A 71,808-nucleotide genomic window follows, 5' to 3' on the forward strand; every position below is an offset into this window, starting at 1 on the left:
AGATAGTGGGTGCTGTTAGGTGGGGGAAGGCTGGGGAAGGGAGGAGATATGGAATGATGGAACTTCAAGAATTTTCTGGTCAGGAGTCTGCTGGGTGGGAAGGAGTGGGGAAAAGAGGGTGGGGCTGCTGGGCAGGGGGCATGGTGGCTGCGGAGCAGGGGGGAAAAGGGGGAAGTCGGGATTCTGAGTATGAAGAGGTGGGAAAGTGGTGATCAGGGGTCATCTGGGCAGGGAGGGGGAGAGAGGAGGAAGGGAACTGGGTGAGTCAAGCTGGGTAAAGAGGGAGCACGGGGTAGAGGATGCAGCCAGAGGGCTTGCGAATGCTGGGTAGAGATACGAGTGTGGGAGGGGATGACTGAAAGAGTAGTTTGGAGAAATGTGAGATGATGGAAGCATGGAGGGGGAGTGGCAGGGTGCAAGAGCCAGAAGATGTCAGTTGTGGGATGCGCATTTCTTCTAGCTTTGTATTTTGCTTAGTGTAGGAGGAAATGCATTTCTGTTTCAAGTTCTCCACTTTTGCACTGCATACAGAGGGGCTTCTTGGGGTTTCCATTCCAGTTTATGTCTCCGCATTTGTAATTTGTGGTCTTTTATTCTGTATTTGGTGAAGAGCAGTCTGTCTATTCTACGTGTATGACGTAGGAATTTGCATCAGTCTTATTTGTGCTGTTTTCTCCATAGGACATGCATAGGTAGTGCACTGCTAGGGCTATTGCCCTTTGAGTCCTTGGCATTAGTGCTGCTATGATACGGCAGGTTTGCTATTCATGTGCTGAGTTGTTTTATTTTGGGGGGGGGAGCGGGGGTTCTGTTTTTTTTTATTTTACAATGCCCCTGGTAGTAGAGGGAATTTGTGTTGCTGTTATTGAGTTACACCAGAATCAGAATATCATTTTTGGAATGGTGAATTGTATGGGGACATGTCCTGCACCCATTGTTGGGGGGGTGGGGGATTCCATGATGATGAAGGGTTCAGTGTACCGTGCATGTGAGCATCTTCTGTCAGGTGTTTCCCGAGGGAATAAAGGTTGAGAACCACGTTGTTCGGAGGTTTTCCCCTGTACTGCATCAATGACAAAAATCTGACAAATCAACCCTAAGCGTGAAGAATGCCTTTAAATGGCAAATTATATGGGCCATTTCATTTTAGGACTAAATCTGATAAAGCCTGAAAGCAGATGTCTTCCCCTCAAATAACTGTGAGTGCTCCATGGACAAACAGGAACAAATTCAATCCCACAAGTGGAGTGAGATCTTGTTTGTCTGATTTGTCCTATAGAGAACACCTGTTACAGGTAAGCAGCTTTGCTATCATAAAAGGAGAGGCCAGCCTAGTCTTCCTCCCGTCTAGCATACTGGATGGAAAATGACTCAGCTGGTCACGCAGCTGAGTCACACACATACACAAGTCACATATAAAACTTGCTTATGCATGTGTCACTGATTTCTTGACTTGAATTTATCAAAACCTGGTGTCCTAAACATGCAACATTAAGCAAGAACATATTTTCCAGTAAACGTTAAGTAGCATGGTTGCCATATTTAGTCCCTTTGAACATGTAGAAATAAAGATCAACAAATAACTCCAAGTGATGCTTTATTGGACTAACGCAATACATTTCTGACTTGTTTTTCCAGATCAGATCTAAGCGTTAACTCTTGAAAGCTAGTTAGAAAGTCCAATGAAAAGATCTCGCCTACAACTTTTAATTCTGGTGGGAGTGAAAGCAACTTTAAGCCATGTGCCATGAAAAGTGATATATATAGAGGGCATGATGGGGATGTCGCCACCAAGCACCAGGTTACCCTGGGTAGCGGCTCGTAAACGTATTGCCATTTGAGGCGCCGTGTTAAATGGTTGAGCGGTTCCACTGGTACAATGAAAGCCGGGTTGAGACAGGCCTGATGAGGGAGTTAGGGGGATACTTTCTGCTCCATCCTTGCCCGTACTTCACCAGTTCTATGGAGAATTGGGAGGGAAATGCTGTCATTTGGCAACTCCAGGGAAGTGCCAATGGTATATTTTGTGTGTGTGTGTTGTTTCCCCATCTGAAGTGACCAAAGCTTAATGTAATAAAATTCCCGTTTCTGTCATTTAGTGCACACTGAATGATCTGAGCCGGGCTCAACCACAGAGAAAACAAATCTGAAACACGGCACGGTGAAAGACGTTGACATGCACAGCCCCTAGTAAATGGCGGGATTTCACTCCTCCACAGTTTCCCTGCCTCTCCCCGGGCCCAGGTTTGCCGTTTCGCCTGCCCCTCTCGTCCCCTTTTAGAACCCAGCTGGGGCCTGCATATTCGGTGCTCCTGTGAAACAGAATGACACATGCCTGTGAGAGCAGAGCGCAGCTGGTTTCTGGGAGCGGACCAAAGCTTTCATGTTTCCTGATTCGTCTTTTACTCTTGCCAGCTGAGAGTTTGCACAGTGCCTCCAATAGGTTCTCATTTTCTGAGAGAGATGTAGGTTTTGGGGAGGGGAGGAAATAGGGAATACAAGTGCCCGGCTTTCAATGTTTACAATTTGAGCAGACTCTGTATTACAGAACGCCCCTTTCCCTGGGTGACTAGGGAGAGGAAAGTTTCCCTCCGTGACTTACAAGGCCCAGATTATACTGTCAAAACACAACTTGCCCATCGAGGATAACAAAACAAACAGGCAAATGACACAGCTACCGATCAGCAGGCAAGTTCAAGCATTTGGATGAGATCTTTGGATGGAGGAAATCCACAGATTGTGCGAATTCGTTTTAGTTCTCAACAATTTTTCAGGGCCTTTTGAGGCACTGGCCATGCCTATAGCTGCATGGAGCCTGAACTCCCAGAAATTCCACTTACATCCGTGTCCCTGTAGGCCCCCATGGGGCTCTGATGCAGCACTCTGATGCATAATGGTAGGAGTCGGGAAGGGAGAACCTGTTTCCTTCCTTCTCCCCAAAAGTGAAATATAAATCAGAATTAAAGGGGGGGGGGGGGGGGAGTTGCCAATGGGAGGGCTTTTTCAATCTGTAACCTTTTATTATTATTGCCAACTGCAGTCATATATATGGGACTCTGACAGGCTCATGCCTGGACCATATCCTTAGGTGTTATATTGAAATATTTTACATAGAAGTCACAAATTGCAACCAAAAAATCACAAATAACAACACTCAGTAAGTGACAACAGTTTGTGTCATTCGTAATTTAGCACGTTTATACTCGTGAATTCTCATTAGAAAGCAAGAGGGGCATCCTTACCGTTGGCGATTTTAATTACCGGCTGAATTATATCAATTCTGCTGTGGTAGGTACTGCTGCATTACTTGCACAAGAAGGTGAATTATCTTTACCAGTTCCCCCCATGGCATAATATTGTGGATTGGTGCCATTCTCAAATGTAGAATCTTATGCATACAAGATGATGGTAACTTTAAAATATGCCTATGGGCGCATGAGCACGCACACGCTTGAATTTTAAATCGTGTGCATGGTTGTGCACTCATGATTTTAAATACACTTACCACGCGTATGTCCCTTTTTCTGCTATATCATTTCTCACGCTGACCTCTTAATGGGCCCAGCTAAACAGAAAGCCATCCTGGACTGGCCCTTGCTGGTCAGTCTTCAGGCGTTACAACACTTCATGAGATTTATTTACTATTACCACCAGTTTATTCCAGGGTATTCCACCCTAGCCTTCCCACTTACTGCCTTGACCAGGAAACTGGTGGATACTCGGACTGTGATCCCGAGAGGCTATCAAAGCCTTTTAGGAGCTAAAACATGCTTTCACTCAAGGTCCCTGCCTATGACACCCAGATCCTGAATGTCCCTTCATTGTGGAGGTAGATGTATCTACACTCGGTGTAGGGGCAGTTCTCAGTCAACATGATTTCTAAAGGACTTTACTACCTTGCTCTTCCTTCTCCAGGAAGCTTTCTCCAGCAGAAAGGAATTACATGATTGGTGACCGTGAACTCCTGGCAGTCAAGATGACTTTGGAGGAATGGTGACACCTTTTGGAAGGGACCATCTATTCAGACTATAAGAACCTAGAGTACCTTCAGCAAGTCCAACAACTCAATTCCAGACAAGCTCGCTGGTCTCTTTTCTTTGTTGGTTTGATTGTGAGCTCCTACCAACCAGTTACAAAGAATCTGTGGGAAGATGTGCTCTCCTGCTCCTTTCCAATGGAAGATGTAATGGAAGTACCTCAACACATCATCAATCCTGCAAGAATCATCCTCGCTTCTGCCACTTCTGTCCCTGCTGAGAAGACAGTTGTCCCTAAAAGGCCTCTGGAAAAAAATGTTGAAATAGGCGCACAACTCTTGCATCACTGGACATCCAGGAATATCCTGAACTCTCAATCTTCTTTGGTGCCAATATTGGTGCCCCCAAGTAAAAAAAGATGTGAAGGACTACGTGGACTCCTGTCCTACTTGTGCATAGAACAAACCAGTTTGTGCCTGACCCTGGGGGTTGTTATAACCCGTTCCTGGTCCCCAGGGAACCATGGACCCACATTTTCAAAGATTTCATTGTAGATTTTCCTCTCACATGGCTCCACTGTGATATGTGTCATTGTGGACAGATTCTCTAAAATGGCTCATTACCTTCAGACCCTGAACTGGCCCATCTCTTCGTCCAACATGTGTTCAGATTATTCAGATTACACGGCCTCCTATGTCCCATCCTGTCCTATAGGGGCATTCAATTTACTGCTCGCTATTGGAAGGTTCTCTGCTGGAAGTTAGCCATCACTTTTGAGTTCACCACAGCCTACTACCCTCAGGGCAATGGGCAGACTGAAAGGATTAATCAGGTCCTCGATACCTTTCTTCAACTATATATATGTTAACAAACAAAAGGCAAGACAACAAAAGGCAAGACAACTGGGCCATTCTGTTATTTTGGGCAGAGTTTTCACAACAACCAAGTGAACAGTGCCACCAGTTCTTCTCCTTTCCAGATCGTCTTTGGGAAACAGCCATGGATACTGCTTCCTCTGCCTCTCACTATAAACTGCCCCACAGCCCATCACACTGCAGAAGAACTACAAGATCTATGGAAACACACTAACCAATTAATCTCATGGGCAGCTGCTAAGGCCAAAAAGTATGCAAACGCTCAATGTCAACCAGCACCACAGTTTAAAGTGGGTGATCTCGTCTGGCTAAGCACCCAACATTTACACCTCCAAGTGCCCTCGCTCTACTTGGCATCCCAGTTCATCGGACCCTACCCTGTCCAACAACAAGTGGGACCTGTAACTTATCAGCTAAAGCTTCCCATCACTCTAAGAATCCATAATGTCTTCCATGTCTCCCTATTTAAACCACTGGTCCTTTCCTGGCCCTCCAGAAAGCCTTCACCACTGATGGATATAACCTCAGAGGAAGAGACACAATATGAGGTACAAGAGATCTTGAACTCATGTATTCGCTGGAACGAATTAAAACATCTCATCACGTGGAAGCACTTCGGACCAGAGAATTATTGGGAGCTTGCAACCAACCTCAAGGCATCACTCCTCATAAAGAGTTCCACAGAAAATTCCCCTCCAAAGCAAAGTCTCAGACCCTTAGGAGGGGGCTTAAGAGAAGGGGTACTGTTATATTCCATGCAGTGTTGTAGCCAGAAATGAATTTTTTTTTTGGGGGGGGCCCAAGGTTAATATGGGTAGGCAGTTGACATACAAGTCTAGGCCCTACTATTTGTACTCTTATAAAAAAAATAATGCCTTAGAGTGCATCTAACAATGGATTTCTAAGTAATCACGAGTGGTGCTTTAAAATATTTTAATTCTATTTCAAGCACTTACCAGCATTAAAAATACCTTACTAATCTATATTAATTTATTTTATATTTATTGCAGTTTATAAATACACATCATGTAAAAAGTAACAGACTTTTAACAGAAACATCAGATCCAATTACGTAATAAAACAAATATCAATGTATTCTTTTATGAATCCTCTTTCCAAAAATGCAGAGAATATCATAACTACAATAAAATAGCAATAATCATAATTTAAGATTTGCAACAGGTACAGAACAGAACTAGGACATGCAAAAATATATTCAAATGCTGGTGCCACCTCAGTGACAGCAAAACAAACTCCCTCCAATGCTAAACACTTTGAGAAGTAAGACAAATCCCTACAAAAACAAAAAAAAAACCACCTAGAACCTTCCCATGCCATACCATAACAGCAGTAACTCTCAGGACTCAAACAGTAGCAACTTTATCTTAAAAAAAAAAAAAAGGCAGCAAAGGCAAACATTATACCAAGCCCTAGAACACGAATATACTACGTAGCGGCCAAACAGAACAAGCCAAACTGCTACAAATCCCTAATGAGAAACTACACTCTAGCCAACATACTGCACTTCTGTCACACATGTGCAGCACAGACAGAGCCTTACCTAATACAGAATAAGGGGCTACAAATTAGAAACAAACATACAGACAAAACTTAAATAGCCTGAGAACCAGCCTCAGCCTCTGGAATACTGAAGAAATAGCAAAATACAAATATATAAGAAATGCACATTCCCAAAGATGGCATATTCCAATTGCTGAAAGGCAAAATATATATATTTTTTTTACCGTTGTTGTCTGATCTTAATTTTCTTATTGGTTGGTCCCAGTCTTTGTTCCCCTTGTCTATCTTTTCCTAATTCCTTTTTCAGGATCTCTTTTATTCTTTCTGTTTCTTCTTTCTCCTCTTATCTTCTTTCCTTCTACCTTCATACCTACACACAAATTCTCTCTCACATGCACGCTCTGAAACACATGCTTTCTCTTACACAGGTTCCCACTCTTGCATGCTCTCTCTCACATACACACAGGCTCCCACTCTCGTATGCTGTCTCTCACACATGGAGGATCCTATTCTCACATTTATTTATTTATTTATTTATTGGTTTTTATATACCGCCGCTCATCAGAGATATCACGTCGGTGTACATAGAACAAAATCCGCAATTGCGTTTTACATAAAACAGTAAGAAAATCAACTGAGAAAACTTTACATTAAAAACTGTTAAATGTAACAACAACAAAACAAATTATAAAATATAAATAGATATATAATGATAATATTATATAAAGTAGTTATAACATTACAATTTATAACAGAGTCAAGGGAGAATAAGGGGGGGGCAAGGGAAGGAGAGGATAAAAATTTGGGTAGGGGAGGAAAAGAGAAAGGTGTGAGGGGAAGGGATTATATACAAGTGGGGCTGCAAATGAGCAAATTCTTCAGTTTTATAAATGGAAAGGAAGGAGCTAGGGTGAAAAAGGTAGGAAAGAGCCTAGTGTTGGCTGTTGTAAAGAGGAGGTGTGAGAGGTTAGAGGAAAAGGGGGGTGTCGTCTTCCGAGGTTAAACTTAATGGAAAAGAGAGAGAGGAGGTAGAGGTAGAGAGGAGAGGGAGAAGGGAGTAAAGCAAGAACATGTGCAGATCATGTGTAGGCTTTTGTGAATAGCCATGTCTTGAGCTTTTGTTTAAAGGTTTTTGGAGACAGTTCCAAGCGTAAGTCAGTAGGCATAGAATTCCATAGCATAGGGCCAGCTAGGGATATGGCACGAGCTTTGGTGGATACATGTTTGAAGAGTTTTGGTGAGGGGGTTTGCAGGGTGGCTATGTAGGGTTTTCTAGTAGGCCTGCTGGAGTTCCTGAATTGAAAGGAATTGGAGGGCCAGTTCTTGAGTTGAAAGGAATTGGAGGGCCAGTTCATTTCTGGGTTATGGAGGGATTTGTGGATAAGTGATAATATCTTGTACTGTATACGATAATGGATAGGGAGCCAGTGTAGGTCTTTAAGAATAGGAGTGATGTGTTCTTTGATGGGCGTATTCGTGAGGATACGTGCTGCAGTATTTTGTAAGATTTGTAGTGGGTGTATGGCATTTTTAGGCAGGCCCACTAGCAAAGCATTACAATAATCAATTTTAGAAAAAACCATGGCTTGTAACACAGTACGAAAATCGGAGAAGTGTAGTAGTGGTTTAAGTTTTTTGAGTGTATGGATCTTGAAAAAACACTCCTTGAGGGTAGCATTAATAAATTTTTTGAGAGACATTTGATCATCCAATACAACTCCAAGGTCACGGACTTGTTGGGTGAAGTGTGTGTGTGATGGTATAGTGAGTGATGTAGGTATAGCCTGTGGGGGTGTAGGGGGTGAGATAACCATGAGTTCAGTTTTTGTAGCGTTAAGGGCAAGCTGAATAGAATTTAGGAGGTTGTTTATTGAGGTAAGAGTAGTGTGCCAGATATCCAGGGTTTTTGGAATAGATTCTGTGATGGGAATAAGAATTTGTACGTCATCAGCATACAAATAGTGTGGTAGCTTGAGGTTAGAAAGGAGTTGGCAGAGGGGTAGGAGGTAGACATTGAAAAGTGTAGATGAAAGTGAGGAGCCTTGAGGTACTCCCTGCCCAAGGGGGATTTCCTTAGATTCATGGTTACCAAATTTAACTCTGTAATGTCTGTCGCTGAGGTAGGAACTGAACCATTTGTGGGCGCGGTCGGTTATACCTATATCAGAGAGACGCTGGAGGAGAATCTGATGACTTACAGTGTCAAACGCAGCCGAGATATCAAGTATCACTAGTAGATGGGAAACTCCTTTATCTAAACTTTGCAATACGTAATCAGAGAGTGAGAGAAGAAGTGTTTCTGTACTGTGTAATTTGCGGAAACCAAATTGGGATGGAGAGAGGATTTGTTGCTCATCTAAGTAGTTACTAAGTTGACGGTTAATGGTTTTTTCTAGAATTTTTGCAATAAAAGGAAGATTAGAGATGGGGCGGTAGTTGGTCAGATCGGAGGGGTCAAGCTTAGGTTTTTTTAGGGCAGGTTTAAGGATGGCTTGTTTTAGTGGGAAAGGTACGGTACCAGAATCAATGGAGGCATTGATTATCTTTGAGATAGGCGGGGCTATTAGGTCTGGTATGGTGAGGAGAAGTTTTGTGGGGATAGTATCAGAGGGGTGTGATGATGGTCTTGCTTTTTTAAGTATGTATTCTATTTCCATTGCAGTCATGTGTTCAAACTTTGTAAGTTTTGTAGAGAGTTTACTAGATTGCACAGTATAGCTATTCTGGGGAGAGTGGGGAATAAAGGGAAAGCGTGTCATGATTTTGTTAACTTTATCGTGGAAGTGCTCAGCCAGTTGCTCACATTTGTTTTTAGCTTCTTCTTCAGGAATGATATTTGGAGTGAGGTTGGTGAGTGAGGTAACATAATCAAATAGGGTTTTGGGGTTGAATTGGTATTGATGTATTTTGATAGCATAGAAATTTTTTTAGCCAAGTTTATTTCATTATTGTAATTATATAAGGAGGTTTTGTAGCGTGCCAGAAGGGTTGGGGAAGGGTTTTTACGCCAGTTTTTTTCAGCGTTTCTAAGGGCTTGTTTTTGTTCTTTTAGTGTGGTATTGTACCAGGGTTTTTTTGTGTTTTTTTGAGAGGAAAGTTGTTTGTTAATAAAGGGGCAGATTTTATCCGCAACTGATAGTGTGTGTTCATTCCATGATGCTAGGGCTGTATCAGCATTGATAAGATTAAGGTTGTTAAGAGAATCTGACAGCGCTGTAGTAAGCTCATCTTTGTTGCAGGATTTGCGGATTTGTATAGTTGTAGATATATCTGGAGGAGGGGGGGGGCCTTTCCAGGGTGTTGGAAGTTCTTATGATATAATGGTCAGACCAAGGAATGGGTGAGCATGTTAGAGAATTAGTAGTAATATATTGGTTAATGAAAACTAAATCGAGTGAGTGGCCGGCTTTGTGAGTGGGCGAATTGATAATTTGATTAAATCCTAGAGATTTCATAGCTTCGAGGAAGGAGGAGCAGCTAGGTGAGAGCGGGATAGTATCCACATGCAAATTAAAATCACCTAAGATGATGGCTGGGGAGTCAATCGAGATGTTTTTAGCTATATATTCAATTAAGGCAGAGGGGTTGCTGCTAAGCGTACCTGGGGGGGCATAAATTAGACATATTTGAATGTTAGGCGCTTTAAACAAACCAATTTCAAGTTTTGGTGGTGGAGATGTAGTTTGAAGGGTGAGTTTAAATTGTTTCTTAGAGGCTATTAAAATGCCTCCACCCTTCTTTTTGGGTCTGGGGATGGAAACGATGTCATAGGCATTGTTGGGAAGCTGGTTTAGGAGCACATTATCGGTGTCTTTTAACCAGGTTTCAGTTATTGCCAATATGTCAGGTGTTTCGTCCAGAAGGAGGTCGTTAATAATAGAGGTTTTTTTGTTTAGTGACTGGGTGTTAAACAGAATGAGAGATAATGCGGTGAGTCCGATAATTTGGGTGAGTGGGGGGGCAATCATAGTGGTGTGAATGGATTTAAGGTATGAGCGGTGGCGTGAGGCGTAGTGAGTTGGAGGTCTGTATCTATTGTAATTGAGTATCGGGATGTTTAGCATGATTGAACCAGGGAAAGATAAGAGAAAGGTGGTAGAATAGTTTCTCAAACAGTTAAGGTAGATTCCAGGGAAGAGGTTGCAGATATAAATTAATTTGGTGGTAGAAGGAGTAGCGAGGAGGGTAGTTAATGCTGGAGAGATAAGATAGAAATACAGTTAGTGGGTTGATGATATCAGATGTTTATACAGTTGCTTAAAGTAAAACCAAGTATGATATTAGTAGGTAACATTTAGTGACATGAGACATCTAAGCGTGCTCAAAACCAAATAAAGGAGTTAGAATATATGGTGCAATTGAAGAGCGTAGTAGTGTTGTCAATGCTACGACTGGTAGATGGTAGTCTGCAGCTTCAGTTTGCTGGGGTAGTTTTCTAGACCCCAACAGGCCGCCTGTTAGAGCACACTAGGAGGTTGACACTGTGTATTCTCTCGGATAGTTGGTTCGGTGTCCAGATGGGTGCTTCAAGTTAGATATATTAGCAAGGGGAAGCTGGTCCGTCACTCTTTCCCTGGCTCCGTCCCAGTATTGGGGCGGCAGTACGCAGAGAGAGGTGATAGTCCAGGGGGTTCAAGGCGGGCCACAAGGGGCTGTCAAAGGGGGCTGCTCGAAGGGGCGCTCAAAGGGGCAAGCCCCTTTGTCGCGCTCCTTCGGCGCGCGGCGCCGGAGCTGCAGTGAATTTAAAGGGCCCCTGTGCCCTTTGCGATTGGCTGGAGGTGAGTGTTAGTAGGCGGGCCTTAATCCGGTCGGATCGGCGGGTCGGCGGGCCTACTCTCCGGTCGGGTCGGCGGCAGGACGGCGCGGTAGGCCGCGTGGTCGCCCTCGGACCCAGCGGGGGCAAGGGAGAAATTAGAGGCCTTACCCCGATGGGTCCCTGGCGCCGATCGCGCAGGCCCTCCCTCGTTCCGGATGCCGCGTGGGGAGAAGAGTCGCCGGAGCTAGTTGCACGGGAAGAGGCTGTTCGCTGGAGCTGCACTGAATTTAAAGGGCCCCTGTGCCCTTTGCGATTGGCTGGAGGTGAGTGTTAGTAGGCGGGCCTTAATCCGGTCGGATCGGCGGGTCGGCGGGCCTACTCTCCGGTCGGGTCGGCGGCAGGACGGCGCGGTAGGCCGCGTGGTCGCCCTCGGACCCAGCGGGGGCAAGGGAGAAATTAGAGGCCTTACCCCGATGGGTCCCTGGCGCCGATCGCTCAGGCCCTCCCTCGTTCCGGATGCCGCGTGGGGAGAAGAGTCGCCGGAGCTAGTTGCACGGGAAGAGGCTGTTCGCTGGAGCTGCACTGAATTTAAAGGGCCCCTGTGCCCTTTGCGATTGGCTGGAGGTGAGTGTTAGTAGGCGGGCCTTAATCCGGTCGGATCGGCGGGTCGGCGGGCCTACTCTCCGGTCGGGTCGGCGGCAGGACGGCGCGGTAGGCCGCGTGGTCGCCCTCGGACCCAGCGGGGGCAAGGGAGAAATTAGAGGCCTTACCCCGATGGGTCCCTGGCGCCGATCGCGCAGGCCCTCCCTCGTTCCGGATGCTCTTTCACATGCAGGCTCCCTCTCACAGACACACAAGCTCACACTCTTATATTCTCTCTCACAGGTTCACATTCCCACACAAACACACAGGCTCTCACATATAGGTTCACAAACACACACACACATACTCTCCCTCACATGCAGGCTTCCAACTCCACGCACATACTCCCCCTCACACAGCTTCTCCATTCTTAAGTTCTCTCACATACACACACTTCCTGGCAGGTTCCCAGTCACACCAACACCCCCTTCTCCCAGGCAGGCTCATATACAGATACCAATACACCCTTCCCCCATGCAGGCTCCCAGTCACACTAAAACCCCTTTCTCCCAGGCAGGCTCACACACACACACGGCAGGCTCCCATTCACTCGAAAACACGTCCAGACAGTCTCCCCATGAGGAGCAGAAGGGTGAGCCCATTCTGCTGCTGATCCTTTGTGTGCTGGCCCCTGCGCTATTCAAAACTCTTGTGGCCATCATTTCCTCTATTCTGATCTCTTGCATCGTGAGATCAGATAGAGCACATGATAGCCGCAAGCGTTTTCAATTCAGTAGGGCTGACACATGAGGAGGAGCAGGTGAATTGGCTGTCTCCAGTTGGGTTTTGTGGCTTGAATGAATGAATGAATTATTTATTTATTTATTTATTTATTTATTTAAAGTTTTTTCTATACCGGCATTCGCGATGAATATCGCATCATGCCGGTTTACAATTAACAAGAGGTGAAGGAACAAAGTAATAATAAAATAATAATAATAAACATTAACAGGTGCTGACAAAAGGTTGCAGTTACAATAAAACAAGGGAATTACACAACTTGGAGCAGTGAAAAGGAGCTAGGAATTAAACATAGAGAACAAATTTGCCAATTAATGGTGTGAACTAAGTTACAGCATTTGCAACGTTAATGAATTGCCCTGTTGAGGTGGTTATTAATTACCATGTTAAGAAAAAGTCTAAGCGTTAGTTAATGGTGAATTAAGGTTCAGTTAGTGTCTGGAAAGGCTTTCATAAATAACCACGTTTTGAGTCATTTCCTAAATGTAGGAATTTATTTGCCAGCCAGGCCTCATTGTGGTGGGACGCCATCGAATGATGCCACGTGGCAGGATGCCGCCAGGACCACTACCTCCAGACCGCCCTCTCCTAGGTACGCATGCACCTGAAGTTAACAGCATTAAAGGGCCTGTGGTGGGAAAAGCTGTTAATCAATAGGGAATAGCCACTGCTTTTTGCCGGCATTAGTAACGTGGGAACTATTTAATGTTTGGGTACCTACCAGGAACTTGTATCCTGGATTGATCACTGTTGGAAACAGGAAACTGGGCTTGATGGACCCTCAGTCTGACTCAGTATGGCAACTTTTTATATGTGGGAGGCTTGAAGAAGAGGTGTGTATGTGTATGAAACTTGGAGAGGAATGTGTGTGAGGAAAGGAGCGTGAGGTGTTTGTGTGAGAGACTTAAGGATGACTGTGTGTGAGGAGGGGGCACGAGGCATGTATGTCTGAGAGATGGGGAATGATGTTTGTGAGGAGGGGGTGTGAGGCATATTTGTACAAGAGATTTGAGGAAGGAGCCTTGAGGTTTGTATGTGTGAGAAACTTGGAGTGGGATGTGTGTGAGGAGGGGAGCATGAGGTGTATATGTCCAGGAGATTTGAGGAGAAAAGCTTGAGTGAATGTGTGAGAGACTGGAGAAGGGATGTGTGTGAGGAGGGGAGCCTGAGGTGTCTTGAGGAGGAATGAGGAGTCTTGAGGAGGAATGAATGTGAGGAGCAGGTGCATGAGGTTTGTGTATGTATGGAGAAGGGATTGTTTGTGTGAGGAAGAGGGTGTGAGGTGAATATGTGTAAGAGATTTGAGGAGGGATGTGTACGAGGAGGGGAGCCTGAGATGTGTATGTGTGAGAGATGGGAAGGGATGTGTATGAGGAGGGGGGCATGAGGTGTATATGTAAGAGAGATTTGAGGAGTGGAGCTTGAGAAGTGAATGTGTGAGAGTCTTCAGAATGGATGTGTGCGAGGAAGGGGGTGTGAAGTGTTTATGTATATGCAGATTCCAGTCCATTTTTCAGAGACATCTTTAAGAAGAGGAGTCCTGAATTATCAAAAAACCCCCCAAAAAACAGTTAAATGTTTAAACTGAACCTGCGTAGTCAAAAGAGAAATCATAGTTTTGTAGGAACGGATTTGACGAAGAGGGTGGAGGCTATTTATTCTGGTACAAACTCAATTTTTGCTTTTTTTTTTTTTTTTAAATCACTAGAGTCTTTTGTGCTGCGGACTGGTAGATTTCCATATGTCTTTCTACCATGTAACACAAGTGTACCAGGGTACAGTGAGTAAATAAGCTCTTCTGCAGTAACAATAATTCTATCAGGAAGAGGAAGTGGGCAGTGTACTTACACAGAACTGATTGTACCTTTCATGTTAAGAGCATGTTGCTCCAGACATGCTGGCTGCAGGGCCTGGATGGGAACCAGGTGTTACCTGCAAAGAACCCAATTCTAGCAAAACTGGTTTGTTTGCTTAAATGGAGATCCAGCAGGGGAAGGTCTGAGCTGTAGCACTTATCTGTATTTTGGTTTTCCTCAGGTGAACAATGACAGACTCTTCTTTGTGCTCTTAAGCTTGTGCCTGACTCTTGTTTCTCAAGATCTTTTATCGTTGTCTGATTTTCATCTTGAATTAAATAATTTATCCTGTGAGTGCTGTAGAGCTCCACGGAGTACAAAGGTAAATGTTTTCACTCTAAGAAATGTTTTTCTCTTGTTCTCTTCTTCCATTTATGAAGCAGCTTTAATGCGTACTAGGGATGTGCACACTAACAGGCTAATTTTAAAATGAGTGCACAGATGCCCATGCACACGTGTTTCGGCGCGCAAGCTAACATACGATGCCAGCTTTAACGCGCATATGCCAGCTGATTTTATAACATTGCTCGTGCAAGAGGCATTCCTAGTTTTTCCAGTTTGTCCACCAGTTTGCCCAGTCTACCTCGAGGTCATCCAGACTCCCCTGGTTCTACATCCTGCGCGCCTCCTAGTTAACGTAGACGCCTCACCCTGTCGTGTAAACCCCAAACGCGAGGTCTGCAGACTTGCTCCTTATCAGGAACAGCAGAAACGTTACATGGATAACAAGCCAGTGCGTGCTGCGGCCTCCGGTTTTAAAATATGGAGTTACACACGTTACTCTTGGCCCTGCCCTGGAATGCCCTTGCCCCGCCCCCAATTCCGCCCTCTGTCTCATGGGTGTGATCTGGGTGGGGCGGTGCGTGGGCGTTTCAGGGCCTGGCAAAGAGATGTGAATGTAAATACACGCCCCAGCGCACGCCTAGGTCCCCTGCCACGTAACTCTGCTTCTGCTATGGATGACGTGTAAGCTATAAAATAAAAGGATCGAGCCATTTCTGAGGGGTTTAAAGGGTCTGGGGTAACAGGGGAGAGTGTAGGCTATCAAATCGGGGGCGGGGGAGGGTTGGAAGACCTGTTAACTGGGTGAACTGGTGGGTGAACTGGGAAACTGGGAATGGTGTGGGGCGCTCACCCCTTTTGAAATTCCCTGGCTTACGCGGTAGAAGCGGGATTTGCCCGGCCGTTTATAATGTGCACATGTGCGTGCAGCCAGGCTATTTTCAACATGCGCATATATATATGCACTCAAATTATAAAATAGCCATGTTGCTAGGCACAGGCCAACATGTGCAAATGTGTGCCCGCATGCTGATTTGAAAGTTGCCATCTTAGGGGTGGATTTATCAAAATGCTGTAAGAACCGCATGCGATAGCAAAAGGGGCGTGTTTTATGCTAATATAGCATTTATCACAATTTGCACTAATTACCTGTGCGAAGAGCTAAGTTAGCGCAAATTGCGATACCATTTTCAGATTCTGCATTCAACCACCAGGGGACCATTGTTGAGAGAGAGACTGGCTGTAATGTCATGGCCCATAGGTATGTATTTGTATCCCTATGGTAGGCCCGCCTAGTAACTCGAGGTGGGGTTTAGGTAAGAGTGTAGGGGGTTAGGAGCCACTTTGACATTCTACGTGACACCTACGAACAGAACAGTGGTCTCTTGTGAAGATTTGCTGGCCTTCGGAGTGAGGGAACTCACTCCAAGATGAGATTTGGGCAATGTTCTCTCAACCTAGCTTGATGTTCCATCACTCCGAAGGCCAGCAAATCTTCACAAGAGACCACTGTTCTGTTCGTAGGTGTCACGTAGAATGTCAAAGGGGCCCCTAACCCCCTACACTCTTACCTAAACCCCACCTCGAGTTTCTAGGAGGGCCTACCATAGGGATACAAATACCTACCTATGGGCCATGACATTATGGCCAGTCTCTCTCTCTCTCTCTCTCTCTCTCTCTCACTCACTATTGCACCATACGATATGATGCATTAACAGGGCTTTACGCATGCAAAAACACCTTATCGCATTTTGATAAATGACCCCCATAGGTTATATGGTGCTGTGCCTACAGGTAGTGTTATATAAATGATAAATATTATTTCTGGACATTAGATCCCAATGTTCATCTTGAGGCAGATTACAATAACATGTTAATGAACAGAGGCATTGAATAGCTTACAATACATCGGAAATGTGAAATCAGAGTAGTGCTGGGATCCGGGGTGGGAACCCCATTTATGAAAAGTTTAAGACCCAGTTGAGTCCCTGCTGCCTGGATGGGAATTCTGAGCTGGAAGAAGTGAGTCTTAGAGGAAAGCCTGAATGAAAAGCCATACCTTTGCTTTGTTTTTTTAAACCTATAATAACTTGGCACCATTATTACAATGGATTCCTCCTATGAGAATCCCATAGGGGAGGTATTTTTAAATGGAAGGTGCTCCATACAAAGGAGCGGATTGGAACTTGACAAAATATTCTTATAACAGGTCTCACAAACAAAGTGCTTTTCATTGAAGCATGGTCTACCTTCTGATCCAGCAGCGGTACACATTCTTCAAGTATACAAAGTCTGCACATATTCTACACAATGGATAAAGTTTTGCAAGAGGGTGTGTTCTCCTAAGATAATCATGCCCTTGGGAGAGCCAAACTATTCACATGCATCTTGCCTAATATTGCCTCCAGGGAGCTGATTATCTACTGTTAAACTGTAGCCTTTGTCCTTTCTAATTGCTCATCTACTATTAATTATAAAAGAGGCCAATTGACTTAAAAGCTATTCACCTACAGCAAGCTAGCGCTAGCGGTCTTACACAGTAAAGTAGATACCGCTAGTTGTTCCAATAGTGTGCAATGCACTCTGTGACGTGACAAAAAAAAAAAAAGCTCTATAAAATAATTGTTAGCCCTTTGAGTTGGCAGAAGTGCTGCGAGGGATGGCTGGCTGGCTGCCTGGGGGAAGGGGGAGCGAGGTCATGCCACAAGAGGTCTTGTGGGTTTGCCCAGAGGTGAAAGAATCACAGCCCAGTCCCAGGCCTGCCTGCTACCAGTAGAAGGGGCCTGTGAGCTGATGCATATTTGCACATCTTGCAGCAACCTTGCTCACCTCCTCCTGCATGGGCTTTCTCTTACTGTTAGCCCAGGTTTGGACACACGTTTTCGACGCGCTATTACCCCTTACTGTATAAGGGGTAAAGCTAGCGTGTCAAACCCCCCCCCCACCCCCCGAAACTAATAGTGCCCGCAACATGCAAATGCATGTTGATGGCCCTATTAGTTATTCCCGCGCGATACAGAAAGTAAAATGTGCAGCCAAGCCGCACATTTTACTTTCAGAAATTAGTGCCTACCCAAAGGCTGGCATTAATTTTGGCCGGAGGCCCCAAAAGTAAAAATTTAAAAAAAAAAATTAAAAATTGGCCCGTGGCCCGCGGGTCAGAAGACGGACGCTCAATTTTGCTGGCGTCCGTTTTCCAAACCCGTGGCTGTCAGCGGGTTTGAGAACCAATGCTGGAAAAATTGAGCAGCATCGGCTGTCAAACCCACGGACAGCCGCCGCTCCTGTCAAAAAGGAGGCGCTAGGGACGCGTTAGTGTCCCTAGCGCCTCCTTTTACCACGGGCCCTAATTTGCATAGGCCACCCTCCTGAATCGCACGTCCAGGAGAATGGCCTTTGCTGTACTCCAAATGAGGCCTTATCAACGACCTGTACAGGTCCATTGTCACCTCCTTTTTCCTGCTGGTTAAGCTTCTCTCTGTGCGGCCCCAGTATCTCTCAGGTCTTAGAAAACAAAGAGGTAGGCGATCTATGATAGCCGTCAGGAAAACAAAAACACAATAGATGCCTCAGTCTTATTTCAATATTTCACATTGAAACTGAGTGCGGCATACCACCCGAAACATTGATCAAACAATTGATGAAACTTATTGTGTGGAGTTCAACCTAGTATTTGAAGTGTTCAAGCCCCTGAGGCAGCGGCCAACGAGCTGCGAAACTCGGCCTGAGTCGGGCATTCATTGAGCACATCTCTGTTCTAATAAATATTGAAATAAGACTGAGGCATCTATTGTGTTTTTGTTCTCTCAGGTCTTATCCCCTACCTTGTCACATTGCTTCACTGCCTTCATATCGCCTTCACTATCACCCCAAGGTCTTTCTCCTGGTCAATGCACATCAGTCTTTTGCCCCCCAACACATATAGCTCCTTTAGATATCTGCACCCCAACTGAATGACTCTGCACTTCTTGGCATTGAATCCCAGCTGCCAAGACTTAGACCACTCTTCAAGCTTTCTTAGATCACTTCCCATTCTCTCTACTCTTTCAGGTGTGGCCACTCTGTTGCAGATTTTAGTGTCATTCGTAAAAAGACAAACTTTATCTGCTAATCATGTCTAAAACTGGCCCTGAGTGCGGCCCTTTACCAAACAGAAGACCTAGGTTTGGGCCTCCTGTTCATGTGGTGCTATATTTGTGTTTCAGGAAAGGGAGAGCCCTTACATTCTGCAGAAGTAATTCCTACTGGTTGGAGACATTTCTGATGGATTCAGGCCTGAAGAGGGTCTTCCTTCCATTCTTTGATTTGCATGATGTCTTTTTTGCCAAGCACAACTTTGTAGAACATTTTAGTGCCCACCTGCTCCTTTAAACCCTTGTAGAAGAGCAGGTGAAAGCCCTTGTCTGTTTTGTGAGACCCCTAGTGATTTCTTCTCTTGTTTTCTGCAGTAGTCTGCGAGAAGAAGAGCAGTAAACGCATTTCCTGCATTGTTCCTGTAGCATCCTGAAAGATTCCCAAATCTCAACAGCCTCCTAGTCTGGGCTTTCCAAATTCCACAGGAGATTCATGCAGAGCAATCTGGATGCCTCTACTTCTTTCTGACATCAACTCTGACTTGCGACCTTTGAGGACCATGAGTAACTAATCTTCCTTAACTGAGGTACTGAGTTAGTCAGGATCTCCCAGATGAGTTTATGTGTTTGCCACATGAGGATTTTTCTAAGCTGATGGAGGAAAAGGCTTCAGTCTCTAACTGTAACTGCCTTTGCTAGATTGGGAAATTGTATAGCTTCATTTCCAGGCACAGTAACTAAGAATACAATGCTTTACTATGGAATAAACTGTCTCAGGGGAGGTATGGAAAAGCATTCACTGTAATTTCTCCTGTGGCTCTGGACTTGTGTAAGTAGGCCGTACATATAAATATCCTCTTTTGTAAATAAATATGACCTTTATGAAACCACAGCACAATGAGTGGTTTGAATTTGTCAAAGCGTCTCAGCTTGCTAGGGAGAGACATTGGTGGTCTCCTGACTCATTTTCCAACTGGTTCTGATAGTGAAAACTCATCTCCAGAGAGGCCTGGTAAGCCTTACTCAGTGAGTGAGTCACTCTACTTGTCCACTACACCATCTGTTTGATCACCAACTGTTAAAAAGTTAAGAACCCTTTAAACCTGTGTTCTGGACCAATACTCTCTACACTTGTTTACATAAGATTTAGTGTCCTCTGTTTATCAGCAGCAAAATCACCGTCTCAAATTAACATGGTAGATGGCAGCAGATAAGACCAAATTGCTCTATCCAATCTGCCCAGTTGAGTTTCTTTCACTTTGGGTAGATGAGCATATACATTCCCATATGTAACCCAACATCAACTAACCCTGCACCTCACCATCTTTTCTTTGCCTAACCTCTCAACCCTTTACTCACCACTCTTCCTCATTTCTGTCCTAAGCATGTCCAAAATCTGTTAAAATTGTTCACCTCACTACTTCTGCTGGTAGACCTTTTTAGGCCATGTCGTCTTCAACTTTGATTCTTATAAGACTAGAACAAACACCCAAGCCCTTTTCCATGTCTTATTGCCGTATTTTGAAATAATACCCCATATCATTAAGGTTAAGAACATAAGAAATTATCATACTGGGTCAGACCAAGGATCCATCAAGCCCAGCATCCTGTTTCCAACAGTAGCCAATCCAGGCTACAAGTATCTGGCAAGTACCCAAAAACTAAGTAAATCCCACACTACTGATGCTAGTAATAGCACACAGTGGTTATTTTCTATGACAACTTGATTAATAGCAGGCAATGGACTTCTCCTCCAAGAACTTATCCAAACCTTTTTTAAACCCAGCTACATTAACTGCACCAACCACATCCCCTAGCAACAAATTCCAGAGTTTAATTGTGCATTGAGTGAAAAAGAATTTTCTCTGATTAGTTTTAAATGTACTATATGCTAACTTCATGGCGTGTCCCCTAGTCCTTCTATTGTCTGAAAGAGTAAGTAACCGATTCACATTTACCCGTTCTAGACCTCTCATGATTTTAAAGACCTCTATCATATCCCCCTCAGCTGCTCTTCTCCAAGCTGAACAGCCCTAACCTCTTTAGTCTTTCCTCATAGGGGAGCAGTTCCATCCCCTTTATCATTTTGTTCACCCTTCTCTGTACCTTCTCCATTGCAACTATATCTTTCTTGAGATGCAGCGACCAGAATTGTACACAGTACTCAAGGTATGCGGTTTCACCATGGAGCGATACAGAGGCATTTTGACATCCTTCGTTTTATTCACCATTCCCTTCCTAATAATTCCTAACATTCTGTTTGCTTTTTTGACTGCCACAGCACACTGAGCCAATAATTTCAAAGTATTATCCACTATGACACCTAGATCTCTTTCCTGGGCGGTAGCTCCTAATATGGAACCTAACATCGTGTAACTACAGCATGGGTTATTTTTCCCTATATGCATCACCTTGCACTTATCCAAATTAAATTTCATCTGCCATTTGGATGCCCAATTTTCCAGTCTCACAAGGTCCTCCTGCAATTTATTCAATCCGCTTATGATTTAACTACTCTGAATAATTTTGTATCATCTACAAATTTGATTACCTCACTCTTGTATTCCCTTCCAGATCATTTATAAATATATTGAAAAGCATGGGTCTAAGTACAGATCCTTGAGGCACTCCACTGTTTACCCTTTTCCACTGAGAAAATTGTACATTTAATCCTATTCTCTGTTTCCTGTCTTTTAATCAGTTTGTAATCCACGAAAGGACATCGCCACCTATCCCCCATGACTTTTTACTTTTCTTAGAAGCCTCTCATGAGGAACTTTGTCAAACGCCTTCTGAAAATCCAAATACACTACATCCTCTGGTTCACCTTTATCCACATGTTTATCAACCCCTTCAAAAAAGTGGGATAATTGACAAAAAAATAATCCAGCCTCGCCCTGTTCATTGATTTCAGTTTAACTTGGTCATCTTGGAAGCCCGCGCTAGTTGTATCATTGCTATTAAGAGTCATAACCGCAGATCCATGCAAATTACCCCAACGCCACCGTGGTAGCCTGATGCGATCATACTACTGCTTTTTGGGTCATAGCTACCGCTCCATCCAGTGCTTCTTTACCATCCTAGCAATCTTCTGAGCTTATCCTATGCTTTTTTTTTGTTTTTTTAATTCTGTTACTGCTTTTAAAACTTTGTCATCGGAGCACTACCTTTAGTCAATAACTGGAGATGTGGCATTTTTATTTATAAGCTCTTTAATTTGATTTATATTTTGCCTTTCAGCCACTTCAAAGTGGATTACATTAAGGCAGAGTAGGTATTTTCCTATCCCCAGAGAGCTCACAATCTTAAAGGTGAAATTTAGAAGCCCGACATGAGCATCAATTAGGGGATGTGCAAATATGTCGGGCCGGCACGCGCCAAGCGGATTTTAAAAGCCGCCCGAGAACGCGCTGTGCGCACAAAAGAAAAGTTCCAAAAAGGGGAAGGGCGTGGGTGCGGTCTTGCAGGGGCCTGGGCATCCCTGGATTTCCACTTCAAATTAGCGCGTAAATAATCACACGCATGGGTGCGTGCCGGGGTCCCCCGCCGCATAACTTTACTTCTGCTATGGATGAAGTGTAAGTTAGATAATCTAAAAATCTAAATAAATAAAATAAATAATTAGACAGATTGGCAGGGTTTTAAGGGCTAACAGGGGAGAAAGGAAGCTACTAGAGGAGTTTGGAATCCTATCCCTTACCTGGCCAAAGTGGGAATGAACTGAGAAAACCGGTAATGGCGTTGACGCATGCATCTCGCTTAAAATTGCATGCACATATGCGCCCAGTCAGGCTATTTTATAACATGCACGCATGTATGTGCATATCTCATAAAACGGCCTCGTCCCTGGGTGCGGGCCGACGAGCGTGCGCTCTTGTGCACCCATGTGCCTGTTTAAAGGTTACCATCCCTGTTTGTATCTGAGGTAGAGTGTCTGCTAATTCACAGTTTGCCAACCCTCTCCTGGAGGCACTCTTAGTCCGTCAGCTTTTCAGGGTTTCCACAATGAATATGCATGAGAGAGATTTCAATGCGTTAGGTCTCCAATGTATGCAAATCTGTTTCATGCATATTCATTACAGATCTCCTGAAAACCTGACTGATTAGGTGTGCCCCCAAGAGAAAGTTGGTAAACACAATGCTAACTGTTCAGGACGGCCCTTTTAGTAGTGCAATATTGCCTTGTATGGACTGGCACCTGCTTAATTCATGCTGCCTGCGGTGTTCGCCAAATCACAGCCAGTACTGATATACATCCTGGTCTAATGTGTGTGGCCAGATTTCCGCCTCTGTTCCCAACACGGGCAGCCCCACCACAGGGGAACTACCGGGGAGCGGCTTAAAGAAGTTCTAAAATAGCAACCAAGTTGTTTCCTTTTCTGTGGTCAGTTTTATTCCAGGCAATGGCAATGAGAAAATGTTCAAGTAAGAAAGAGCTCAGCTTATTTGACTGGAATGTCAAAAGGATTTATCTACCCTGTGACTTTTCTGTAATTGTTCCGTAAACACCCACGCACCGGAATAGACCCGCAACAGCAAAATTACATCTATGAGTCACTGAGCATTCTTACATGCATTCTCACTCAAATGCTACCCAACTGAGATGCATTATAGGTAGCAGAGAGAATGTGTATCATTTGAAAGCAATTTTTGTGAATTTGGAAAGTACACCCAACTGTCTCGGACAAAAAAAGGTTCTGACTTCTGAAATTACCATTTTCCTGTGGGAATTAAAGCTGGGAAAATACTTTGAAAAGAACAAGCACATTAGAGTCCTGTGCTGGAACGTGAATGTGCAGACTCCGTTCACTCTCCCATTTTATGCACGCTATTTAAAGGATTTGGAAGTCTTCAACAACTGTATTTATACTTGCCAATTATTATTACTATTTGTTTTAAATTATAGCTATTAGAAAAGAAAAAACCTGAATTTTAGTGCAAGAGGAACATGAGGTTTGCTGACCTCTGTTGCTTTTTTTTTTTCCCTTTTAACAACTTTCCAAACATTTCAAGCTTTCAGGTTATCCACAGTAATTATGCATAAGATAGAGTATATTGAGTCACCAAAGTATGCAAAAACATGTCATATACATTCATTGCAGGTATCTGAAAAACTCGACTGAATTCCCATCCTTTGTGAACAAGGATGGGAATTGCTGTTCTGGGCACCAACTCAGGCATTTTTCTACTCCGCCACCTAAACATAAGGGGAGATTCTGATCTCTGAGCCCAGTATTTGCAATAATCCTGCAACAACAGGAGCTCAACCCAACTTGCTTATTGAAAAGGGTATGTAACCTGAATTTAGGGTGCATAAAATATTACCAGTTGCTGGGAGACCATGCCTGTTACTGGTCTTCAGGACTCTTTGAAAGTGATCAAATAGATAGTAGAGATGTGAATCGTGTCCTCGATCGTCTTAACGATCAATTTCGGCTGGGAGGGAGAAGGAATTGTATTGTTGCCGTTTGGGTATTTAAAGTATCGTGAAAATCGTGAGCCGGCACACTAAAACCCCCTAAAACCCACCCCTGACCCTTTAAATTAAATCCCCCACCCTCCCGAACCCCCCCCCCAAATGCCTTAAATTACCTGGGGGTCCAGCGGCGGTCCGGAACGGCAGCGGTCCGGAACGGCCTCCTGCAATTGAATCGTGTTGTCTTCAGCCGGCGCCATTTTTCAAAATGGCGGCGGCCATAGACCAACACGATTCGACTGCAGGAGGTCGTTCCGGACCCCCGCTGGACTTTTGGAAAGTCTTGTGGGGGTCAGGAGCCCCCCAAGCTGGCCAAAAGTCCCTGGGGGTCCAGCGGGGGTCCGGAAAATGATCTCCTGCCGCAAATCGTTTTCCGTACGCCATTTTCCGTACGGAAAACGATTCGCGGCAGGAGATCATTTTCCGGACCCCCGCTGGACCCCAGGGACTTTTGGCCAGCTTGGGGGGGCCTCCTGACCCCCACAAGACTTGCCAAAAGTCCAGCGGGGGTCCGGAACGACCTCCTACAGTCGAATCGTGTTGGTCTATGGCCGCCGCCATTTTGCGCCGCCATTTTGAAAAATGGCGCCGGCTGAAGACAACACGATTCAATTGCAGGAGGCCGTTCCGGACTGCCGCTGGACCCCCAGGTAATTTAAGGCATTTGGGGGGGGTTCGGGAGGGTGGGGGATTTAATTTAAAGGGTCGGGGGTGGGTTTTAGGGGGTTTTAGTGTGCCGGTTTTCCTGCCCTCCCCCTTCCCCCGATTTACGATTTTTTGACTATAAATCGGGGGAATTGGTATTGTATCGTGGCCCTAACGATTTTTGACGATTTAAAATATATCGGACGATATTTTAAATCGTCAAAAAACGATTCACATCCCTAATAGATAGTGTAGTGGACCGGGTGCAGAGAGTGATTTATACTGGACAGGGAAACCTTTCTCCTGGTGACTGAACAGACTTCTTCCCAATAGAATGGTGTCTTCGTAACAATGACAGTTCACAGGCATTTCCAATAATGCTAGATTTATTTAAACCCCAAAATAGGATGTCTTCAACAAGTGCAAATTCCAAGGTAGAAATCCATACCGCGGCAAAAATATTGTTGCGGATATGGACTCTTAGACTGAGAGGGAGTTGGCACAACCTGCAGGGAGGAGCCCCCCACTGTCGGCAAGTGGAACTGGTTGAAGCAGAGGCCCAACTGGAGCTTCGCCAATACCAGCCCACGCTCCCCTTCCTTTGAGCCATTGAGTGCCGGAGACAACTGGTCTTAGGTGCGGGCCTCTGTGAAGATGAAGATTTATCGCGAAGAAGTCATGGCAGGCCAGCGCAGAGAAGAAAGCGAAGATAGGGGGGGATATGATAGAGGGGGGATATGATAGAGGTGTTTAAAATCATGAGAGGTCTAGAACGGGTAGATGTGAATCGGTTATTTACTCTTTCGGATAGTAGAAAGACTAGGGGGCACTCCATGAAGTTAGCATGGGGCACATTTAAAACTAATCGGAGAAAGTTCTTTTTTACTCAACGCACAATTAAACTCTGGAATTTGTTGCCAGAGAATGTGGTTAGTGCAGTTAGTATAGCTGTGTTTAAAAAAGGATTGGATAAGTTCTTGGAGGAGAAGTCCATTACCTGCTATTAAGTTCACTTAGAGAATAGCCACTGCCATTAGCAATGGTTACATGGAATAGACTTAGTTTTTGGGTACTTGCCAGGTTCTTATGGCCTGGATTGGCCACTGTTGGAAATAGGATGCTGGGCTTGATGGACCCTTGGTCTGACCCAGTATGGCATTTTCTTATGTTCTTATGTTCTTATGACAGACCATGGGCAAAGTGGGCAGCAAACAACAGGGTTGGGCTCAGGCTGAGGTCAGATGCAGGCAGCGTTCCGGCAGTGTCTTGGTACAGGCTGAGGTCTGGGCAGGTGGAGTTCATGTGGCATCGAGGTCCAGTCCAAGGTCAAGCCAGAAGTCCAATTCAAGAAATGAGAAACGAAAAGGAGGACACGAGACCACTGGAGCACGACAAGATGTTGAGACAGTCGAAGGGAAGACTGACCACTTAGGCCCCAGTGGGGATGTCATCTTCCTGCGCCTCCAGGGTTTTACTGCCTCAGGCCCTTTAAGAGGGACACTGTTGGTGCAAGCGCGCCCCTAGGAAGAGTCTGAGACAGGAGCAGTGGCAGGCCAAGCCCAGAGGCCTGCCGTGAACTTGCGACGCAGCCAGCAGCAGAGGTGGAGGAAGTGCAGTTGTCCACAGGCACACACTGGTGGTTTCCCTCGACGTTGGCGGCTAGCGTCTGGGGCTGGAGGTAAGAGCAGTGGTCTGGGAGTGGATCCATGGACTGCCGAACACAACAGTACCCCCTTCTCTAAACCCTCATCATTGGCAAGGATTCAGATTAGATTGTAGGCTCCCCAGAGATCCAATTTAGTAAATATCTTTGCCCCTTGTAGATGATCGAATAACTCTGATATCAAAGGCAGTGGATAGCAGTCTTTTTTGGTTATAGCATTCAATCCCCGATAGTCGATTCAAGGACAGAGCGATCTGTTGTTCTTTGAAACAAAAGAGAACCCAGCCTTGGCTGGAGAAGTGGAGTGATGGATGAATCCCCTGTCGAGTTTCTCCCGGATGTAGTCTAACATCACTTTTTTTTTTGAGAGTGACAACAGATGTACCCTGCAATGAGGTGGTTTGGCGTTGGGTAGCAATTCAATTGCACAATCGTATTCCCTGTGAGGAGGTAGAACCTTGGCCTTTTTCTTAGAAAAAACATCAAGGAATTTGGCATACTGACGAGATGACTGCCACCCAAAAGCATTGAGAAAGCAGTGGTGATATCATCTTCCTGCGTCTCCGGGGTTTTCCCACCACAGGCTTTTTAAGAGGGGTGCTGTTGGTGCACGCACACCCCTAGGAGGGGCCTGACATAGGAGCAGTATTGGTGGCAGTCCAGACCCAGGGGCCTGCCATTAGCTAGTGATGCAGCTGGCAGCAGAGGTGGAGGAAGTGCAGCTGTTCACTGGGTGCGCACCAGGTGGTCTCCCTTGACATTGGAGGCTGACATTCGGAGACCGGGGCTGGAGGTAAGAGTAGTGGTCTGTGGTGCGGGCCTGCAGACAGCCAAATGCAACAAATATGTTTTAGCAGCAAATTTCTTATCACAAATAATTAATATCTGGCAAAATCCTGCAAGTTATGTTAAACAATTTTTATTATTATTAGCGCAAAGAAATAAAACAACATGAACAGCAACTTCAATTTTCAAGTGAATCCCATTTAGGAATCTCCTTTCATTAGCACCTCCACCCCCCACCCTCTACCCACCCCCCTCCCTAACCCTCCCACAGTACTCCAGATTACAGTTAATGACAGTAAATTCCGTACTGGTGACATTCGCAAAGACTTCAAACAGCACCCAGAGCCTTCAACAGTTAAGAATAAGACTCCTGGCCCTATGAGACAGCGCCTGTAAGTATACCGTCCACACCTGGAGAAAGCAGCGATGTTGCTGGGGACTAGATTTGGAGGTCATATGGTCCATTTGCATCATTCGGTGTAGCTGGTTTCTCCATGTCCAGTATGATGGATAGGATGTCTCTTTCCAGTTAATCAAAATTACCTTTTTCCCCACTGCCAATGCCTTCCGGACAAACCTGCGGAGTTCAGGTTTTCGAATGACATTATTGGGAATACAGTCAAATAAAATCATGTAAGGTGAAATGGAAAGGTTCACTGATAATAGCCCATTCAAGTAGTGCACAATTTTCCCCCAATATATTTGAATACCTGGACAATCCCAGAAAACATGAAGCAGAGAGCCGCAAGGACAAGAACAACGAAGACAGGACGCTGACTGCGCCAATTTCGCATAATAAGCTATTTGCGGAGTCACATAAGCCCTAAATATCAATTTCAGTTGCATCTCTCTATAATACATGTTAGTGGTGGTCTCCATCAGCTGTTTTACGCTGGCCTGCAGTACCCCAATAGGAACCTGAAACCCACCATCCCGCTTCCACCTCTCCGACACTGTGCGAAACACCTCAGCCGAGGTAGTGGGACCAAGCTGTTGATAATAGACTGACAGGGAAGGCCCACGTACAGTTCCCAAATGAAAAAACCTTTCCAACGCATGCAAGTGGGCTAAATCCTTATTGATGGCCGGTATTGCTTGGAAGTAGTGTCGGAGCTGTAGGTAGCCAAATAAATGCGTATTTGGTAAGCCATGTTCCGCCTGAAGGTCAGCAAAGGAAAAGAGGGTCCCCGAGTTGTCAATCAAGTGCCCCAACCGGGTAATACCAGTCCTCTGCCAGTCCCGAAATACTCGAGACTGCAATCCCGGTGTAAAATGAGGGTTCCCCCTAATGGGCAAGAGAAACGCACTATAGTCCGATAGACCCAACTTTTGAGTTAAGTACCGCCAAGCGTATCGGAGAGGTGCGATGAGTGGGTCTCTACGGACTGACTCTGCCAAATCTATTGCAGGGCACATAAGAACAAAGGTAAGGTCAAGGGGCGCCAACAGCGTTTGTTCCGCCAAGCTCCCTACGGAATTGGAGTCACCTGATAACCAGTCTCTAACCACTCTGAGATTGGCTGCAACCTCATAACGTTGCAAATCAGGCACCCCCATACCCCCCTACCCCACTTGAGTTGCAACCACCGTAGCGGTATACGGGCCTTTTTTCCCCTCCACAAAAAGGCGCGCACTAAGGTATCCAGTTTCCCCACGTCCTGCCTTGTAATATGAAAGGGAAAATTCTGCAAGATATATAGCCACTTAGGCAATATTATGAGTTTAAATAGGTTGACACACCCTCCCACGGATAAGGGAAGTTCCCTCCATCTCTCCAACTTGTCCCTTGTTAAATGCAGTAAGCGGGGTATGTTAAGGGAATATATGGAGGCCAATTCAGTGGATAAGAAAATCCCCAAGTATTTTAAAGCCGTCCCCGCCCACCGAAGAGGGAAGCTGCCCTTCCACCGCTCCCTCAAAGTGAACGGGTAGCCCAATGCCTCAGATTTGTCCCAATTGATACTAAGCCCCGAGAATTCTCCATAATCCTGAAATAGTGTCAAGAGCGGTGGGAGTGAACACTCCGGTGAGGTAAGAAAAATCAAAATATCATCTGCGAATGCAGCGTATTTAAAAATCTCACGATCAGTGTGGGAATAAAATTGCAGACCCCGAATGGTCGGAGCTGCCTGCAGTGCCAGGAGCAATGGTTCCACTGTAAGCAAAAATAACAAGGGGGATAATGGACATCCCTGACGAGTCCCACGGCCTACTAACATAGGCGGGGAGAGTTCCCCATTAACCAACAAACGGGCTTGTGGATCCGCATACAGCAAATGAATGGCTTGCAAGAAAAAGCCCTGGAAACCCATTTCTTCCAGCAACTGAAACAGTAGACCCCATTCAACTTTGTCAAACGCCTTTTCGGCATCCAGGCTAACCACCAAAAAAAGAAGGTCTGTACGTTTACATAAAGCCATTGCCACAGCCACCTTCCTGATATTTGTGAGCGCATAGCGTTTCTTAACAAATCCTACTTGGCCTGGTTGAATCAAGGAGGGTATAATTGTACTAAGGCGATCCGCCAGAATTTTTGCGAGAAATTTTTGATCGACATTCAGCAGGAAATTGGGCGATAACTCGACGGTTCCATCAGGTCCCTTCCTGGTTTTGGGATAAGGGTCACATGCGCCATGTTTCCAGAGGGCGGGAATGATCCCCTTTGTATTAAATCAGTAAACACTAAAGGAAGAAGCCCTGATAGAGGTTCCACCAAACATTGGTAAAATTCCGAATTATACCCATCCGGACCAGGGGTTTTGAATGGTTTCGCCTGCTGAATGACTTTCCGGATCTCTGCTTCCTGTATGGGTTCATTAAGCCATCGCTGTTGAGCTACCGTAATAGAAGGGATATTAACTTTAGCGGAGAATGCTTCCCATTTGTCTGGGGACCATCCACCCGAATTGTAAAGCTGGGTATAATATTCTTGAAAGGTGTGTAGAATTTCGGGTGTGGTATTTACTATCGTCCCTTCCTTTGTGCGTAATGCTGGCACATGCCGGGAACCCCTTACTGCTCGAACAAGATTCGCCAACAGTTTCCCCGATTTGTTCCCAAAGTGATAAAACTTGTGCCTGTAATAAAAAATGCTTTTCATCGCCCGCTGGTGTAATAAGGCATTTATGGCAGTTTGCAAAGAGAAATAGGCGGACCTTGCTTGGGCAGAGGGATGCGCTAGCCACTCTCGTCTGGCTTTGTGTAATTGATTATGCAGACGGAAAAGTCGCTTGTCTAGTGACCTCCGCCAATGGGTGACATAAGAGATGATGTCCCCACGCAAAACTGTCTTCGCCGTGTTCCAGAACAAAACCGGATCCCCTAAATGTTCCTTATTTAGGGTTGCAAAGTCCTCCCAACGCTCCCTGAGGTATGCCTGGAAAGCAGGTTCCTGCGCTAAATAATAGGGATATTTCCAGAGAGAACCTTTGTGGCGAGTTACAGTTACTGTTAGTTCAATCCAAATGGGTGCGTGATCAGAGATGAGCACCTCACCGATGTCCGCCCCAATCACCTTCGAGAAATATACTGCGCTCACATAGATGTAGTCAATACGAGTTTGAGTCGCATGCGCTCTAGCTATGTGGGTAAACCCTTTCTCAAGCGGATGGAGTGTTCTCCATGAATCCACCAGGTGCATGGTTTCTTCTAGGGAATTTAACTGCTTACTTGGCTGGACATTAGCGTGGCCTTCAGACATTCTCTCCCAGGCTGGGTCCCGCAGGGCATTAAAATCCCCCCCTACCACCAGATTTTTGTCCAGATAAGGGAGAAGCACTCGTTGCAGGCAGCTATAAAAACTCGCCGCCTGCGTGTTAGAGGCATATACATTACAGATCACTATGGGGGTCTGGAAAAGTTCTGCCTCCACAATGATGTATCTGCCCTTCGGGTCTTTAATCTCCTTTGTAACCTGCCAAGGGATATCTTTTCGTATCAAGATAGCTACCCCCGCCGATTTGGAAGTTCCTGATGCAAAATGGACGGATCCCACCCAATTTTGGCGCAATTTGGGATGTTCAGTGTCTGTGAGGTGCGTTTCTTGTAAAAGGGCCACATCAGCAGATTTCCGTTTGAGGGCCTGAAGAATTTTATATCGTTTGACGGGCGTCTGTATACCACAAACGTTCCAGGAGAAAAGCCTAGATCCCAACCTAGCCATTCTCTGGGCAAACTAACGTTAGATGAACAGATACCTTAAGCCATAAGACAAGGGAGGGCCGTCCCAGCAAAAACCCTCCCCTGGACTTAATAATGTCACCCACACGGATTATCACAAGTGAACGGATTTGAAGATCCCACCCCTCCCAACAGAGCATACAGCCTGTCCCCCAAAGCTCCCCTGTTCCATCCCACCCCTTCCCCTGCCCGTCCTGAGCTATCCCCCTTCGTACCCCCCCCAATTGCCCAAACCCTATTCCCCACTGCCTACTCCAAACTAACCCCATTCTGGAGACCACGTACAACACTATCAGCCCCCCCCCCCCCCCCATCCACGTCCCAACACAGAAACCCTTTCACACTCGATGGCTTCAAAGATAGTGAACAATTAAACAGGTGTTAGGCAAACAGCAAAACAGGATAACAATGAATAGTAATTTTGCACAATATCTGCTACCTGAACATTACAAAGCTATAAAATAAACTCTCCGCGTCTTCCTGCCCCGAGCTATCAGCGGCCCGACCTCAAGCGATCTCCACACCTTCCCCCCTCACTTTTATAAACGACTTTAACAATCCCTATTTCGGGGGTCACTAATAGGAAAGGCATGCTGAACATCATCGGAAGCCGATCGCACTCAGGAGGCCCCCAGGAACCTGCCTACAGGGCTCCCCAGTGCGCGATCCGACTCCTTCAACCCACCCGTGCCCCCTGACACAAAGCATCTATAATCCAGCGTTGGCATCCTGTTGTTTTGTTGTGTTTTTTGTTTTTTTTTTGTTGTTGTTTTGTTCTTGTGTTGTTTGTTGTCTTCCTGCGAGTATATGATTGCTGACGGGCTCTCACTCCCTCCGTCTCCCCCCAATCCACGCAATTCACATGCTGGGTCCCGACTTAATTAGTGAAAAGTTCCGCAAGACAGTACTTATGCCGGCCAAACGTCAAGGGGGAAGGAGGACCGCACACACACCACTCTCCGGGACCCCCACGGAGGGTAAACGTCCCGCGCGGTACACACCGCCAGTGAAACAACAAAACAGCGTCTTTAACTTTTAAAAAATGAGCAAACCTTACTGCCGACCAGCTGGATCCCTGAACTCCGTTCTGCGATGAATCTTTTATCTTGGCTTAATTGAGGAAAAAGCCCCCGATGTCACTCAACAACTACTGTAAGTCCCGGGTGCAGGGAAGAGACAGAGCCTCCACAGCTCACGCGCTCCGGCGGCCATTTTGTGCACATGATCATTCAGCTAGGAGACTTCTGAGGCATTCCGGTCCCCCCCTGAAGACACGGTAAGCTTTTTGATGTAGTCTTGTAAGTCCCCGGAGCTAGTGAACCAGCGAGGTCCAGAGGGGCCATCGACCCGAACTCTGGCCGGATATACCAAAAACGCACGGTGCCCTAAGTTATGCAGCTGAGCACATAATGGAGAGAGAGCACGCCTCTGAGCTGACAACGCCGCTGAGAAATCCTGAAAGACCAGGATTTTGTGGCCCTCATATCTCAGCACCTTACCACCTCGAACCGCTCGTAGTATCTCTTCTTTATGTCGAAAATTTAAGATTTTTGCTATGACCACTCTAGGCCGGTCCTGCAGGGATTTAGTAGTACCCAGACGATGTGCCCTCTCCACCCGCAGTGGGCCACGAGATTGATCCAGCGTCAGTTCTTTGGTGAGCCAGGCTTCCAGCCAAATGGGTAATTCACGGTCAGGTAGGGATTCCGGGAGACCCACAAATCTCAAATTGGATCTGCGTGACCTGTTTTCCAGGTCTTCTAGACGGTCTGTGTGGAGGGCCACAGTTTTCTTCAGCAGGTCCAGGGCCGCCTGTGTTTGATGTAGGCCATCTTCTGTGTCAGATACTCTGTGTTCAATTTCACCAAATCGGGTCTCATAGCCTGCGAGGGATGCTGACACTTCTCCCAGCTGATGCGAAAGCTTCTTAAATTCTGGCTCCAAGGCTTCTACTACTGCTGCTTTGATGTCTGCCCAGGTGTTAGGAACAGGTAGGTCTGGTGGGCCCTGCTCGTCCTCCATAGCCAGGTCCGTAGGCCGCAATTTCTCTTTTTCTTTCTCCTTATCTTTCCGTGCAGTTCTGGTAGCCATAGCCGCAACAAACTTCACCAAGCACCTCTGTATGAGTAGTTGGAGATTATAAAATGCTATTTTTGTTACTCAGGATCGCTGGATGGGGTTGGATGAGAGGGATAGGAGCCAGAGAGAGAAACCTACATCCGTCCTCTCTCACAGCGTCACGTGATCTCCATCATCCTGCAAGTTAATAAATAGCATTAGCCACCTACTCAATTCAGATGCTGAGATAAATGATGAGACTTTAATAGCCAGATTGTTCTCACTGGTGGTGTCCCCATGATTCCTCTGTGGGGCTCTTCCAAAAATGATAAAGGGGATGGAATGGCTCCCCCATGAGGAAAGGCTAAAGAGGTTAGGGCTGTTAAGCTTAGAGAAGAGATGGCTGAGGGGGGATATGACAGAGGTCTTCAAAGTCATGAGAGGATTAGAATGAGTAAATGTGAATCAGTTATTTACTCTTTCAGATAACACAAGGACAAGGGGGCACTCCATGAAGTTAGCAAGTAACACATTTAAAACAAATTGGAGAAAATTATTTTTCACTCAATACACAATTAAGCTCTGGAATTTGTTGCAAGAGGATGTGGTGAAAGCTGTTTGTGTAGCTCTGGATAAGTTCTGGAGGAAAAGTCCATAAACCATTATTAAGGTGGACTTGTGGAAATTCACTGCTTTGCCCTGGGATAAGCAGCATGAAATCTGTTTACTTTTTGGGATCCTTGCAGGTACTTGTGACTTGGATTGGCCACTGTTGGAAACAAGTTACTGGGCTTGATGGACCTTTAGACTGACCCAGTATAGCAAATCTTATGTTCTTACTCAGGAGTGTTGGGTTTGTGCTTAATGTTTGACACCTAAGGGGCATTGAATCCTCCTCCCCACTGGAAAGAGCCCTGACACACCAGGGCAAGTGGGCTATTTAGTGTGAGAAAAAAGAAAGCTGGGAGATTGTGGCCACAGGAACAGCAATGTGTGCCCCTGCATTCAGGACATCCACCGAAAAGGGAGTTACAATCACAAAATTATCTCTTCTTCCCTTGTAATTCCTTGGAAAAAAAATACATGAAATGACACTCCTCTCGGACCCCCTATATTCCTAGGTGAGAATATACTGTATGGCATGAAGACATGGAGGAATGTGAGAAGCACTTCATCCATTCTACTTACAAAGCTTTTGACACTGTGACCAGGACAATGGCTGCTTCTATAGAAGCTCAGCTTGTGTGGCTGTGAGTGAGTGGACTCTGAGAAGGATGCATTTGATTGTTTTGCAGATGTACCTTGCACAGGGGACAATTTATTTGGTAACAAATTTCAAGAGAGTGAAGAGCATCGAGCCACCTTGCAGTCATTATCAGCTGCAGTGGGGGACCAACCAATGCCCACCTGATGACAGTATTTTCCCTACAAGCGTCCTTTCTTCCTCTTTAGCCTTTCCTCATAGGGGAATCATTCCACGCTTTTCAGTGACTTTTAGCTCCTCCCATTCTTTTGCAGCTGCCTGTCTGAGAGTAATAAAGGGAACGGCATTAGCCAAAGCTTCAACAGATGCCTGGGACCAGTTTTTGACAATTTTGAGATCTGCCTCCCTGTCTTCTCTGATGGGGATGAAGTCAGCCCTTCTTCCAGGAATAGCACCATATATCTAAAGACTGGTGGGTCCTGAAAATTGTGGCGTATGGTTACTGCTTATGCTCCTCTTACCCTCCTCCGACCCAACTGACTTCAGTTTTCAGCTCCAACCCATCTCAGTCTGCCCAACTTCAAATGGAACTGGAGTTGCTCCTCAGCAGAAGGCATTTGAACTTGTTCTTTCTCAGGAGTGTAGCCAGGGATTCTATTACATATATTTTCTAATCCCCAAAATGTTGGGGGTTCAAAGACATATACTTGACTTGCAGAAACTGACCAAGTTGGTAGTGCAGGAGAAGTTCAAGATAAAGTCCCTCCAGACGATTCTCCCTTTCATGGCTTGGATGTGTGTTCTAGCTATGAAGGACGTGTAGGCACACAGATCTATTCATCCTGCCCATCGGAAATTGCTCAGGTTTGTGGTAAAGGACAAACACTACCATGATAAGGAGCTCCCTTTCATCCTTTCTGTGGCTCCAAGTGTGTTCATAAATTGCCTTATGGAAGTGGCAGCACATCTTCATCAGCAGGAAGCTTGCATGTTCCCCTACATGGATGATTTGCTGGTGATGGTTCCATCCCAATCAGGAGTTCTAGAGTCCCTGAGATATCCTGAAGAGAAGATCCTCAAGAAGACTATACGACTCTGTCAGTCCCTAGACCTCCTAGTCAACCTTGCCAATTCAAACCTAGTTCTGACTCAAAAAATTAATTCATAGAAGCCTGGATAGACTCACTCCAGGAAAAGTGCTTCCCCCTGTCAAAAAACAGCATTGCTGAAGATCCAATAAGGTCTCTCATTCATCAGAATAAAGCCTGAACAAGGTCATTCCTGTTCCTCCTTGCACACATAGCTGCTGTGGAGCATGTAGTTCCTCTGACTCATTTGCACATGCAGGGCCTTCAGTGGAGCCTTCAAAACCAATAGGATAAGAACATAAGAATTGCCATATTGGGTCAGACCAAGGGTCCATCAAGCCCAGTATCCTGTTTCCAACAGTGTCCAATCCAAGTCACAAGTACCTGGCAAATACCCAAATATTAAATAAATCTCAAGCTACTATTGCTTATTAATAAATAGCAGTTTATGGATTTTTCCTCTAGGAACTTATCCAAACCTTTTTTAAACCCAGATACACTGAATGCTGTAACCACATCCACTGGCAATGAATTCCAGAGCTTAAATATGAGCTGAGAGAAAAAGAATTTTCTTTGATTCATTTTAAATGAGCTACTTACTAAATTCATGGAGTGCCCCCTAGTCTTTCCATTATCTGAGAGAGTAAATAATTGATTTACATTAACCTTTTTAAGTCCTCTCATGATTTTGTAGACCTCTATCATATTCCCCCTCAGTCATCTCTTTGCCAAACTGAACAGCCCTAACTTCCTTAGCCTTTCCTCATAGGGCAGCCATTCCATGCCCTTTATCATTTAGATCACCCTTCTCTGCACTTTCTCCAGTGCAACTATATCTTTTTTTGAGATGCGGTGACCAGAATTGCACACAGTATTCAAGGTGCGGTCTCACCATGGAGCGATATAGAGGCATTATGCAAAATGGCGCCGGCCATATTGCCGTTGGGCAAAATGGCGCCGGCCGTACGGTAACACGATTCGAGTGCAGGAGGTCGTTCCCGGACCCCCGCTGGACTTTTGGCAAGTCTTCTGGGGGTCAGGAGGCCCCCCAAGCTGGCCAAAAGTCCCTGGGGGTCCAGCGGGGGTCCAGGAGCGATCTCCTACGCTCGTGACGTCGGGGGATAGGAACCAAAATGGCGCCGGCGCTACCTTTGCCCTGTCATATGACAGGGCAAAAGTAGCGCCGGCGCCATTTTTCTATCAACGCACCCGTGGCCCGAGAGTGGAAGATCACAACGGGATCCCCCCCACTGGACCCCAGGTAATTTAAGACATTTGGGGGGGGGGTTCGGGAGGGTGGGGGATTTATTTTAAAGGGTCGGGGTGGGTTTTAGGGATGTTTTAGTGTGCCGGTTTTCCCGCCCTCCCCGATTTACGATTTACACGATATTTACAGAAACAAAACCACGACTATTCGATTCCCTCCCCCCCCAGCCGAAATCGATCGTTAAGACGATCGATCACTCGATACACATCTGTACAAATCAATGCCCAATTTTATAACATGTGCGTGCAGCTGTGCACATATTATAAAATCCAGGATCGGCACGCGTAAGGGTGTGCACACTTGTGCACCTTGCGCATGCCGAGCCCTAGGGGAGCCCCAATGGCTTTCTGTTCCCTCTGCCCCTCCACCTTCCCCTTCCTTCCCCTGTCTAACCCACCCCCAGCACTACCTAAATCCCCCCACCTTTATTTTTTTATTTACGCCTGCCTCTGGGCAGGCATAGGTTGCGTGCGCTGGCAACTCAGCTGGTGAGAGATCCCCAGGCCCAGCAGCAGTGGAGAGGCCTCTGGTTATGCCCACACCCTGCTCCCAGACCGCCCTGTCCTTTTTTTAACATACATCCGGGGGCTTGCACGCATCACCGGGCCTATGCAAAATAGGCTCGGTGCGTGCAGGAGTGGGTTTTCAGGGTTACGCACGTAATATACGCACGTAACCCTTTTAAAATCCGCCCCTTCGATTTTTGAAGAAAATATAATTTTTTATTGATCAATATAAGTATTCTTGGGAGATGCTGATGCCATGTCTCTCACAAACTGACTACCAGCATCTCTTTGTATACAGGAAGTAATCCTTCTTTTATAGATAACATACAATATTGTAGAAGATTCTAGAGTTGCATGACTGTCCAGAGGATAATTTACATTGGTTGTCATGTCAACAGTATGATGTGATTATCCCTAAAATGTCCTGATTACTTCTACCAGTTGGGGCCCATTTACCATCACTCTCTAGATAGTCCTTTGTTCTGTTAGAATCTTGCTGGTCAGGGCAATTAACACATCTGAGGCTGTGTTTATAGAAACCTCTGAGAAAGAGTGCCTTTTATTGTAACAGTATAGCCTGAAGTTCCCTCTGTTGGCTTCTGCTTTGTGTGATCCTATAATTAGGCATCACCGTATGAAGCCAGCTTCGACTGCCTGTCCAATTGCCCTGGGAATTTTGCAAGTCGTGCTCAATAAGTCACTTAGCGTTCATACAGCCAAGGCAGGCTAAGAAAACAGAGGATTTTGGGTCAGTTGCTTTTCTCCATGTTGGTTTTCTGTTTAGGAACACTCCTCATGATCTGTTCACCTCAGAAGACAATAGAAAAGTGAAGAAGCTCTGCCTTATGCATCTGAGCAGCTACAGATTAGCTGCTATCGCTTTTGTACTAGACTGATGCATCAGTCTACTCTGCATATTCCTCTCATTGCCAGGGCAATGAGAGGACAAAGCAAGGATCAATCCTTGTAGCACCAGCCTTGTCACAGCAAATGTGGTATCCATATCGCATTCATCTGTCAGTTCTGTTGGGAATATCTTAGATTCTCATCATTCAGGAGAAAGTCAGCCTTTGCCATTAGAAATTGCCAGCACTGGTCCTCGTGAGTAGATGTTCACTGTGTAGTAATTGCCTCCTTCCTCCTTCCCAAAGAGGTGGAGACTGTTTTGATTTTCTTCAGGAGACCTTCAACCAAAAGATTCAATGACTTGAAATGAAAGAGTTTTTTTTAACTTGGTTTAGGGTCAGCCAGCCAGCTAAACCCCTTCTCATGTGGCCCAAGGGCCTTGCTTTATTATCTGTCCTTCTTCCCATCCTCAGGCCTTAGATCCTCCATCTCAGTGCCATTGTGGCATATCACTAGCAGGTAGAAGAGGCTCAAGTCTCTCTCCACCCCTGTGGAATTCCAAACCTCTGGTCAGTAAACTTCCAGTGTCTTGCAACCTCAATATAGTTCTAAATCAACACACAAAACTCTCTTTCAAACCTCTGGTGGACTTGAAGTTGCTCACCTAAGAAAGTGTTGTTTTCGGTAGCCGTAACTTTGGCAAGAAGAGCAAGTGAACTATAGTACCTGAATGTATTCTGCTTTGAAGTGCCAAAAAGTGGAATATAAATCAAATAAGTAAGTAAATAAATAAATAGATAAATAAAACAGGTTCTGGTTTCATATTCACCATACCTGCAATTTTTTCACAATAGGTGGTTTCTTCTGAAAGTGACATTTGACTTTCACATTAATCAAGCCATTGAGCTACCGACATTCTTTCCAATGCCACATGCCACAAAGGACAATGGGCTCTCCATTCCCTGGACTGTGAGAGGACACTGGTATAATATCTAAAGAGGACTCAACCTCACTGTCAAGCTTCTCAATTGTTCATGTCCTTTGATCCCAAAAGATTGGAAATGGCAGTTTCCAAATGAACTCTGGCTAATTGGCTAGTGGACTGTATAGCACACTGTTATGCAATACACTGTGAGAACCATGGCGACTTCCAGGGCTCATCACAGGGCCACTTGCAATTGAACACATTTGCAAAGTTGCTATTTAGTCGTCTGTTCACACCTTGACGTCACGTTACTGTCTGGACAGCATGTCCAGAGATGACAGTAACTCTGGGCAAGCGGTTCTGCACAATCTTTTCTCCCAGTAGTTCACTTTGCACTTGGGGGACTGGGCTGTCTTTAAGTAAGTGCTTCAGTTGTGCAAACCTCAGTTTGAGACTCCTTATTCATAATGGCAGATTCAGGTCTGCTTATCAACAGAGAAAGCAGAAATTTGCTTCCTTGTAAATGGAGATTTCTATAGACAACAGGATGAATTAGCCATACTTAATACCTGTCTGCCTCCCTGGAGCATTGACTGCCTCGCTATGGCTTAAGCTCTGGAAGAGGCTGAGATGCTCCCAAGGCTATGTGCATGCAAAAACTCCCTCACATGCTCAGAAAAGTTTGTACTGAGCTCTGACAGCTGGGTCTGTGTTGGCACCATGGAATGACATCACCCATGTAATGGCTAATTCATCCTGCTATCTACAGAGAATTCCATATACAGGTAAGCAGATTTGCTTTCTATGTTGACAATTATTTTCATGGGCAGTAACACACTAGCAGAAAGCTGCACTTTTAAAGTGGAATTTATTTACAAGAGGATACAGAAGTGCTGAGCACATCACCAAATAGTAGAATGCATTACTGTTAAAGCTCCCAGATTGTGGGTTATGATGACCCACTTGCAGGAAGAAAGACTGTAACATAAAAACCAGTAATTGGATGATAATAATAATAATAATAATTTTGTCACTCTGCCCACTTCATAAGCTCTTATCACCATACAAGCACTATGATGAATTGCGTATCTGTCGGCTCTGAAGGTGACCCCATGTTACTGGAATAAAGCAGTATTCAGTGAGATTCACAGTAGGTATTTTAATAAAGGCACAGAAGGGAGAGGGGAGAAGAGGGAGACAGTGGCATGGCAAGGTAGGGGAGAAGAGAGAACGAATGAGCTCCAGGTGTGAATTTGGATAGTCCAGCAGGAGCAAGAAGCAGAAGGGAGAAGGAGAAGCAAAAGGGATGGAGGAAGGAGTGGAGAGAGAAGGAGGAGGAGGAGAAGAGGTATTGCGACCATCGGTCTTCGACGGCTTCACCCCGCCTCCTCTCACTACTTGTGGCTCCTCCCGCTCACCTTGGACTACTGGCTGCCACGGCATCTGTTTGCCGTCCTCTCCGGCGTTCCCGAACTGGCTTTGGTGCTGCCTCCCGCCATGCTCCTTCAAGGTGCCTTAGGGCGCGCGCGCGCACGCCACCCTCATCTTTATTTCCATGTTGGCGCGAACCTCAGGGGCGACCCCCTGATATGACGTCACGTTGCCTGGATATTTAAGCCTACAGTATTTGCTAGCTCTATCACTCCAGTGCTATCTGGAACTCTTACACCCTTCAGGGTTGCTAACAGGGTACCCACTCCTCGGGGGCCTCTTCTGCTTCTTTCAGGTACTATCACGAAACCGGTACTCGCTCCTCAAGGGCCCATGTTCCCTGAGTCGCTGCCTGCATCTTCAAACCTTTCTACTTGGAAGACTTCACTAACAGTTTCCATCTATGAGTACAACTACCATCTATTCCACATTACTGCTTCACTGGAACCAAGTACTCGCTCCTCGAGGGCCTGCCCTCTGTTCCGTGCCAGACCTCTCGTCTAGTGGAATCTCTGTTACTGCTACGTGAGTACAATACAACTGAGTCTCCCTGCTCTCAGGGATCAGGTACTCACTCCTCGAGGGCCTGCTCTCCCTGTCTCGGAGCTTCTCCTAATTCTACCTGGGACTCTGAATGCTTCTTATTGTGTACTCATAACTCTGTCTCTTTCCATTACAGCACTGCCTAGCAGAGGACTCGCTGTTCCAACATTCTGTGGGAGATCTGCCCAGCCGGGCTCAACATCCACTACTCACTACTGCCACCTCTGGTGGCTTCCAAAACTGTTTAATAAAAGATTCAAATCTGTGTTTGTGTGTCTAGAGTCTAGCCTGACACTGTGGTCCCTCACGGGACTGCCCCCCGTGGGCATGGTCAGCTGCCACAGTGTCCAAGGATCCACCCAAACATCAATAACCATAACAAATTGCTTAACTCCATGGATCCGGCTCAGCTCAATGCCTTGCAGGCCATTCCAGGCCTGGCCCTGCGCATTGCTGAACAACAAGACACATTGGAAAAACTCACTACTGCGTTTCATCAGCTGCACGCACAGAAGAATCAAGGCTCTACTTCCAGTAATGAAGGTCAGTTACCTGAAGTAACTGTAAAGACTACTGTGCCTCTTGCTGTTCCAGTACTTTTCTCTGGGGAGATTCCGAGAACTAGAGGCTTCTTAAACCAGTGTTGTATGCATTCTGCATTACAACCTTCTCATTTCCCTACAGCCTACACCAAGACTACTTATATTCTATCTTATCTTGCTAGATGGGCCTTGTCTTGGGCTTCCTCGCTGTGGGAACGCAAAGACCCTATACTCCAGGATATTGACAGATTTATGGACTTGTTCAAATCCATTTTTGATGATCCTGCTCGAGTGACTGTTGCTGGTTCTGCTTTGGTGGACCTGAAGCAAGGCAACCGACCACTGGCTGATTTCGCTATAGAGTTCAAGACTCTTGCAACTGAGTTACTTTGGGACCCTAGATGCCTGAAAACTCTCTTCTTCAGAGGTTTGGATTCCCGCTTGAAGGACAAGCTGGCCGCTCGTGAGACACCTGACTCGCTGGATGAGCTACTAGAATTGATCACCGGCTTCGTGATAAGGTGCAAAAACTCAAGCCTGGTAAAGGACCTGTTCAGAAAGAAGTTCGTGCTAAGCCTGCACTCAGGATGGTTCCTGTAACACCTGTTTCCAGTGGTGAAGAACCGATGCAACTTGGTCTCAGTCACCTGATATCCAAAGAGAGAAGACTTCGGAAGAGGAATGGTTTGTGCACGTACTGTGGACAAGCTGGTCATGCAGTCCAAACATGCTCCATATGTCCGGGAAACAGATGGGCCCAAGTCCTGTGGGAGGACTTTTCTTAGGCCTTACTACGCCCTCTCCTCTGCTGTCTGTCCCTGTCTCTCTGATCTGCGGACCTTTGGAATTCCAGACCCTTGCCCTGTGGACTCAGGGGCAGGAGGTAATTTTATTCTACGAAAATTAGTGGAACATTTGAGGATTCCCCTCACCACTTTGAAGACTCCACTACTCTTATCGTCTATGTATGGAGAGCCGTTACCGGGTGATGTTACCTATTGTACCGAATTGGTATCCTTTCGGCACCGGAGCCCTCCATACAGAGTCAGTTTCCTTCTTTGTGTTAGAGAAGGCTGTGCACCCTATCGTTCTGGGGTTACCCTGGTTGCAGCTGCACATGCCACAATTCAACTGGGCTACATTGGAACTCTCCCATTGGGGCCCAGAATGTCATGGCAAATGCCTAAAGGACGTCTCTCCTATTCTCTGCATGCCTACAACTCCAGTGATGCCAGGACTGCTGCCTCAGTATGCATTATTTCATGATATTTTCTCCAAAGAAGCTGCTGACATCCTTCCGCCACATAGATCTTATGACTGCGCAATAAGACTGAAACCTAACGCTGAACCTCCTAAGGGACGTGTCTACCTGCTGTCAGTGGTAGAGAACAAGGCCATGTCTGAGTACATTGAGGAAAACCTGCAAAAAGGTTTCATTAGACCGTCTAAGTCTCCTGCGGGTACAGGCTTCTTCTTCGTGGGGAAGAAGGTCGGCACTCTGCATCCTTGTATTGACGATCGAGGTCTAAACGAGATCACGATTAAAGACAGATACCCCTTACCTCTGATCTCAGAGCTGTTTGATCGACTTCAAGGAGCCAAGATATTCTCAAAACTTGACCTAAAGGAAGCCTATAACTTGGTTTGCATCCGCAATGGCGACGAATGGAAAACAGCTTTCAACACTGGAGATGGCCATTTCGAATATATGGTAATGCCCTTCGGCCTGGGCAACGCTCCCGCTGTGTTTCAGAACATGACGAACGACATTCTGTGGGACCTTCTGTACAAAAGTGTCATTGTTTACCTAGATGACATCTTGATATTCTCACAGGATATGTCTACTCATCTAGCAGATGTCAAACAAGTATTACTGAGTAGAGATGTGAATCGTGTCCTCGATCGTCTTAACGATCGATTTCGGCTGGGAGGGGGGAGGGAATCGTATCGTTGCCGTTTGGGTGTTTAGAATATCGTGAAAATCGTTAAAATCGTGAACCGGCACACTAAAACCCCCTAAAACCCACCCCCGACCCTTTAAATTAAATCCCCCACCCCCAAATGCCTTAAATTACCATGGGATCCAGCGGCGGTCCATAGCTAAATTGGGGGAAGGGGGAGGGCAGGAAAACCGGCACACTAAATCCCCCTAAAACCCACCCCCGACCCTTTAAATTAAATCCCCCCCCTCCCGAACCCCCCCAAATGCCTTAAAGTACCCTGGGGTCCAGCGGCGGTCCAAAACGGGCTCCTGCTGTTGAAGCGTGTTGTCTTCAGCCGGCGCCATTTTGCAAAATGGCGGCGGCCATAGACCAACACGATTCGACCGCAGGAGGTCGCTTCCGGACCCCCGCTGGACTTTTGGCAAGTCTTGTGGAGGTCAGGAGGCCCCCCCAAGCTGGCCAAAAGTCTCTGGGGGTCCAGCGGGCGTCCGGGAGCAATCTCCTGCCGCAAATCGTTTTCCGTACGGATAATGGCGCCGGCAGGAGATCGACTGCAGGAGGTCATTCAGCGAGGGTTCCAGACCTCCGCTGAACGACCTCCTGCAGTTGATCTCCTGCCGGCGCCATTATCCGTACGGAAAATGATTCGCGGCAGGAGATCGCTCCCGGACGCCCGCTGGACCCCCAGAGACTTTTGGCCAGCTTGGGGGGGCCTCCTGACCCCCACAAGACTTGCCAAAAGTCCAGCGGGGGTCCGGAAGCGACCTCCTGCGGTCGAATCGTGTTGGTCTATGGCCGCCGCCATTTTGCGGCGGCCATTTTGCAAAATGGCGCCGGCTGAAGACAACACGCTTCAACAGCAGGAGCCCGTTTCGGACTGCCGCTGGACCCCAGGGTACTTTAAGGCATTTGGGGGGGTTCGGAAGGGGGGGGATTTAATTTAAAGGGTCGGGGTGGGTTTTAGGGGGATTTAGTGTGCCGGTTTTCGACCCGTTTCGGACCGCCGCTGGACCCCAGGGTACTTTAAGACATTTGGGGGGGGGGGGATTTAATTTAAAGGGTCGGGGGTGGGTTTCAGGGGGATTTAGTGTGCCGGTTTTCCTGCCCTCCCCCTTCCCCCGATTTAGCTATGGACCGCCGCTGGACCCCAGGGTAATTTAAGGCATTTGGGGGGGGGTTCGGGAGGGTGGGGGATTTAATTTAAAGGGTCGGGGGTGGGTTTTAGGGGGTTTTAGTGTGCCGGTTTTCCTGCCCTCCCCCTTCCCCCGATTTACGATTTTTTGACGATAAATCGGGGGAATTGGTATTGTATCGTGGCCCTAACGATTTTTGACGATTTAAAATATATCGGACGATATTTTAAATCGTCAAAAAACGATTCACATCCCTATTACTGAGACTTCGAGAACATCGTTTCTACGCCAAATTGTCAAAGTGCGAATTTCATAAAGAGTCTGTGCCTTTTCTTGGCTATATCATCTCGAAACAAGGTTTCTGGATGAATCCCCAAAAATTAGAGAGTATCAAGAATTGGTCTCAACCTACCAGTCTGAAGGCCCTGAGACGATTTTTGGGGTTCACAAATTACTATAGAAGCTTTATAAAGAGCCATTCTTCTTTGACAGTGCCCTTAACTGCAATGACACGGAAAGGGGCCAAACCTTCTAAATGGTCTGCAGAGGCCATTTCCGCGTTCGAGAAACTAAAGACTGCCTTTTCCACTGAGCCATGTCTGCGTTACCCAGACCCCAATAATCCTTTCATTGTGGAGGTTGATGCTTCAGATGTTGGAGAAGGGGCCGTGTTAAGCCAAACTGGAGATTTTAAAGCCTTACATCCCTGCTCCTTTTTCTCGCAACGCTTTTCTCCTGCAGAGAAGAACTATGGGATCAGAGATAAAGAGCTCCTGGCTACTAAACTGGCATTCGAGGAATGACAGCCTTGGCTCAAAGGCGCCCAACATCAAATTACCATATTCTCGGACCACAAGAATCTAGAGTATCTCCGTCATGCGCAACGTCTTAACCACAGACAAGCCAGATGGTCCTTGCTTTTTAAGTCACCCACTGCAAATGGCCATTTGAAGCCCAGGCTCTGCATGGCTGGATAATAAAAGTGGCTTTTACATGGCTCCGAACACACTCTGTGCTCTCCACCAGCGGCAATTTTGCTCCTGAGATCATGGTGCACCGCAGAAAGACTGTAGACCTCACAGAATTCTCCTACTCCGGGGCCAGGTTGCAATCTAAGGAAACTGACTCTGGTGTGGCCGGCGGGAGCACATCGGAAACGGAGATGTCAGACGCAGGTGCCGCGGCTGCCGGCGGTGTGGCGGGCCCGACGAGGATGGAATTTCTGGCCTGGTTCAAGGACCTAAAAAGTGATATCACAGCAGTAAAACAGGACATTCACGAAGCCGTGGGGGAACTGCGGCGGGATGTTGATGACTTGAGCCAGAGAGTGCTCGACTTGGAGTAAAAATCAGAGGAGCATGCCGCAGACCTGACTCAGCATACAAAAGATCCAAGAGTTGCAACAAATCTCAGAGGAGCTCACTGACAAACTTGAAGGTATGGAAAACAGAACTTGTAGGAACAACATACAGATCTAAGGTGTCACTGAAGAAGAGGGCTTTACCGATTATACTGTGCTCATCCAAGATACATGCATGGGTATTTTGAGACACAAATCTGTTGAATCTGTTGAAATGGAGGTGAAGATAGATCGAGCCCATAGATTCTTGGGAAGGGTGAACAGTAATAAACCCAGGGACATAATAGCTTGTCTACATGCCATCCCTGTCAATGATAAAATTATGCAAAAAGCACGAAGTACGGGGAATATATCCTGGAATGGGATGAAACTTCAGATATTTAATGATATGTTTACAACACCGCAGTCTATGAAGTACATCACTGACTCCTTGAGGGTGGGTAACATCCGCTATAAGTGGCTGTACCCTTTTGGAATCTCTTTTACCATCAGTGGCCACTCTTTGCTCGAACGCCGGAGTCTGTGGAGAGCCTCCTGAGACAGAAAGTCATCAAGATTAAAGATTCTAAGTTGGGAGACCAGCCTGGACCTCAGCGGGAGGCGGCCCAGTGGCAGAGAATCAGCAAAGGAAGTAAAAGATTGCAGAGAAACTCCAGTGGTGATACTCCATTACAAGAATCCAGCACTTGACTCGGGATTTAGGCCGGTATGGGCTGCATGGCTGTCATCCTCTACTTGCTGGCTGCAGGAAACATTAACCAGAGAACTAGTTGCTGGGTCTTCCCCTTGATTTCTCTTTGCCTTTAGACTTTGGCAGCATGCTCTTATTGGATATTATTCTGAATCTCGTTTTGCTTTGCATTTTGATGAGTCATTAGTAAAGCCACTGTTTATGTTTATGTTTGTGTAAACTGTGACATTTTAGAGGATGCCTTTCCTCTTGACTAGGGTGATGGATTTAATATCACACAGTTCCTTGTTTAAGGAAGGGGGGTATTTGGGGGTAGGGGAGTTGGAGGGGGGTGGGAAAGGGTGGGTCTTGAACATGTTTGGTATACCTTCTCTAGTAAGATGGGTTGGGACCGTTGGTTAATGTGGTCTTTTTCATTCACTAATGGTTGATGTTACCATTGTCTCTTTAAATGTAAAGGGTCTTAATATACCTCGGAAGAGACAACTTTTATTTGAGGAGGCACGAGCTCAGCAGGCATCCATTTTCTTTATATAAGAGACATATTTTGTTAGGAAAAATGAACATTTACTTAAGAATAGAAATGTTCCACAGATATTTTTGGCGTCATATACAGTACACCGGAAGAAGGGAGGTGTGGGTATCATGTTTTCTAAGGATCTGCGGGCTGAAATTTTGGAGTGCAGGAAAGATAAGGAGGGGGCGATACAGAACATTAAAAGTTAAGTTGGATGCAGTCCTTGTGTCTTTAATAAATGTGTGTGCCCCTAATGTCAACCAGGGAAAATTTTTCGTGCACCTTGAACATAACTTGAGTGATGTTACAAGGCCTTGTTTTGGTGGATGGTGATTTTAATCTTACTTTTAACCTCAATATGGATAACCATCCTTTGCCAAGAGATGGGCTTAAAATGCATAGATCTAGATTAAGATTTTTCAAGGAATCCTGGGGTATGCAAGAAATTTGGCAGGTGTTGCACCCCTTGATGAAAAATTATTCTTTTTACTCTAGGATACATGGTTCCCATTCCAGGATAGATATGTTGCTTGGTAGTAAATTTTGGTTCTGGGGTGTAGCTCTGCAGGCATAGGCCCAATTACGTGGTCAGACCATGCTCCTGTTTTTGGTACTTTTCGCTTACAGCAAGCAGAGAAAGGTAAAAAATACCGGAGGCTAAATGACTCTTTGTTGTCTGATAAACAACTCTATGAAGACATACAGGTGGATGTGGGAGGCCTGACTGACAAACTGAAGAGTAGTAAATCACCTGGACCGGATGGTATACACCCCAGAGTTCTGAAGGAACTAAAAAATGAAATTTCAGACCTATTAGTACAAATTTGTAACCTATCATTAAAATCATTCATTGTACCTGAAGACTGGAGGATAGCAAATGTAACCCCAATATTTAAAAAAGGCTCCAGGGGCGATCCGGGAAACTACAGACCGGTTAGCCTGACTTCAGTGCCAGGAAAAATAGTGGAAAGTATTCTAAACATCAAAATCACAGAACATATAGAAAGACATGGTTTAATGGAACAAAGTCAGCATGGCTTTACCCAAGGCAAGTCTTGCCTCACAAATCTGCTTCACTTTTTTGAAGGAGTTAATAAACATGTGGATAAAGGTGAACCGGTAGATGTAGTATACTTGGATTTTCAGAAGGCGTTTGCCAAAGTTCCTCAAGAGAGGCTTCTAGGAAAAGTAAAAAGGTCACCGGCCCTTCCTCGCTTTTTCCCCACACAGACATTGCTACAATGACCGAACAAAGGAATATTGGAAATGGAGGGGGGAGGGGGGGGGGAGAATATAAAATAGGGAAAACATGAAGATTCAGGCACCAGATCTCAGCCCTGCTTGCAATTAACTGAAAGCCTGAAGGATCAGGAGGAACCTGCCAGTCTATAAACAAATGTGGGGGCCTCCTGACCCCCCCAAGCTGGCCAAAAGTGCCTTTTGGGCCCAACGAGGGTTCCGGGAGCGAACCCGAGGGGAATTGCGTGACGTCGGCGTGACGTTGGAGTGACGCGGCGTCACGTGATTCCCCTTGGGTTCGCTCCGGGACCCCTCGTTGGGCCCAAAAGGAACTTTTGGCCAGCTTGGGGGGGCCTCCTGACCCCCCCCAACTGGCACTTTTGGCCAGCTTGGGGGGGTCAGGAGGCCCCCCCAAGCTGGCCAAAAGTTCCTTTTGGGCCCAACGAGGGGTCCCGGAGCGAACCCAAGGGGAATCACGTGACGCTGCGTCACGCCGACATCACGTGATTCCCCTCGGGTTCGCTCCGGGACCCCTCGTTGGGCCTAAAAGGCACTTTTGGCCAGCTTGGGGGGGTCAGGAGGCCCCTCCAAGCTGGCCAAAAGTGCCGTTTGAGTCCAACGAGGGGTCCGGGAGCGGAACCGCGATGGACCACGTGACCTCGGCGTCACGTCGGAGTGACGCGGACGTCACGTGATTCCCCACGCGTCCGCTCCCAGACCCTCACGGAACTTTTGGCCAGCTTGGGGAGTTTTGGTAAGTCTTGGGGGGGGGGGGGGGATTAAGGAGGGTGAGGGGTTTAAATTTTTATTTAGATCAACAATCGCGATTTCCAACGTATTCAACATAGCTATGTTGAATAAGTTGGAAATCCGATCGTTTACGCCTCATCATTTTTTTAAGTTAAAAAAAAAAAAAAAGTTGCGTTTTCCATTTAAGTTCAAAACGAATGCACACCCCTAATGGACAATACCCAAAATAGAAAGGAACTGCAAGCCTTTACAAGGATAGTGTTAGAATTCAAAATAATCTCAACTATAAGTAAGAAATTAATAGAATGAAGTACAAAGTGTATTTGAGTCACCAGTACTAGTTAAATAAAAAAAAAAGATATACTGTACCCCATTCTAGGATGCAGGTACTTGTCCTACTCTACTGTGACCAGGAGTTGTCTGTCACTAAGCTATTGCTCTATTTTTTCTAGCATGGTAGGGGTGGACAATTTTTGGGGATCCTCCTTTGCACTTATCTCTCTCCCCCCCCCCCCCCCCCCCCCTGCCTTTGTGTGGGAAGATTTAACCGGACTATAAATTTACCTCTAGTAAGTGATTTGGGTCTTTGCCATCCCCCAGGTGGACTCACCAGGAGGAGAGAGATTTTTCTGCTTGGGAGTAGAGGAGACCAAGAGAGCAGCTTTGGAGGATATTTGGCTATGTTGTAACTTCTAGTTGCTCCAGTTCCTAAAGAAGGGATTCCCCCCAGTATCTGGGCAGACTGGATGTGGATTTTTTTCTTGGCTTTGGCGAAGGAGTAAAGCAAGAGGTGAAGAGATTTAAGAGTTTCGAACTTCCCAGCAGGAGTGGCTGGAGTGTTCCATCTTTGAGAAATTCGTTTCTGGACTTAGATTTTTTTTTCCCACCTTTTCCCAGTTTTGATGTTGGAGTTGCAACGGGGATATCCTACCCTACTAGGGGAAGGACTACTGGATATGGATGATGGTGCAAGGGGGCAAAGATCTGCAAGGCATGGATACAGGGACTATGGCATTTATGACACTTATTTGCCTCATGTTAGTTTTGATATTCACCAACTTGGCTTGGATTTTGATTTGCAAATGGAAGTAAAAATTCAGTTTGAACACCCACTTGGACTCTCAGACTTTCTGTTACTCTTGGACTTAGGATCAGTAAGAGAGAGAGAGAGTGGAGTGGGATTTTTTTTTTGTGTGTGTCTTTTGGTCCCCACCAGCATCACCCTTGGCAGCAGCTCAGTAGAGCAGTGAGATCAGGAGGACTGTTAGTGACCACGGACCATGTCTATACCCCAGGGCCCAGGAAGTCAAGCGTCCCCCTGCCGAATGTACCCCAACAGAGTAGCATCCCGAGTGCCGCCAACTGGGGGTCCTGCTACACTATTTAAACATTGGTAAGACCATTGCTTGAATACTGTGCTGTGTTTTGTGTTCCACATGTCGGGGAAGACGTGGAGAATTTAGATAAATAGCCAAAGAAGAGCAACAAAAATTTATTTTAGACCTAGGTAATATGACCTGTGCTGTCAGGTTGAAGGAGACTGAGTTATTTAGCCTGGAAAAGGGACGATTGAATCGTGACCTGACATCGTCTGCAAATATATAAATGAGCAATGAGGACAGTGATCAGTTGTTCTCTATATCTACTGGGAAAAGGGCAAGCAGTAGCTTAAATTCCAGCAGAGCATATTTATCTAGCGTATTAGCAAGAGCTTTCTGACTGTAAGGATAGCCGAGCCTCGGAACAAGTTGCCCAGAGAGGTGGTGCAGGTGGTCATTGCAGGTTTTTAATAAGTCTCGCAAACATTTTTATGCAATGATACAGATGGAACAGATTTCGCTGGTAAGGCGGATAAAAAAGATCCAGCCATATTTTTCTCTGTTTTTATTACGCTCATTTGGTAGGAAACTTAAAGGCATGCATCCTCTCCCAAATAAGTCCCGTCTGGGAATGCTCCTGGACCTGTAGTGCATTGCAATGAGACTAATGACACTGAACGACAAGCATCCAGGCTCTCAGGAGACACCCGGCATTCCACATTCTACAAGGGGGTCCCAGAAGAATATTAAATGAATGTAATTAGATTGGATTGTCTTTTTTTCATTTAAGTAAATTAACATGGCTAGTGCTCATGTTAGGATCTTCTTTTTCCTCTGCTTTAAATATTAAGGATAGTAACCACAAATATTAACCCTTTCTGTACACTGCTTACCAGAGTCAACATGGTTTTCAGACTGTGGCAGGTGAGGGGCTTTAGCTTTACATCAGTGCTTCCCCAGTCCTCTCCTGGAGGCAAATCTAACCAACCAGGTTTTCAGGATTGCCATAATGAATATGCATGAGAAAGATGTGCATCCCCTGGGTCTCCAGTGTATGCAACTCTATCTCATGCATATTCATTGTGGATTTCCTGAAAACCCAACTGGTTAGGTGTGCGCCTCCCAGGAGAGCACTGGGAAATGCTGCTTATACAACCACACACTTTGCAGATTAGTCCAGTTCTACGTTCATGTACTTATCGATAACAAATATGCCAGTGGTGCATCTAAATTTGCAGTTTATTTATGATCCTTACAGCTGGAGAACCCCAAGTTTCGGGCTTTACTGAAAGTTTGAGCAAAGTAATTGCAGTTTCAGGACTCTACAGCAGGGGCAGGCAACTCCAGTCCTGGAATGCCGCAACCAGCTCTGGTTTTCTAATATCCACAATCAATATGCATGAGGTTTATTTGCATTCATTGCCTCCACTGTATGCAATTATGTCTCATGCATATTGATTGTGGATTTCCTGACAACCAGAACTGTTTGTGGTATTTCAGGGCCCGCGATGCTTCAACAGAATATTTCACTAAGCAATTCTTTTTTTTTAATTTTTACTGTGCTTCTAGGGTTGTAGGATGTGCATTAATGGATACAATTACCTACTTTAAAAACAGATTGCAATGCTGAATGATTCCTAAATCTCTTATACACCCAAAGTTAAGAGTGTGCAAAACTTTAGCTATTCAAGTGGCTAGATGAGGTAAACTAGGGGTTTTAAACCCCAGTCCTGAAGAGTTGCAAAACTGGCTGAGTTTTCAGGATATCCCTAATAAACATGCATGAGAGATATGTATATGCTCACTGCCTCAATTGTAGCACATCAATCTCATGGCTATTGATTAGAAATACCCTGAAAACCTGACCAGTTTGCAGCCCTTGAGGACCGGATTTTACCACTCTTGAGTTAAACAGAGCAGTGTGTACCAGAGCAGGGGTTCTCCACCTAGTGCTCAGGACACACGTAGCCAGGCAGGATTTCAGGATGTCTACGTGACTATGCATGAGAGAGATTTGTATGCACTGACTACACAACTATCTCGGGCCTATTCAATGTGGATATCCTGAAAACCAGACCATCTAGGTGTGTCCCTTTACCAGAGCAGTAGTTTATGGAAGTTTGAGTAGAAGTTAATTTTGAACAACAAAATTATTAAAAACAAAAAAACAAAAAACCCCAAACAAACAAAGCACAGTGGCTCTTTATCCAGCAGTTGTTTCTAAAGAAGATCCATATTGACTTTTGTTTTTTTTTTTTTGGGGGGGGGGGGAGTGGAAGGGGAAGTTCTTTTACCTTGTTCCCGATCAAACATTAGGAAAAATTGCAATAAGGTGAAGGGGAGATGAGTAGGACTGGCATATGACCCAGGTCACCCCTAGCAGACTACTCCAGATCTGGTTTTGCCACAAGCAGGACTACAGGCCCCTACATGTAGAGGTGAGGTAAGCGGAGCGTGTACCCTCCGCTCTTACTCTTCTGCTCCCCAGCAGCACTGGTTTGTCTTAGCTTTCAAACAGAAAGTTTGTCTAGAAGGACAACACAGAGCCAAAAACGGACCGACTTCCAAGCACCGAAGAACGGCAAGTGCCAGATACAAAAGCAGGAGCAAGCAAAGAGCTGTACTTCACAGCAAGAATTGGCCTCTTACTCATTGTGCGTGTAGCTCATTTTTTTTTCACGGCTCCCCTCTGCCACTGGCTTTCTGTGTGATTGTGGGCAATTTGCTGGTACCTCCAGGCAGGGCTGGCCTTTGGGTAGGATGAGCTGGGCAGTGCCTTGGTGCAAGCATTCCCATTATCTTTGAACACATATGTGTAGCCTAAACTGATTTTTTAATTTTCAGTTGCGCTCACACAACGTTCTTATTTATATTGGGACTCGCCCAATGACCCTGTTGGGTTGATGTTCCAGACCTGGCTGCAGTTCCTCAGGCTCGTAGGGGCGGGGGGGGGGGAGGGGAGGCTGCGGAGTTCCCACTTGGTCAGGAGACCCAACCGCCTCCCTAGTGCCACCAACTGGCATAGATCTAGAATGCATCTACATTTGGTTCTGGCGAGGCAACCATGATCCTTGCCTCTCAGCCAGCCGAGGGTCTCAGCAACGGCTATTACAAAGTGGCACAATGCAAGTATTAAGAAGAAGGCCATTAGCAGTAAATTTGAGAGACTGAGATCAATTCCAATTTACCCTGGTTTACAAATGAGGATCATTCCACTCGAGGTATGTGCACGCTAAACCCTTGTGGAGACGCTGTCCCCAAGAGACAGCAGGAGGAGTAAACGGCCCTGGGGGTCATAAGGTGTGCTCCGGCTGCGCGCGCATGCTAACGCGAGGCTGTGTGCACAGCCTTGCTTCCCATTTAACAAGGAGTTTAGTGCACAAAATATGTGTGCACCTCCGTTCAAATCCCACGTTAATCAAGGCCTTAGCAATTAGACCCCAATGCAGAGAGGTACTTAGGCTTAACTCAGGTTTCCTTAGCATGGGAACCCTAACTCCTGGTCAGAGGTGGAGTAAAGCTAACACACATTTCTGGGCCTAGTGCTGGTCTATAAGGCTGAACCTTTATTTATGTGCATAAATCATGTTTTATGTGTGCTGAGCATATTTCTGTCTGCACATTCTTGGGTTAGCGTGCTTTTTAAACTCCTGACACATTAGCATGCCATTTGCTTACTGCGTCAGGAGTAAACTCTCTTTCTTTTTAATGTGTGCGTAAAGAAAATGGGTGCTGGGGTTCAGTGCACACCCTTTATGACGCCTCTTAATACAGGGAGCTCACAGAAAGATGCAGGGGGGGGCTAAAACTCTGGAGAAACCCCCCCCCCCCCAGCTGCTAATGAAGGCTCCACTAAGGGCAGATTCTGATTGACCTTGAATTCCAAAGAAGTTGCCAACGCTCTAAAAAGAAGTCGCATGCCCAAAAGCCTTCTAATGCTTTTACGGCTCTTTGTAAATAAATGATTAACAAGATCTGATAATATATTAAAGGAGGCTTTGATTTTTACTTGTTTGATACTGAACCACCAAACTGCAAGCTGTCAAAGAAAAATCACTGTAATGCTCTACATTGCTTTTAAAAATGCATATATTATTCACATCTGATCATATGCAGCCTTGTTAAAAACAGATCCTGTACTTATTCATATCCTGTTTGCCTGGAGGAGGAAAAAAAAAATCTACATTTTACAGAAAACTCCTTACTATTTAGGGATTTATTTTTTTTTTGTTTCTTTCTCTTGCAGATTTGTTGAGGAATCCTCACATGCAGTCTATCTCAGAGGTTTTTCCAGCGTGACCAACCCCTAGGGCAGGAGTGGCCAACTCCAGTCCTCAACAGCCACAAGCAGGCCGGGCTTTCAGGCTATCCACAATGATTATGCATGAAACATTTCCATACAATGAAGGCAGTGCACGCAAATCTATCTCATGCATATTCATTGTGAATACTCTGAAAACCTGGCCTCTTCGGGGGGGGGGGGGGGGGGGGGGGGGTGTCTCTGGAGGACTGGGATTAGCCACCCCTGAGTGCGTAATTAGTTCAACAGCACCCACAGCTAAAAGCGCAGAATGTTGGGATTTATTAGAAAGGGAATGGTAAATAAAATGGAAAATGTCATAATGCCTCTGTATCGCTCCATGGTGAGACCGCACCTTGAATACTGTGTACAATTCTGGTCGCCGCATCTCAAAAAAGATATAATTGCGATGGAGAAGGTACAGAGAAGGGCTACCAAAATGATAAGGGGAATGGAACAACTCCCCTATGAGGAAAGACTAAAGAGGTTAGGACTTTTCAGCTTGGAGAAGAGACGACTAAGGGGGATATGATAGAGGTGTTTAAAATCATGAGAGGTCTAGAATGGGGTAATGTGAATAGATAATAGAAGGACTAGGGGCACTCCATGAAGTTAGCATGTGGCACATTTAAAAAGAATTGGAGAAAGTTATTTTTCACTCAATGCATAATTAAACTTTGGAATTTGTTGCTATGGGATGTGGTTAGTGCAGTTAGTGTAGCTGGGTTTAAAAAAGGATTGGATAAGTTCTTGGAGGAGAAGTCCATTACCTGCTATTAAGTTCACTTAGAGAATAGCCACTGCCATTAGCAATGGTTACATGGAATTGACTTTAGTTTTCGGGTACTTGCCAGGTTCTTATGGCCTGGATTGGCCACTGTTGGAAACAGGATGCTGGGCTTGATGGACCCTTGGTCTGACCCAGTATGGCATTCTTTATGTTCTTATGTTTCCTGCTTGGGGACCCAGTGCTAAGCACTATTATCTAGCCTTCACATTTTTCCTCCTTAAAATCCAGTCAGCTAGAGTAACCAGATTTACTTATTTCATTTTTATTCTGCCTTCCATGCCCTTCAAAAGATTTATTTTATTTCCAATGTCTTATATACCGCACCCCCATATAGAACCTGCACGCGTGGTGTACAACAATAATATCACAATACATATAACAGTAAAAACACAATAAAATAACTACTAATACCTCGCTTTATGAGCGTGAATCTGCTTTGGAGGGGAGGTTATGCCGAGGAAAAATATTAGCACAACCTGATTCTGTATATACGTTTCCCTGCTCTGGCGGGGCGGAGTTGCGCCTTGAGCTCCTGCTTTTTGATTTAAAAACAAAACATGGACGTAAGTTACCCAGCACAGGTTACAGATCAGGGCTGATTTTGGGCAAGATAACTTGTGTGCTTGCTCGGCCAATTACCGAGGCCTCTCCAAGCCAGTTTCCAACGTATAAATTGCTCTGAAAATACTCGTTAAAGTCTGCCATGCGGGTGTGTGAAAGGCTAGTTTATAGAAGGCTTGCATTAGAGACAGAAGCATGCCTGTATTTATCCACCGTCTCATGCAAAATACAGGCTAGAGAAGAGTGCAAATGCTGCAGCACAGTAAAACAACTTTTGTTGTAATAATTAAACAAGCGGACAAAAAAAAGGCAGAAAAAAAAAACTTTCAAGATTAAGAGTTTCCAGAATTGGTTACAAATTAAGTTTTACTTCGTTGTTTTTAAACTCTAATTGCTGTCTAAATTAGACGGGCTTGATCATTTTAATAATTATACAGATCATTAGTGAATATAAATGTAAAACTCAGTTCCATGAAGTCTGGTAAGAGATTATTAAGTGAGGAATACGCTGTATCACTATATTCCAAGTATTTGACCGATCACGATCCAGCATTTGTCCGTGCTCATCTGAAGCAGAGAGGACATGAACGGATAGTTGGTAATAATACTAATTATCAGCTTTATGGAGTTCTGTCTAACGCTTCATCAAACCCTGTTCCTTTGCGAAAAAAAGAAGTTGAAAAGCAAGATTTGCCCATCACCTGTTCCTCGCTTCTAACCTCCCTACAAGCGCCTTTCTTTGAAGCCGAAGGCAGCCTTTGGTTTAAACTCTGACCCTAATGTGTATTGCAAAAGGAGGCGCCTTCCTCGGGAAGGAACCAAAGGCGCAGCCTGCAATCGGCACGCGTAGGAAGCGGAATTTCTAATAGGGCTATTAAAGATTCCTTCATACACAACCGCAGCCGAGGTCTTTTGTTCCCTGGTAATTGCAGCCTTTCTTGTGTAATAGCACCGGGGCTATGCGTGAACTTTAACAGCAGGAAACCTGAGCCCGGGAACTGCCTCTGCCCCGCCCCCTCCCCCCGCCGGGGCGCTGTTGCTGCTTGTTTGCACTCGGCTGATCCGGAGCGGAAATTCCTTTCCGTTTTTGTGAATGACAAACTCATTAACAATTCAAGAAGGCGACCTGTTCTAGCCGGCCCGTCGCCACGGCAACAGCCGTTCCGAGCGCCCCGATTGGCCGGCCAGGAGAATGTCTCCATTGAGACGTTCCATTGAAGAGGGGCTGCGCGCCGCGCGGGGCCGATTAAAAGGCAACATTGATGCCGTCGAGGACTCACTGAGCCCGGGAGGAGGGGACTAGGCTGGAGGTGGAGGGAGGACACGGACAAAGCCGGGGGTGCTGCAAACGAGTCTAGTAAAGCCCTAGGACGAGCACACAGATTTCTTGCTCTCACTCGCTATCTCCGAGCCAGGGAAGGAGGAGGAAGAGGAAGGGGGGGTTGGTGGGGGAGGTACAGGCTTTAAGCCGCATGGCCAGAAGAAGTAGAGGAGAGGCGACCGCCTGGACTGGTGCGATCAGCGCGGCTCCTCCACGGACTCCCTGAGTGCGCGGTGATGGGCTTGCAGGAGGGGATGCCGGTCCGTGCCAGCACACGGGACTCTTGAGAGCTTTTTCTCTCTCTCCCCCCCCCCCCCCTCCCCCGTTCCATGCTCACGCATCCTCGGTGCATTTCGCAGGAGGAGCTGAGCGTGGAAGGCAAGGCAGCAGCTTCTGCCCCGTTACCGGGGCGGTTGGCACTGACCGATCCGTCCCTTTTCTTAATTTTCAATTTTTACTTTTACTTTTTTTTTCCCCCCCATTTTCGTCCCCCCTTTTCGCACCCTGATGATAGAGAAGTTCAGACCCGTTCCTTCCGTTTCGGAAATGGCGGTCAGTAAGACGGTGGCTTGGCTGAAGGAGCAGCTGGAACTGGGCAATGACCGGCTGCTGCTCATGGACTGTCGCCCGCAGGAGCTCTACGAGTCCTCGCACGTCGAGTCGGCCATCAGCGTGGCCATCCCGGGCATCATGCTGCGGCGGCTGCGCAAGGGCAACCTGCCCGTCAAGGCGCTCTTCCCCAGCGGGCAGGACCGCGAGCGGCTGGCGGGGCGCTGCGGCACCGACACCCTCCTGCTCTACGACGAGGGCAGCAGCGACTGGAACGAGAACACGGGCGGCGACTCGGTGCTGGGGCTGCTCATGAGGCGGCTGAAGGACGAGGGCTGCAAAGCCTTCTTCCTGGAAGGTGAGGAGAGGGGCTTCTGCCGGGGGGGGGCACGGGGGGCACCCGGAGCCGATTCATGGGACTTTAGGGGGGACCGATTCTGGCCGGAGCAGACCCTTCTTAACGGGGCTTGCATCCATTCTGCCCCTTTTTATCAGACTACTGGAAAGAGATCGTCCGGTTTAATGTAAGAGCTCCACTTTCCAGGATGTTCTGGTACTGTCTGTGGACTTTTCGTTCCTAGAAATCGGATTTGCAGAATAGGTAGCGCTTAGAAGCGTCTCCGTTTGTCAGTTCCTAGTTAAATATAAACAGAAGAATCGGTCTGATTGCTACGGTTTCCTAGCCTAGTGGTATGTGTAATGCCCAAGGAGCGGGTCTGAGAGAGTTCCACAGCTGTCACCATCCGGGCTCCGATTTCACACTTTTTTTTTTTTTGTCTTTTTATTTATCCTCTCCTGGCAGGTGGATTCAACAAGTTCCAGGCCGAGTTCCCGGTGCACTGCGAGACGAATCTGGACAGCTCGTGCAGCAGCAGCTCCCCGCCGGTGCTGGGCTTGGGAGGCCTCCGGATCAGCTCCGATTCCTCCTCCGATATCGAATCGGACCTCGACCGGGACCCCAACAGCGCCACCGACTCGGACGGCAGCCCCCTGTCCAACAGCCAGCCCTCCTTCCCGGTGGAGATCTTGCCCTACCTCTACCTGGGCTGCGCCAAGGATTCCACCAACCTGGACGTGCTGGAGGAGTTTGGCATAAAGTACATCCTGAACGTCACCCCCAACCTGCCGAACCTCTTCGAGAACGCCGGCGAGTTCCGATACAAGCAGATCCCCATCTCGGACCACTGGAGCCAGAACCTGTCCCAGTTCTTCCCCGAGGCCATCTCTTTCATAGGTAAGAGGCTTGCAGCTCGCCCTCCGGGTGTCGGCGCTGTGTTTTGAATTCGTTTGATTTTGTCCGTCTTCCCCCCCCCCCCAAACGGATTTGCACGGAATCTCTCCCCCACCCCGTGTCTTCCGTGACTGTCGGATAATATCCCATAAAACCGAGATGCAGAACTTACTCTCGCTTTGTAACAGGAGTGCAGTTTAACTCTTGAGGGTTTAGAGTGGAAACATTTAAGAAAACAGGATTTTAATAAGTGACAATTTTTTTTTAAGGATAGGTGAGATGGTGAGGACTCTCCTCCCTTACAGTGGGGACTAGGAATACAACTACCATATTATGTTCATTTGGAAGGAATCCAAGCTTTTTACATATATACACACACTCTGGCGTATCCCATTGCGCCTGTCCCAAGGTCTTTTAATGCTGAATTGTTTGGCGGATCTGACCTCTGATCCTGCTGACTGCAGAGGGAGCAGTAACCTGAGCACAGCAGGAAGCGGCGTGGGCCAGGAGCCCCAGAGAAACTAATCTCCAGGCATTGTTCTACATTTCCTATTACAAAGGAACCATTTTCAACCAGTGCCGACATCCTGTTCCTCCCCCCCCTCCCATGACTTCCCTTTTTCTTTTAAAAACGCCTGAATGGTTCCATTGTTGAGAGCAGAACAGTCGGAGAATAATTTAATAGACTCTTTTGCAGTCTGTCTGCCTAGAAATGCATTACGTGCCACAGGATTTCTAAATACACACAGTGAAGTACTGAATGTGCATATTAAAGGGGCTGGGCAGAGCGTGAAGTCAGTGAAGCCCGGCAGTTAGTATTGCACTGAGTCGGGAGAGTAGTTCATGATGCTAACACTTTCTTTTTTTTTCCCCCCCCCTTTTTATTTGCTCTCCAAGATGAAGCTCGGGGCAGAGCTGCGGCGTCCTGGTGCACTGCCTGGCCGGCATCAGCCGCTCGGTCACCGTCACCGTGGCGTACCTCATGCAGAAGCTCAACCTGTCCATGAACGACGCCTACGACATCGTCAAGACGAAGAAGTCCAACATCTCGCCCAACTTCAACTTCATGGGCCAGCTGCTGGACTTCGAGAGGACTCTGGGCCTGAGCAGCCCCTGCGATAACCGGGCGCCCAGCCACCAGCAGCTCTACTTCACCACCACGCCGGCGAACCAGAACGTCTTCCAGTCCACGTGAAAATGCCTTGCCCACCTCTGCCTTGGCTCTGAGCATTCCGGAGATGGCTTTTCTCTCTTGGGTTTTTTTGTTTTTTCCTTTTTTAAAAATATTGATGAGAGCCACTGGACCTGGGGGCAGCGCAAGGGCCCTTTTGGTAACCTAGAGGAGAAGATTTCCTCACGCCTGTGGCCAGAGGAGGAAAACTCGTGGGTTCGGGTCTGGCGGCAGCGTGGCAGAAATGAGACGTCCTGGGGTTGTGACGCAAGACAGATGTGCGCAGCTGCTCCCCTCTGCGGCATCGGAACTCTTCCAAAGAGCTGGGGGTTTAACTGGACTTTACAGGAACCAGCTGACTGAAGTTTTTTCTACGTCCTGTTCTGGGTTGAGTAACTTCTTAAAATTACATTAAAATTTTTAAAAATGTCTTCTGTGAAGACTGGTTCTTTCATGGCTTGGAAGAGACGAGTTTTTGGAACATTTTGAAGTATTCATTTGCAGAGTATTGCATTAAATGTTAGGCTTTTTTAAATGGGTAGCAGCCCTTTCTGAAGAAACCCTGTACAATTCCTTTTTTTTTTTTTTTTTAAAGACACTTGGATTCTAGGTCTTGGACTGCATTTACAGCACAGTTTTTATAGTTCAGCTGTTACTAGGGCCTTTCCATGACTTTCGGGGTATTCGTTCTGTCATGTGATCCACATGCAGTTAATGAATTTCTTGCTCGGGTATTTCCTGAATTTGCGTAAGTCTTGTGTACATATATCCTCTTCTTAGAAGAGTTTCCTCTGTTTGTGGGAGGGTTATTTTGTTGACACAAATGCCTTTTCTTTTTTTTTTTTTTTTGGTTTTATCCTGATGCTATTACCTCTGTACAAACTTTTCAGGGAGCTTCACCTCAAATGCAATATTTTTTTTTTTTGTTTTTCTTGTACAATTAAACTGGAAGTATGTGTGAGCATGTGTACTCGATGTATGCAGAGTGAGCTGCATACGACTGCCAATGCAGGGACCTTACTGCTCCCTGATATTTGTGGTAAGACTGAAGCCAAATTCATAAGAATGTAAAACCTTAAATTATTAATAAATAACTATTTTGGCTATTGAGGATTTTGGTATGTGGCTATCCTGTCCATTGATTTTAGAGTGCTAGAACTACAACCTGCCTCAGTTGCAGCAGATCGTACTTAAGTAGGTGTTGCTTAGTTTTGAACATCTTTATTGACTGTATTTCAGAGGCCCCCTCCCCTCTGCTCCCTGAATGGTAAGGTCAGCATGGCAGAATCTTAAGAGGGAATAGTTCAGGACTGAAACACTTTAGAATTGCCTCCTTCACGGAAGCTTTCCACTCGCTGTATCTGAGTAACCCTTTCGGTAAGCTGTCTGGTCAATGTGGGGGAAACAAAAAAGCATCTGGCACGCGTGTAACGTGTAAAATACATAGTACAACAATTAATCCTGAACGTGTGTGCGTAAACCTTTTTACAATAAAAGCCTCTAATGGCAAACATTTTTTACGATTAGGTGGCTTTCCCCGTAGGCAATGAGAAAGTGAACAGTTCTAAAGAAATATGCAGCAAGTGTCCTTGGTGCCCAGATCTTTCTGTAGGTTTGCAAGCTCTTTCCCTGTGCAAAGGCCAGCGGCTGGGTCTGGTTTTCCTTGAGGGATCAGTCTTGCCTGTGTTAACAGGTGGATCTACAGCAGCTTCTATGTGATTTAAAAAAAAAAAAGCTGTTCTGAAGCCGGATTGGCCACAACAGTGAAAAAAGGTTTTGTTTTTTTTCTTCCCTCTTCCTGACCCCCCCCCCCCCCCCCACACACACACACAAATTAAGGCATTTTTTCCTAAGATGACACTTTTTTTTTGGGGGGGGGAGAAATTTAATTACATATCTTGTAATGCATGTCCAGGAGACCATGATTTATGTGCATACAAAACATTTCCCTCAAGTTGCAGCACAGCTTTTATAATGTGTAGAACTCACTTTAATATACATATACAATCTAGTATCACTAAGATAAAAAAAAAAAAAATAAAGCTGGCGTTACACTAGACCACAAGAAGGTGTCCGGCCTGTAGTAGTAACAGTGACCCAACATTGAGTGTGCTGTGAACGCAGAAGTAGATTACAGCTAAACTTAGCTGCTCCTAATCCACTTCTGAACTGTTTCCGCTTCTGGCACGCACCCTCCCCCCTACATTGTGCTGTTTGAAAGCAGAGATTTTGCAAGCAGCTCTTAGCAATTTCCTGTCCAGCTGCTTCTCAAGTGGGCGGCTTTCTCAGCCCAGGCCGGAGGATAATTTTAGCCAGTTTCCTCTGCTTGCCTCGGAGAACCTCGCATGGCTGTGTTCCTATTGTTCGGCTGGGGCTGACAGATGGGCCTTCCCACCATCTCCTTTTCTTTTCACTGGTGCTTTTTTTTTTTTTTTGCTTTGTTGCTTGTCTGTCCACTTCTGAAATTAATGTTTCTGGGCCCGGTGCCAGAGGCCATTACCGCAGAAGGGAAGTTAACACATCTGAAAGGCAGGAAGCAGTGCAAGAGGTCACGCTGAGAACTGAACCTGCTGCCTTTCCTTTCAGACGCTGCCATTCAGCAAGTGCCTGGCTTCCAGTTTGAGGGGAGGGTTTTTTTTTAATTGAAAGGTTTGTATTTAAGTACCCTGGACTGTGAAAATCGCATGGCTAAATGGGCAACCTACTTTTTTTTTTTTTTTTTTTTAAGGTAGGACAACCCAGTTAAATTGCTGAAACATTTGTTTACAGTATAAACTGTTTTACTTGGTCTATAAAACGTTTCCCTTAACTTATACTGTAAGTTTTTAATTTATATCCCAACTGTTTTTAGCAATAAGAGAACCTTCCTTTTATTTATTTACATCAACTACTGCTAAAATTCTTTAGTAATTGTGAGGATATATAGTTTATTTTGTTTTTCAAGAGTTGAATTTTCTTGTGTTCGCTTTTTTTTTTTTTCTTTGCAACAGATTCCTTCTGACAGCAAGAATTAAACATGCAATATGTAGAGTACAGCCCACAGCCAGCAAAACTAGCAAAAAAGACACAAACACTTCAGGTGCTCAAGCGCCCAGTAGAAAACAACCAAAACCCCAAGATGGTTTAAAGAATCCCTGTGTTATTTCAGCTTTTTTGTTTTTCATATTCCACCTAATTTAGTTGTATGCAGATGTGTATAGATACTCTAGCTGGGCTTCCTTCTCCTGAATTTTAAAGTTAATGTGGGGACATGTAAAAAGGAAAAACAATATATGTACGGAGTTGAGCCTATGAACTGCAGGATCAGATGGGGGAGGGGGGAGAAGCTGCCCAGTGAGGTGGGGCTAGTGCCCGAAAAACTTTGTATATGTAAGTTAGTTTAAATATTCAGTGGAATGAAAAAGCACCTACTTTTTTATTTTTATATGATTTAAGGTGGAGGGGTATGATCTGAAAACAAAAGTGGCACTGTAAAATGCTTTAACCATTTTTCCTGCATCACCTCTGGCCTGGGAGAGCCTGAATTTCAGATTTTGGAACCAAGCAGGGTTGGGCCTGATGACAGGGGAGACCGCAAGAGAACCCCCCCATGCTGGGAGCTGCAGAAAGCAAAGGCTGTCACATCCTGTCACAATGTGTCCTGATCCCTGGGACCCCTGAAAATAAATGCCCAGACCAGTGAGGAGAAGTTGCAGGCTGAAAATGACCCTCCCCTCTGCCATGCTTGACCTTTTTAGCCACAGTTGAAAGGGGGTGGGTCTGGGGTGAGGGAAGGGATTTAAGTCTGAGATCGCCACCTGTACTTTGCTGTGCACTTTGTGATGCATTTTTTTTTTTCCTCACTGGCTCCGACTTTTTTCAAAGGAGGTTTTCCTTTTAAAATTAGCGTGCAAGTCAAAGTATCTGTGGGCCTGCAAGCTACCTGGCCAGTCTCAAAATTGCCCCCCCTTGAAACCTCACTGTTTGGAGGGGATGTGGGCAAATGTGACGTCAACGTTGGCTGGTGGTGGGAAAGCAGGGAGGTTTGAACGCTTGGCTTTAAGGAGCTCACCGGGGCCTCTGATATAAGGAAGCGGGACTGTCTCATTGCCTGCTCTGTGGAGGAGGTTCCTGCACCAGCTGTTTTATGTAAACTGATTTAGCAGCTCTTACATGCTGCCCATCTCATAACTGGAAGATCACGCCGCCGTTGCATCTAAGGGACAGTGAGGTAGCTAAGATTGTGGCCTTGGAGCAGGGGTGGCCAACTCCAGTCCTCGAGAGCCACAAACAGGCCAGGTTTTCAGGATATCCACAAGGAAGATGCGTGAGATAGCTTTGCATGTACTGCCTCCATTGTATGCAAAGTTATTTCATATGTATTCATTGTACATATTTAGAAAACCGCTCATGTTACGCCGTGTTCTAGTGATCCTTCGTACGCACATTGCTAGCGTATTGACTTTCTTATGGTTATGTTGTGCCTTAAAATAATAATTGTATAAATAAAATTGCTCTGCTTTATAGGATAAATTATCATTAAGGTGCCAAATTACAAAGTTGCACGTGTATGAAGCTGCACCGAACAAGGAGATTTCAAACACCAGGCAGTCGCCCACGTTGAGTTTGAAAATCGGGTTGTTGATCTGCAGGTAAATGTGCACATTCAGGTGAAGTAAACCAGGGGTGTAAAGTTAGACTTGTTGGCGTCAGGCCCTCTGTACTGTGTACCTTTTAGAAAATGGATGGAGTGTGTGCATGTACGTGCCCATGCGAAAAACACCAGGGCACCTCCAGCCTTTTAAGCAGACAGGTTTGTGTGCGTTAGGAAAGTGAGCAGGAGGCTCGAACTCCACTTGCATGCGTGAGTTACATCTGTTGTTACCTGCATAAGAGGTGCCTAAGAGCCTAGTTCCCTAAGGCTTTTCTCCCATTTTGTATCAGCGGGGGCAAGAATACTCGGCAGTTCACTTTCCGAAGGGCTGAGGTGCCTCGCTTCTGGGAGTTAAGCACCAAAACCAATCACTCGGAAAAGTGCCTGCAGCTGCGCACCAAAATTGAGGACTCTTAAAAAGTGGGAGGCAGTTTGGGCAGAGAAGAAAAACAGCAGTGATTTTCCAACACCAGGTACCTAACCTAGGAACCTAAATTTATACCAATGAATTGCAGGTGGAGAAACAAGGCAGAAAAAGAGTGCATCGCCTATCTAGTCTACCCATCCACTCGACTACATTAGCTTTACAATTCTCATCACACCCTCACAGATCCCCTGTACTTATCTCATACCTTCTTGAGTACAGATACCATTTTTATTGCCACCACGACTGGGAGGCCGCTCCATTCAGCCACTACATTATTCTTAAGTCTACTCCCTTTCACCCTCATCCTAAGACCCCCTCATAATAGAGCCTGCTTTCCTGTGCATGGAGGCCTTTGAGATATTTAAATATCTGTATTATATCTCCCTTATCTTGCCTGTACTCTAGGCCAGTGGCTCTCAACCGTTTTATAGGCCAGGACACACCTGGCAGATGGTTCTCACATACGTGACACACTGAACATGTGACCTTCACGGGCCTAAATGTAAACATGCGCCCTGCCTCCACAGGAACCCCCTCAACCCCCAGCAATGAGTGCAGAGCAGAACTAGGGCATTACCCTGTACAACTCGCCATACAAAAAAAAGATATTCTGGTTCTAATGACATCTTAGTAAAAGCAGGCACAATAGCCCTCCTTATGAAAAGACGGTAATTTACCACTAATACATTTCCAATTGAGAAAACACAACAAATAAGATTGATACAAATGCCTACATGCTAGTAAAATACCTCACCTCGGTCACACACCCAGAAATGACCTTCACCAAGTACAGAAAAACCACAAATTATAAATATGGAGACAGAAACTGGAATGGAAAACCAAAAAAGCCACTCTGTGTGCAGTGCGAACCTGGAGAAATGGAAAGAGAAATATAGCACCTAACACAGTCCCAGGATCTGCAATAATGCACACAAATTAACCTGCACAAAGTTACACCTGCATTATGGCATGCACTCCCAATAGTAACAACCCTATCTATGAAAAGACAACACTACAAATATTAAACCAGGCCCTAAACACCAATATACTCTATTAGGAAAACAGAAAAAGCCAAGCTGTTATAGAACTCCACGCAGAAATAATTGTAAAACTATACTAATAAATGTTTCAAAACAGCTGCTGAATAACTCCCAACAATTAAAAGCTCATAAAAATTATTAAAAATTCTCCAAATATCAATAAAATATTTCAAAACAGCAGACATCACATAATACCCAATAATTACAATGGCAGTCAATCAAGAAAAATAAACTTAAAAAGCCACCTTACTTACTCTCTCCAGCAACTCTCCTACTCCTTTCCCTTGCAGGCCAATAGAACACACCAGAAGCAGCAGTGGCTGCTGAAGCTCTGTCCTCATGGTCCTCTTCCTTAGAGCCCACAACAAGTCACTCACACACAAACACACATCCCAATTAGACCCCACGACCAATTTCTGTCTCTCACACACATCAGTCACCTCCCTAACCACTCTCTGTCTCTCACAGACACACCAGTCACTTCCCTGATTAGTCTCTGTCTCTCATACACACACTAATCATCTTCTTGACCAGTCTCTCTCACAGAAACATCACCTCCCTGACCAGTCTCTCTCTCGATCACACACATGCTGTCTTACAATCATACAAGCTCTCACACACAAATGCTCTCGCTCCCATTCTACCACAGTTACAAGCCCTCACCCATGCACCTGAGCACCCATTCTACTACACATGCAAGCTCTCACCCATACACCCATTCTACCACACACACATAAGCTCTCACTCACGCCCCAGGCACCCATTCACACCCACACAAACACCCACCCAGGCTCCCATTCACATCCATAAACAAGCTCTCACTCACGCATCCAGGCTTTCATTCACACCCACACAATCACCCACACCCAGGCTCCCATTCACACCCACACAATCACCCATACCCAGGCTCCCATTCTCATGTGGGCACCAGGCCTCACCGCCAAATCCTTCGCTGCAGGGATGGGCTCCAATTCTGCTGTGGCTTTACTCCAGTGGGCCTTCTTTTGCACCACCACGGGGATGGGCTTCTGTGGCGGCGTTGCTTTGGCGGATTCAGGTTTCCTCTTCACTGCCATGGGGATGGGTTGCCAGCCTTGATTCAGCAAGGTCGGGTTTCCTCTTCGCTGCCATGGGGATGAGCTCCTGTGGCGGCCTTGCTTCGTTGGTGTTAGGCTTCTTTGCTGCCATGGGGATGAGCTTCTGTGGCGGCCTTGCTTCGTTGGTGTTAGGCTTCTTTGCTGCCATGGGGATGAGCTCCTGTGGCGGCCTTGCTTCGTTGGTGTTAGGCTTCTTTGCTGCCATGGGGATGAGCTCCTGTGGCGGCCTTGCTTCGTTGGTGTTAGGCTTCTTTGCTGCCATGGGGATGAGCTTCTGTGGCGGCCATGCTTTGTCAGGGTCAGGCTTCTTCACCACCACTGGCCTGGACACTGCCACTCTTCCCAGCCCCCCTCAAAACACCCCACCCCTGGGCTATGGGATGCTCCTTCTTCCTGCCCCACCAGCCAATCAAAGGATTCCTCCCTTCTTCCTGCTCCCACTGGTAGGAAGAAAGGAGGAGGCTGCCGATTGGCCTAAGCAGGGGCAGGAAGAAGGGAGGCTTCCCATTGCCCACAGGGGCAGGGAAAAGGGAAGCACAACCAGGGCAGTGGGACACCGGGAAGTACCACACGCCTGCCATTCCGTGGCGACACACTGGTGCATCGTGACACAATGGTTGAGAATCGCTGCTCTAGGGTATACATGTTTAAATGTTTAAGTCTATCCCCATATGCTATAGAATGAAGATCACCTTCTGGGCCATCTCCATCCTTTTGAAGGTGCGGTCTCCAGAATTGTACACAGTATTCCAAATGAGGTCTCACCAGGGACCTATATAGGGCTATATAGGAACAGAGCACTCTTTGAAAGGTAATCACTTGCAGGCCGATACAAAACAGTGCGCTCCGGTTTGGATGCGCGTTTTCGACGCGCTAGCTTTACCCCTTATAGAGTTAAGGGGTAATAGTGCGTCGAAAACGTGTGTCCAATCCCCCCGAAACTAATAGCGCCCGCAACATGCAAATGCATGTTGATGGCGCTATTACTTATTCCCGCGTGATACAGAAAGTAAAATGTGCAGCCAAGCCGCACATTTTACTTTCAGAAATTAACGCCTGCCCAAAGGCTGGCGTTAATTTCTGCCAGTGCCGGGGAAGTGTTCAGAAAAGCAGAAAAAAATGCTTTTCTGTACACTCTCCGACTTAATATCATAGCGATATTAAGTCGGAGGCCCCAAAAGTAAAAATAAATAAATAAATAAAAATTAAATTAAAAAAAAAATTAAAAATCAGCCCGTGGCCAGCGGGTTGGAAGACGGACCGACGCCGGCAAAACTGAGCGTCAGCTGTCAAACCCGCTGACTGCCTCCTTTTACTGTGGGCCCTAATTTGCATAGGCCACCCTCCTGAATCGCCTGCTCTCCCACGCGTTTTTCTGTATCGGCCTGTTAGTGAATCAGACCCTTTGAAACTCAATTCCAATAAATCCAGAAAACATTTTATATTGGTTTATTCCATACACATATACTGTTGCGCTGGGAATGGACCCTTGGCCTGGTGCAGGATTGGTACGGCTCTCCGGTCTGACCTGGAGAGCACCTGCCACCAGGAGGCGGAGCACAGGAGGAGACAGAGGCTAGCTGAAGGTTCACCAAAAGCAACCTGGGGATCGCTCAGGTTGAGCCCTTGGTTACCCGGGCCGCCTGGTCTTAGGTGGGCCTCGCAGGGTCTCCTAGAGAGGAAGTTCAAGGGAGTGCCCACCACGAACAAGGGTGCTTGGTCGGTGTTCAGACAAAGAAGTCCAGAGGTTGCAGGAGGCCAAAACAGAGTGTCCGAGTCTATAGCGAGAATCAAGGCCAGAGTCTTGGAGTAGAGTGGTCAGCCAGGCAAGATCAGTAGCAGAGATCAGATCAGACGTGGTCAAGTGAAGCAGGAGGTCGGGTTCCAGGTGGCAGATGAACGTAGACGGTGTGCCAGGCAGAGGTCAGGGCAGGCAGCGAGCAAAGCATAGTCAGAGTTCCAGGCAGAGGTCAGGACAGGCAGCGATCAAGGAGTAGTCAAGAACAAGCAGAGGTCAGTACCGTGAGATCAGTCCGAAGAGTACTACCAGGGATGGAGAGACGAAGGAGTAGGAGACGCTGGGACTGGAGACACAGGAGACGCTGGAACGGGAGACACAGGAGCACTGGAACAAGAAACTGGATTAGGAGACACAGGAAACGCAGGAAGGCAAACTTGTTATCACAAAGTGATCGACCCGATTGCCAAGGCGAGATCCTGGGGGACAGAGCCTCGCTTCTAAACTATGCAGGGATGATGTCATCACTGAGCAACCCGGCCGGGTTTCCCGCGCTTGGCCCTTTAAATAGAAGGAGGTCGGCCGCACGCGCGCCTAGGGGCTGGGCTGAGGAGATGCTGGATGCAGGGCCCCAGCGGGAGCTCCGGTGTGAGGCCTGCGACGTTGCTGGAGTCGGAGTGGGCCGAGGTGAGTGACGGGGACGGCCGGGACCGGCAGAGGAGAGGAGACCTGAGCTCGTGGATGGTTGGGAGAGGTGAGCAGGCCCAGCCACTGAGCGTACGCGGCCAGGAAGTGCAACATATACGTAGCATCATTCTTAGGGTACAATGCTAGCCCAAAGTATCTCATGGAAATATATGGGGCTCTTCAATAAGCTACAGCGTAATGGGAAACTGGCTCCCAAAAGCATGTCTGTGCCTTTTCAGAAGTTTTATTTTCTGTCTTTTCGGGGGCGGGGGGGGTTCTTTTTTCATCTTTTTCTTCATATTTTGCCGTATAGCACAGTCCTTATTTAACTCGAATTTTCTATGCATTCAGTTTGCAATTTCAAACACATTTGAGTAAGTGTGTTTGCAAGCAATTCAAAATGCTTTTCAGACTAATCTGAGAGACAGATGAATACTGTAGTCTGGACTGCTTACTTAAAATTTACCATAACCAAATTATAGTCTGAGTAATATAATTCAACGTATTATCTTGGAAAGGACTGCAAATGTCAAGGCAATTATGATTGCAGGAGCTCTCGGTTCCCCATGCTTCTCTCATTGTAGTCAGAGGTAATACAAAGGAAGCAGTGGCAAATATTTGTCTTGTTATTAAATAAACAATTCCAAATTCTAGCACGTAGTATAGTGATTAATATCCTGGTTTTCCAATTAGTTCCAGATTCTTCTAGTGCCTCCTTTAAAAAACACAATACAGATGTTAGGCTCGGACTGTAGGAGAGATTTCGTTGTTACAATCTTATCTCCATTTTTTCTTCTTCTACGCTCCTCTACATCAGGTAGTGCATCCGGGTGACGTGCCAGTTTCAAACAGGAGGACTGGGTCCTTTGACTGGCCTGATTGTCTTCCCTCCTGTTCCTGGGCTCCAGTGCATCTCCTGTGAGGTGTGCCCAAACCCTGTCGCATAGGAGATGCACTACCGTGACGTTCTTACACTGCAAAGCTAAGTGCTGTGATCTGAGCAATGGTGCTGGCCTGTACAAGATACTTTTTTTCCTCTTTATGGGCCCGGCAGTTTCTTCCTACTTCTTTGGATTTTCAACTTGAATGGAGCTGGCTATCGGGCCATGGTGCAGTGAGCCATCATTTGCAACTATCTGGGGGAGGGGTTATTCCCCGTATTTTATATTCCCCTCCCACCCCAAGCCATTGTTGCAGTCATAGGCCAGGGGCCACAAAACGTGGCTCCCTCCAGAACCTGCCTAGCATGGACCCTGTGCCTGGTCAATAGCTGTCACTGCTGCTGGGAATCAATTGGCATTTCGCGGCCCCTGAAGAAGCTGACAGAAACACGAGCCGTGTCGGGCCAACGCCAGCTTGATATCCCCACTGCATCCACTGCTACGATAAGTAAAATTCTACTGCCTTAAAAAGTTTGAAAAAAATCTAA

General features: G+C 46.2%; 1 protein-coding gene and 1 long non-coding RNA gene across 3 annotated transcripts; both read left to right on the plus strand.

Moving 5' to 3' along the window:
* The first annotated feature begins 13,016 nt into the window (after nt 1–13,016).
* LOC115091369 lies at nt 13,017–19,596 on the plus strand. The gene is made up of 3 exons (XR_003856688.1): nt 13,017–13,104; nt 14,550–14,690; nt 19,099–19,596. It is a non-coding gene; the product is annotated as an uncharacterized LOC115091369 (long non-coding RNA).
* A 38,027-nt stretch (nt 19,597–57,623) lies between these two features.
* Nucleotides 57,624–61,868, plus strand: DUSP6 (dual specificity phosphatase 6). Of its 2 annotated transcripts, none has more exons than XM_029601645.1 (3): nt 57,624–58,713; nt 59,158–59,596; nt 60,490–61,868. In XM_029601645.1, the coding sequence occupies exons 1-3, from the start codon at nt 58,314–58,316 to the stop codon at nt 60,779–60,781; spliced, it is 1,131 nt and encodes a 376-aa protein (XP_029457505.1). In that variant the 5' UTR covers nt 57,624–58,313; the 3' UTR covers nt 60,782–61,868. The 2 variants fall into 2 exon arrangements, with proteins under 2 accessions (XP_029457505.1, XP_029457504.1); XM_029601644.1 differs by having other exon boundaries at nt 57,631–58,713; nt 59,158–59,589; nt 60,484–61,868.
* The last annotated feature ends 9,940 nt before the right edge of the window (nt 61,869–71,808 follow it).

This window comes from Rhinatrema bivittatum, chromosome 4 (genome assembly GCF_901001135.1).
Source record: "Rhinatrema bivittatum chromosome 4, aRhiBiv1.1, whole genome shotgun sequence".
NCBI lineage: Eukaryota > Metazoa > Chordata > Amphibia > Gymnophiona > Rhinatrematidae > Rhinatrema > Rhinatrema bivittatum.

What these genes read in the sequence shown, in the direction of transcription:
- DUSP6 (XM_029601645.1), top strand. Translation starts at nt 58,314, where the DNA reads ATGATAGAGAAGTTCAGACCCGTTCCTTCCGTTTCGGAAATGGCGGTC. An exon ending in CAAAGCCTTCTTCCTGGAAG is followed by an intron (nt 58,714 to 59,157) that starts GTGAGGAGAGGG and finishes CTCTCCTGGCAG; the next exon opens with GTGGATTCAACAAGTTCCAG. An exon ending in ATCTCTTTCATAGGTAAGAG is followed by an intron (nt 59,597 to 60,489) that starts GCTTGCAGCTCG and finishes TCCAAGATGAAG; the next exon opens with CTCGGGGCAGAGCTGCGGCG.